The sequence below is a fragment of the Biomphalaria glabrata genome, chromosome 3 (genome assembly GCF_947242115.1).
Source record: "Biomphalaria glabrata chromosome 3, xgBioGlab47.1, whole genome shotgun sequence".
Lineage (NCBI taxonomy): Eukaryota > Metazoa > Mollusca > Gastropoda > Planorbidae > Biomphalaria > Biomphalaria glabrata.
Window position 1 is genome coordinate 5,806,587 of NC_074713.1, and position 60,948 is coordinate 5,867,534.

The 60,948-nt window shown below is 33.3% G+C and overlaps 4 protein-coding genes across 4 annotated transcripts; 2 read left to right on the forward strand and 2 right to left on the reverse strand.

Annotated features, from left to right (window-relative positions):
* Window positions 1-1,729: 1,729 nt before the first annotated feature.
* Window positions 1,730-28,202, reverse strand: LOC106051265 (serine--tRNA ligase, mitochondrial-like). Its single transcript, XM_056023030.1, has 17 exons — window positions 28,044-28,202; window positions 23,153-23,295; window positions 22,201-22,443; window positions 20,377-20,412; window positions 19,551-19,628; window positions 19,038-19,092; window positions 16,637-16,703; window positions 15,392-15,497; window positions 15,174-15,221; window positions 13,423-13,531; window positions 12,640-12,685; window positions 9,306-9,393; window positions 8,512-8,624; window positions 5,752-5,845; window positions 3,614-3,709; window positions 2,364-2,429; window positions 1,730-1,940 (listed from the first exon to the last, which is right to left on the reverse strand). The coding sequence occupies exons 2-17, from the start codon at window positions 23,273-23,275 to the stop codon at window positions 1,821-1,823; spliced, it is 1,488 nt and encodes a 495-aa protein (XP_055879005.1). The 5' UTR covers window positions 23,276-23,295; window positions 28,044-28,202; the 3' UTR covers window positions 1,730-1,820.
* Window positions 28,203-28,256: 54 nt separating this feature from the next.
* On the forward strand, window positions 28,257-33,638 carry LOC106065823 (phosphatidylinositol-glycan biosynthesis class F protein-like). The gene is made up of 5 exons (XM_056023032.1): window positions 28,257-28,595; window positions 31,321-31,412; window positions 31,714-31,827; window positions 32,491-32,599; window positions 33,274-33,638. Exons 1-5 carry the CDS (start codon window positions 28,353-28,355, stop codon window positions 33,385-33,387), a joined length of 672 nt encoding a protein of 223 aa, XP_055879007.1. The 5' UTR covers window positions 28,257-28,352; the 3' UTR covers window positions 33,388-33,638.
* A 1,386-nt stretch (window positions 33,639-35,024) lies between these two features.
* On the reverse strand, window positions 35,025-43,666 carry LOC106051259 (seipin-like). Its single transcript, XM_056023031.1, has 8 exons — window positions 43,249-43,666; window positions 41,846-41,927; window positions 40,926-41,001; window positions 40,721-40,788; window positions 39,080-39,214; window positions 36,571-36,668; window positions 36,127-36,341; window positions 35,025-35,207 (listed from the first exon to the last, which is right to left on the reverse strand). The coding sequence occupies exons 1-8, from the start codon at window positions 43,530-43,532 to the stop codon at window positions 35,062-35,064; spliced, it is 1,104 nt and encodes a 367-aa protein (XP_055879006.1). The 5' UTR covers window positions 43,533-43,666; the 3' UTR covers window positions 35,025-35,061.
* Window positions 43,667-43,876: 210 nt separating this feature from the next.
* LOC106051261 (poly(A) polymerase beta-like) lies at window positions 43,877-60,611 on the forward strand. Its single transcript, XM_056023029.1, has 20 exons — window positions 43,877-44,036; window positions 46,936-47,107; window positions 47,797-47,863; window positions 48,166-48,250; window positions 48,342-48,451; window positions 48,724-48,777; window positions 48,956-49,157; window positions 49,666-49,804; window positions 49,924-49,999; window positions 50,124-50,244; window positions 50,390-50,474; window positions 51,470-51,523; window positions 51,682-51,792; window positions 51,902-52,020; window positions 52,167-52,236; window positions 52,336-52,402; window positions 52,775-53,101; window positions 54,029-54,136; window positions 56,982-57,110; window positions 59,287-60,611. Exons 2-20 carry the CDS (start codon window positions 46,947-46,949, stop codon window positions 59,398-59,400), a joined length of 2,199 nt encoding a protein of 732 aa, XP_055879004.1. The 5' UTR covers window positions 43,877-44,036; window positions 46,936-46,946; the 3' UTR covers window positions 59,401-60,611.
* Window positions 60,612-60,948: the final 337 nt, after the last annotated feature.

Sequence of the window (60,948 nt, forward strand, 5' to 3'; positions counted from 1 at the left end):
GCTACATTTATTTCATTTGATCACAAGTTGATTTGGTCTATATTATAACAATTGTTATTATTTGTTTTGTTCACAAATGGAAGTTATTCAAGTTTTACTAGCTAAGATCTATTACGCCTACAATAGTTTAGTTGTCTACCAGCAGTTTGGTGCTACAAGTCAACGACCGGTAACAACAGTACTCATCTTAAAATTAAATGTGGTCTACTTTGAACACGCTTCAGTGAGAATCACCATACTCACCTTAAATGTTTTTTTTTTGTATTCAATAAAGAGTTGAACAAATAAATAGACATACAATAACATTTTGCTCACCATCTTATCTTATATATTACAGACGCTACTTCTAAAAAGAAGAAATATATTGTAGAAATGAGCTGGACTGTAATAGAAGAAATTATTTGCGCAAGCTGACTGGCAAGACTCCTTGTTGTGTAGAGGCAGTTCAAGAAATAAATAGAATGATAAGTTATAGACCAGCATCTGCTTCATCAAGCAGGGAATTTTACTTTTTAAACACATTTAAAAAATTGACTTCTTTGTAAAAGTGTCAAAAGACTTGGTATGCAATGCTTTCTACTACAACATCTGCTCTATAGATCACTAGGTCTGATAGAACTTTTTTTTTTAATTTACTTTCTACTCATCATCTGCTCTATAGATCACTAGGTCTGATAGAACTTTTTTTTTTTTAATTTACTTTCTACTCATCATCTGCTCTATAGATCACTAGGTCTGATAGAACTTTTTTTTTTTTAATTTACTTTCTACTCATCATCTGCTCTATAGATCACTAGGTCTGATAGAACTTTTTTTTTCTAAATTTACTTTCTACTCATCATCTGCTCTATAGATCACTAGGTCTGATAGAACTTTTTTTTTTTTTAATTTACTTTCTACTCATCATCTGCTCTATAGATCACTAGGTCTGATAGAACTTTTTTTTTTTAATTTACTTTCTACTCATCATCTGCTCTATAGATCACTAGGTCTGATAGAACTTTTTTTTTTTATTTACTTTCTACTCATCATCTGCTCTTATAGATCACTAGGTCTGATAGAACTTTTATTTTTTTTTAAATTTACTTTCTACTCCATCAAGTTGACTTCTCAGGTCAAGAAAACTTGTGCTCCTAAATGAAGTTGAAAGTATTACATTGTTTCACGTGGCTGCATAGACCTAACTGTGACCTACATATTTTGTCACATCTAGTGAAGACAAAACTGTTCTTAAAAAAGCCTTTTTTCGGAGGCCCTTCTTTTACGGCTTCTGTAATAGACACACTAGAAATAACTGTGACCTCAATGAACACATGATTTGATTCTTTTCACATTCCTGAAATCACTGCCACTCATTGATCAGGTAACATGAAATGCACCAAGATACCTGTGTGTAGTCACTGAATGAACTCTTAATGTTGTGTCTGTTGTATTTATGTTAATTGTTTCTGTTGTGTTGTCTTTATATGAGAAAAGAGTCCTTGTAATCACAACAAATTTCCATAAGGATCAATAAAGCAGTCTTAGTCTTAGTCTTAGCCTTAGTCTTAGCCTTAGTCTTAGCCTTAGTCTGTCCTTCAGCATCCTCTTGTTTTTCTTATCCATTGGCACACAGTCCTGACTTACACACATTCTTAGCTGTTCACTCATCCATGAAGGTCAACTGGTCTTTCCATACACAGTCACACACAATACACTTGCAAAACTGAAGATTACAAAAACCAAACCATTTTTAAGGATATCACCATTACAGTATGTTTATTGTTAAAAAATTAAAACAGAACATTGACAGAAGACGGCACGCAAAGTCTGAAGATTTTTCAAGCATCTTGCCGCAAACTTTTGATAAATGTAAACCAAGACTTTTTCATGTCCGCATAGAATTCTTTTTCTCCATCCATATAAGGCCATAATACTTGAGGCAGAGGAAGTTTTCTGCCCTGGCATTTGATTAGAGAAAAAAAACAAACAATTTTAATGCATAAATGTCAGTTATGAAAATACCTTTTCTTCAGTGTTAGTAAAAGCTCTAGTGGAACCTAGTTTAAAACAGATGAGGGTAAGCTATATTAATGAAAAGATGCAGTTAGTGGTAGTTAAAAAATATGGTGGTCAGTGGTAGAGAACACAGCTTCCAAAGTTTTAAATCCTGTTGACTGCATTCTCAATTTAAGATTTCTGGATGTTAATAAGTATGTCCCATTTCAATGGCTTCTTGACAATAATTGGCTACAGAAACATTAAACTGAAATTAATCTAACACCATGGAGAGCTAGATTTCAAGGGAAGTTAAAAACTAATTATAGTCTATATATCACAATTAAACCCCCCTGTGCTTTTAATAAGTGCTAAATCGCTGTTACCTTTTCTTGGTTCTGTTCTAGAATGGAAGTAATCATTCTTGGCACAGCGCATGCTGTTCCATTCACCTAGAGATACATGTAAGAAAACATTTCTTATTCCATATGCTGAAACAAATTTGTACAAGTTCTCCTTCTTCCCTAGTGTTATTTAGAGCATGAAGTTGAGTTGCCTGAGTCAGCCAGGAAAACCAATGACTTGACAGCTTTTTTAAGTCCCTGATTAACATGCATAAACACATAGACACATGGATATGCATAGGATACAATGATCTTCTCTTTTGAAGTAACATCTAACTTATAAAAACACTATGTAAAAAAGAGTCCTTGTTTAACTAGATAAAGAGTGAAAACACTGATAGAATTAATGAAAAAAAAACTGTGAACTGAATTTTTCGGTTATTTTTTAACAACCATAAAAATGTATCAAGACAAGAAAAAAAAAAAGATCAAACTGACTTTGAAGTGAATCGCATATGTAGAGTACAGTAAACTCCCCCTTTCCGATCCATGCTATCTATAAGACAAATGATGTTAAGGTCATCTGTTTCTTTGGCCAATGGTTAACGAGCAGTGTGTCATGTGACCAGCACAATAACCAACCACCTTTACTTACCCCAACTTAAGTTAGGTACTGGTACCCATTAGAGTTGGGTGGACTCATGGGTGCCTTAAAAATCCAGAAATTCAAAATTCCTGTCTTCACCAAGATTCAAACCCAGAACCCCAGCGCTTAATCACTCAGCCAGATGTGGTAAACATTTACCTCCCAAAGACAGAAGACAAACATCTCTAAAAAAGCTAACAAGATCCTCGAAATAAAGAATCACCCATTGTGTCAGGATTTTGTGATTTTAACATCACAAAAGAGATACAAGACACTGATAGCAAAGACAAACAGACACAAACACTCTTTTGTTCCCCTGGCAATCAAATCATTAAATAAGAACAATCTGGTATAAACTTTGTCACATGTAAATTATGAGTGAGTCTGGTGTGAATGTACACTTTGGTTTCTTATAGTTATAATGTTTTTTGTTTGGTGTAATGCACAAATTGTAAGACAAATTTCCTTACGGATAATAAAGATTATTATTATTATTATTATTATTATTATAATTTATTATGAAATTGCATTGAAATAAAAATCAAGAGGTTTATTTTTAATATTTGTAAGCACAAAGTAAAAAAATATATAATAAAATGAAAGAAAATATTACTTGACTCAGCAGCCTGGAAATAAAATTACTTACTGTGTGGACATGTTTGAGATGACCAGTAGACGGACTCATGTATTTGATGTTAAGTCTCCTGGCCTGATAGTCAGTACAGTTGGAGCAACTAGAGATCTGAGGAATAGTGAGACTACGATCAATCAGCTTCTTATTTCTTTATTCATCACACTAACACTGACACACAGATATACAAATTATGTTGTGAATAACTAAAAACCTGTTAGTCAAGAAACCTGACAGGTCTTCTCAAATCAATGTCTTAAGGGTCTGTAAAGAACATTTCCATCATTTCCCTACTTTGAACCTGAACTCTATAGATAGGCTTGTCTGAGGGTTGGGGAAGTCACTCTTAACTCTCTGAAGAATTGACTCTAAAGGGGAGGTAATCTCACGTTCTTATCAAGCATGGATTCTAGATTTCAAGCAGAATGTGATGGTTAGATTGCAAGTCTTGAAATCTGTAAGGGCTGATGAAATGGGGTTGTTCTGTATCACTGACCTACGCCACTTGGTTATGGATGGGGCACACACACACACAAAACCATAAAGGTTTTTGCACACTGTCTTTAACACAATAACCATGAATATAGGACAATCTAAAACTGTAACCAAAAACATTACTCGGAGAGACACAAAGATAAAGGCACATTCCTCGTTCCATATGCTAGGACAAATTTGTACAAAGGCTCCTTCTTCCCTAGTGCTATAAGAGCATGGAATGGGTTGCCTGAGCTAGCCAGGAAAACCAGTGACCTGGCAGAATTTAAGTCATTGGTTAACATGCATGATGCGTAGGACGTAATCATCTTCTTTTTTGAAGTAACATCTGTATTTTATAAGATGAGATGTATGCATTGTAGCTAGAGTAATGATGAAGTTAAAGTAAATTTAGAGATGACATTTATGTAGATCAGTGATGAAACAATAATAATACACATGAAATACAGAATAGCAGCATTAGAAGAATCATTCTGGTCATGCAGGTTCTCTTCACCTCTGCATCAATGCAAGGTGGTATTACCAAGTCAAGGCTCCAGAGTCCTGGCTAAGGTTTGAAACTCCTCCTATTTTGTTATTTTTATTACCCTCAATATCCTTGACCTTCTAGTGCTGCTGTTTCATTTTTGTCAATCGTTAACTTTCTATAGCTATAAAGCTTTAAAAAATGTCATCTATATATTCAGTTTAACTGAAATAGTCCAAAAGATTTAACAAATAAAGTAGACATACAATACAAAAAAAACAAAAACTGGTCAGTTTTCGACACACCTCAAGACCAGATTCTTTGACCCAGATTACCCCTTCACAATAATTTTGAGGAGAATGTTGCTTGAGGAAACTTTTCTTGGACAACTGGACAAAGTAGGGCAACTTATCACTTGGTATCCTAATGCAACTTCTGATAAAGAGAGGATGAACCAGGAATGGAAAACTCTGGTTGTGTGCATCCCGGAGGATTTCCAGCTACCCGGCGCCTCAGCGTGGCGCCTCCGGTGGAAATGTCTAGTGGTGGAACTAGATAGGCGAAGTACGAGTAGCAAACCAGGCCTTCTAGCAGGTCTCCCTGGGTGAGCTTTTGTTTTTTTTATCTCACTCAGGGTGGGGATGGAACAAGTAACCTGCAACCCAGTCCAAAAAGTCTGTCACACCGTTCCACAAAGGGGGCCGTCATCAGAACCGGATTGCTGGATTGGTGACCTTCGCACGGAACAGTGCCGGTTACATTAAAGGAATATGAGAAAAGCTTCCTGCGGTTAGCACTGTCCTTGATCACTTAGAGCGGGTGAGGAAGCTCGGGGATGGTGCGCTGTGTACACAGCACGTACGGCCCGGTCTGGCCCAGTCAATCGATATGGTCGTTTACCGCTGGGAGCCCTCAGACAGGACATGAGATGAAGAATCCCAATGTCCAGGCCTGGTTGTTGGATAAAAGCCTTTCTAACTACCATCGGGATGAACGGCGCCTATTCCCGACTGGACTTCATTGAAGGTTGTGTGCATCCTACTACAATGTGATGCAAGTCAAGGATTCTAAAATGATGATAATGATGGGGCATATTAGTTATGTGAAATGGAGGGGGGGGGGAATATTCTGTAGCTGAGATTATCAAATGCACTATGTCTAAAAAGAGACCAAAAAAAAAATTTATGCCTACCTCTCCCCACATTTTCTTCCCATACATCCAAGTCTCAATGTCATACTTCCTGTGTGCTGGGGCACCGAGTTCTTGTGTTGGCATGTCCAGGATTCTACAATACAAAACAAAAATGTACTTGGGCTGATTTATTCCAAAATTGAATAGGGTGGTTGAAGCTGGAGTGTAGGAGAGTAGTGGTTTAAAATAATTTTTATAACATAAAAGAAAAGTGGCAAATTTTAAAAGAGGATCTAAATTTATTTCGTCCATTAAACTTCTCAGAAACGTTCTCTTTCAGACGGCAGATGATGTAAAGGTCATCTGTTTCTGTGGCCGACGGTTAACGAGGGTGTTAACGAGGGTGTCATATGGCCAGCACAATGACCAACAACCTTTACTTTTCCCAAACTAATATCAGGTACACATTAGAACTGGGTGCCTAAAGATCCAGAAATAAAAAAAATTCCAGTCTTCACCAGGATTTGAGCCTGGGAAGTCAAGAGCTTTATCACTCAGCCAAACTTTTAATTCATATATATAAATAGTAGGCAAATAGAAAACAGCATATTTAATGGAGAAATATTATAGGATTTTATTAATTTCAACTTATAAATAGAGATATATATACACAAGGATGCAAGCAGCGGAGCGCCTGCAAAGGGTGGTTGACAACTTATGCCTTCAAGACATAACTAATACATTGACTGCTATTTTTGCAGTACTAAGAAATTCATATCTATTTATGCATTTTCTTGTAATACAAAAAAAAACTATAAATGCCAACTTTTACTTAAATTGTTATTAAATGTTATTAAATGTAAGTCTCACCCTATCATATACATTTTATATGCATACTATATAAGTATAAATTGTTTACTCTTATATATCTAGTCATCATGACTAGTTCAGGTCACAGTAGATCTAGTTAAAATTCAGGTCAAAACTACATTTGTTTTCTAAAAGAGATGACATTAGGCACTCAAGAATAGTGGAACAATGGATTGATTGAAAATAGATTTATTTCACATGAAATTTTGAGAGAACACAAATATACTTCTACTAGCAAGCACAAAATGACCCTGCAAGCCTATCCCTAAATAAAATTTCTATACATCAAGCCTAACAAGTTCTTATCTACAGTAATCTTTATTTAGTTAATGTTTGGGTTACATTTATTTAGTGTCTCAATTACATATCAAATTTTGTAACTCTATTAAAAGTTAGCTCTGTTTCAAATAAATGATCTATCCTATCTATATTTATTGGCAAACAAAGTAGATCTTACCAGACTAGAACTAGTTAACTAGGAGAAAGCTGAAGCTGGATCTAATAGTAGCTTAAATTGTATTGATTAAATTTAGTCTATAAATTTTGTTGTTTTTTTTAAATCTTTTACTGCAAATATTAAGTTTGAATGTTTTACTGCTATTATAAAGTTTGAATGTTTCACCACTATTATAAAATTCCCATTGTTTTATTGCTCTGCATCCTTTTCAGCCTTCTTTCTAGGTCTGGTGTGTAGACCATCTGCAATCCTAGACCCTGCCTTTATCCTTGCTCTCCATGTGGATCTATCCAGTGCCTCTTTCTCCCAACTGTTGGGGTCACTTCTGAAGAGCTTCATGTCAAGCTTGCATACATCAATGTATCTTAGAAGTGGACGACCTGCAGTCCTCTGCATTCTCTTAGATCACACTACAATATTTCTTGTGGGAGTCAACCCTGAACTGTGGCATTCTGTGAACATATCCCAGCCAGCCAAGGTGTATACTGCTTATAACAGCGCAGATGTCCTGGCACCCTTCTCTTCAAAGGAGTTCCTCATAGGTTATTTTGTCTTTCTGCCATATTTTCAGGATCCGCTGTAAGCATCAGAGGTAGATGATATTCAACTTTTTTCCTGCCAATAGTAGTTGGACCATGTTTCACTTCCATAGAGCAAAGTGATCAACACACAGGCCCGGTAGACTAAGACTTTAGTACTGGTAGCCAGCTAAGTATTGTAACTTTTCTGCAACTGGTGCCCATTCCCTTGGCCATCCTCTTGTTGAAGTCTTTATTCAGTAGCACATCCTTGGAGATGAGGTATCCAAGGTACAGAAATGGTTAACTGTTTCCAAGGGTTGGACAGTAATAATGATGCACTAAACTACTTTTTAAAAATTGATCGAGCTATTTCTATTTGATATTTTTTTTTAAACGTTTTCTTTTTTTTTTTTTTTCAGCTGGAACAAAATTATAACTTTTCTTTTATATTTTTTAATATTTTAAAAGATTGTATTTAAATTGAAAGTTGAAGATGAGCAATTAAAACTGGACATGGTTGAAAGTAAAAAAATGAACATTAATTTGGTGCTAATAATACTTTGAAAACCTATGCACTGAGTTTGTATAGCTCTTAGAGCACCAGCCAATAACGTAGGCTCTAAGTGTTGATACAACAGGACAAATAAGCTGAAAGTAAGACTCAGAAACATTTTTAAATAAGCTGAAAGTAAAACTCAGAAACATTTTAAATAAGCTGAAAGTAAGACTCAGAAACATTTTAAATAAGCTGAAAGTAAGACTCAGAAACATTTTAAATAAGCTGAAAGTAAGACTCAGAAACATTTTTAAAAATTTTTGTTTGGGAAAAAAAAAAAGGGGGGGGGGGGTAAAGGGTAACTAACTATTGACAATATCATCCAAAAAAAGAAAGACAAAATGTAATATTCTTTGGTTATTGTGCATTACACTATTACTTAGCCTGAAAACAAAACAACAACAACACAGGCTTACCTAAAATAGAGCCCCAGATCAGAGAACAGCTCCTTCTCAATAGACAAAATCTCTTGAAGTAATTGCTCACTCTCTTTACCATCTTCATCTGCAGTCAATCCAAACATTTCAACCTAAAATGATGTCATGGTCATATTGAGATAACCCAACACATGGTCACATTGAGACAACTTAACACATGGTCATATTGAGATAACCCAACACATGGTCACATTGAGACAACTCAACACATGGTCACATTGAGACAACTCAACACATGGTCACATTGAGATAACCCAACACATGGTCACATTGAGACAACTCAACACATGGTCACATTGAGTCAACTCAACACATGGTCACATTGAGACAACTCAGCAAATTTTATTTTTCCTTTGTTTAAAAAAAAAAGTCCTAATGAATGCAGACTGAAAATAATTCTCAATTTTTGATCAGGAATACTTTAAGAGAAATTTTTAGCGATGATTATCACACACAGGATTTAAAACTGGTTTACTTGAACACTTGCATGTAAGTGTCATTCTCATATTCTGAAAATAAATATGTTAGACAATAGAAACTTCCCTTTATGGCCTAATTAGTGCAATTGATTAGATCTAGATATCCATTCATTCTTTAAAGGAAACTGATTTTTTAAACACAATAAATCAGTTTATGAAGTCAAAGTACAGTTTTTATGATCTAGTTGTGCCCAGTTCCAACATAAAAAGTGTCAAATAGTCAAACTTACAAGCATTCAATGAGGACCAAAAGTGTATGTGAAAATAATGGACTAGCACTTGCTTTGTTGTTACCTTAGTAAAATGATGGACTCTATATAAGCCTTTCTCTATGGCTCTCTCTGCAGCCTCAGCTCTGTAGCAGCGACTGACAGCCATCATCCTGGGCAATACAATACTTTTATGAATACATTCAAAATACCTTTAAGAATAACAAAGATTTAGAATTGAGAAAAGATAAGGAATGCAAGAATTAAGGCAAGATCTCAATAGTTTAGACCAGTGGTTCCCAAACTTTTTTGTCTCGTAGACCCCTTGCCATGTTTTCTTGTTTTCGGTAGACCTCCTGCTCAACTTGCACATTTTTGCAAATTCATTAACATTTTTTAAACAAATTTCTAACTGTAGTTAGTTGAGGAGTGAAAAAGTAATTTTAAACTACACAACTTAGGATATTATGTTTAATATACGAATTTGTCGTTCTATGAAGTAGTCTTTCCAACATTAAATATTATTTAATTAATTATTATGCCTTAAGTATCATTGTAAAAGGTTTCGCAAAGAGCAGTTTCTCGTGTATTTCTTGATCTTTCACGTGTGGTTCAAAAGTTGAATCTGCTGAACTGTTTTCATTAACAGGAGATGGGTCAAAGGCGAGTAACTGGAGCCTAAACCAGTGAACTTCGAGCAGGAAGGGTTCATTTGCCATGACTTGCTACCCACCTAGCAGAAGGAAAACCGAATTCAAACCTCTGCTGCCTTGCTACTATTCCCAAACATGGGAAAGGTCTCGTGGGTCAATACTAAGAAAATATAAGGAGACAGTGACCATTAGCGCCATGTATTTCTGGGCCGTCCCCTCTTTCTCTTTTCTTGGGGGTTCCAGGTTAGGGCTTGCCTTGTTATGTTGGATGCAGGCTTGCAAAGGGTGTGAACTATCCATCTCCAGCGTCTCTGAAGGATATCTACTTCAGTGGGCTGCTGCTTTGTTCTTTGCCACAGTTCCTCATTCAAGATCTTGTCTGGCCAGCGGATCATAAGAATTTTCCTCAGGCAGGTATTGATGAATACTTGGATTTTTTTTTCATGGTGGTGATGGTGGTTCTCCAGGTCTCCGTGATTTGAAAGCAGATGGGCAAGACGTGGCGACAGTTGGAGAGATTCGCCCAGAACTGAGATGCCTGGAGGAAGCTGGTTGGTAACCTATGCCCAGAAGGGACTACAGGCATAGATGAGATGAGATGGTGACCATTATATAGTTTGTAGCACACAGCGCTACACCTTGTCAGACCAAACTGTATTTATGTATTTTGCAAAGATTTACATAAGAAGCTTTTAATTTTATAACTCATGCCACCGAAGCGACCTTGAACTGTATTGTCGCTTAAAGAAATTCTTTTAATAATAACAGATGTAGGTTTGTGTAAAACGACTGGTAGAATCAATGTTTGACCTTTGCTGTTTTCCGTATTTTGCTATAAGAAAAGAAATCTTGTAAGACGCTCACAAACCATCATCTTCTCTATATGATGTCGAACTATGATTTTAATAATAATAATAATAATAATAATCTTTATTATCCGTAAGGAAATTTGTCTTACAATTTGTGCATTACACCAAACAAAAAACATTATAACTATAAGAAACCAAAGTGTACATTCACACCAGACTCACTCATAATTTACATGTGACAAAGTTTATACCAGATTGTTCTTATTTAATGATTTGATTGCCAGGGGAACAAAAGAGTGTTTGTGTCTGTTTGTCTTTGCCATCGGTGTCTTGTATCTCTTTTGTGATGGTAAAATCACAAAATCCTGACACAAAGGGTGATTCTTTATTTCGAAAATCTTGTTAGCTTTTTTATAGATGTTTGTCTCAAACAACTGCCCAAATGGGGTTTGTTTTTTGCCAATGATTTTGCCAGTAGCATTTAGGATTCTATGAAGTTTATTTTTATTTTTAATGCTCAGATTGCCATACCAGGCAGTGATATTGAAACTTAAAATATTGCAGATGTGAGCGTGATAAAACATAGCCAAGGCCTTTTCGCTAACATTAAACGAGGACAGTTTTCGTAGTAATCGTAATCTTTGCTGCCCTTTTTTGCTGATATAATCAGTATTTGCAGTAAAATTTAGTTTATTGTCTAGGATAGTACCAAGGTATTTAAAGGTTTGCACAATTTCAATAGTCTCTCTTTTGCGGGTCTATTTTGAACTTTGAGTGTTCGAAAATTTTTAAAATCTTTATTTTGTCAGGGTAGCATTGTCTCAGATGATCTTCCAGCGAACCTGGTTCATATCGTCATAAAAAAGTCACTTAGGCTTGTTCCACAAGGAAAGAATGAATCCCAATTTTAAATAATTAATGCTGTACTGTCTACATTTTTTTTGTTCTAAATATTAGTTACATGTAGACAAAATTAAGCTATTTAAATAAGTATTGAAATAGATTACAACAATTTTTCATTTAAATAGCAGGATAAATATTTAAAGGATTAACGAAGATACAAATCATATATTAGTGTATGCAATAATTACATTAGTGGAATGTGAACATAAAATGTGCTTAAATGAAATCTGTTATCGTAGACCCCCGTGGGCATCTCATGGACCCCCAATTTAGTTTTTTACTTTCGTGGACCCCTTGGAGGTCTTCGTAGACCCCTGGGGGTCCATATAGACCACTTTGGGAATCACTGGTTTAGACAGAACAAGACACAAGAACAAGACACACAGAGAATTTATGAAATAGGAATAAACTGTTCCTGCCTATCAGATTAAAAGTTCTAAAAGTTCCGTGTGGTGATTTCTTTCAAAACCATAGCAAAGTTACTTAAAAAGTATGAAGCAAAAGTTAATCAGGTCTTTAGCGTGGTAAACAGATTTTGGGTCAAGCAGTCTTACTACACCAACCACACCAGTCTATTTTTCTTTTAAATAGAAAACTTAAACAGACCGAGGACAGACAATGGCTTTGTCTGCACAAGATGCAGAAAAATATGCATGTCACAACTATGTTTGCGTAGTCATGTGAAACACTTCTCTCACCCTTAATCTTCGGCATCGAAGACATTGCCATTATTATTAGACAGAATGTCTTTTTACTTTCTCCTCAACAGATACTAATTAACATCTACAATTACCTAAGACTTTCTTATAAACACTACCCCTCCTCCCTTTTCCAGGAATTCACTTAACTGACTTTTAAAAATTTTTTTTGGACTTTACTTCGAAATGTGAAGGTTATTTACTTCCGAGCCTCCTGCGGGGCATGATGGTGGGCTAGGGTTCAAACCCAGGACAATTGAGATGACAGTTTGGAGCACAGGCAGCTATTATTATTACAATTGAAGACTAGCAGTTAAAAATCAATATTCTACGAGTAATTCCTAATTTTAATTTACCTTTTAGGCAGCTCATTCATTGCTAGAGTCTCATTCATAAAATATCCTGAAACAGTAAAAGTAAAAAGTAAAGTTCACCTTTCAGACCTTGCGATCTATAGGGCAGATGATATTAAGATCATCTGTTTCTTTGGGCAATGGTTAACGAGCAGGGTGTCATGTGGCCAGCACAACGACCTACCTCTTTACTTTCCCCAACTTAAGTCAGGTAACCATTGGAGCTGGGTGGACTCAGGGGAGCCTAAAAAATTATGAAATTCGAAATCCCAGTCTTCACCAAGATTCAAACCCTGAACCCTAGGTTTGAACGCTAAGTGCTTAACCACTCAGCCACCTCTCCCCCAATCATGAAACAGTAAGTTACATAAAATAAATATAAAAACATAATAAAAGTTGTTAAGGTCTTTGGAGTGGTCAACATTAGCCCTTTCCTTTCTAATCTGAAGACATATCAGATCTGGTAAATGAATGTCCCAGTCTATTATTGAGATATAAGCTACACTGCTTACAAAATTTATTTTTATTGAATAAAATAAACATCATATAGAGCACACTGTATAAAAAAAAATCTAATACATATTGAAAGAACAATGTTTTAGTAAAAGTTTCAGTTTAGTAAATTTGTCCATGAAGATTAAAGAAATGCATTTATGTTTCAATAAAGTAAACATTGTGGAATATTAATTTATTTTTAAAAATAAAATAGCTATTAAACCTTTTTAAAGTGTTCAACCACTACACTAATACTTCATTATGTTAGAATTTCGAATGTATTTTCCAGACCTGCCAAAGACATCTCGGCTGTACCCGCAAGACAGGCTCCTTGTAAACATTTCTCATGCAGTTGGTAGACTTGACTTCTCCCAGAGTTGGTCTTAAAACCACAGCTGTTCTACAATCAGAAACTAAACTTTGAAATGGCAAAAAGTCTTCTTAAAAGAATAAATTTAAAACAATATAAATAAATAAATAGGAGAAGGTTTTTCCATGCCGCCTTTAGACGCTCAGTAAACACAACTCTGCCTGAGTCAGGTGTCGAACCTCGAGTCCCCTTCATAGGTAGCCAAGCTAAGTTCAAGTGCACTTAGCCTCTCGACCACGCTTCCCACCCTTACCAAAGAATGTTTTGAACCTTTAAAAACTACAATGAAATCTTAAGCTATCAGCTTTAAAGACCTTAAAGTAGCTCAAGAGAGATGTCAAGGTTAATATGAAATATAATGGTAAAGAATTCTAAGCTTCTGACACCAAAAGTTAAGGAATTTATTCAATTGAGACATAACCAATTTTTTTAAAGGAATGTGTTATCCATATATGTTAAAAAAGCAAAGCAAAGCTTGTCATTGTGCTGTTTATATCAGGTGTGTGCGGACAGCTGAGAGTGGTGGTCAAGTGATAAAGCAATTGTCTCCAAACTGAAGGGTTTCAAGCCCAAATCCTAGTCAAGAATGAAATGTTTCATTTTGGGATTTTTAAGGAGCCTCAGAGTCCACCTAACTCCAATGGGTCCTTGACATACATTGGGGAAGCAAAGGTGATTGGTCATTGTGCTGGCCACATGACACCCTTGTTAACCATCAGTCATAGAAACAAAATGATCTTTACATCAAATGTCTCCATACACTGCAAGATCTGAAAGGGGTACTTTTACTAACTATATTACACCCACAATAACTTTTAACTATCCAAAGTGGTTGAACTACACTTCATTCTCCTTGTGAATCTTTAAGTTATAAAGTTCAGTGAGACTTTTGTGTTTAACCAACAAGAACTCATTAGGAATTGAAAGTGGTTTTAACAATAAAATGTGGGTCTTCAGGAAAATGGATACCAGCACATAAAGAACTAGAAGGAAATGAGAATGCTGACACACTCGCCAAGAGTGGGATAACAAACTCACAATTAAGCATTGCACTCTATCCAGAAGAAATGAAGAAACTAATAGTGAATAAAATAAATGAGAAATGGACAAGCACTCATCCGAATAACAAGAAAGATGACGCCTACTAATAAGCTATCCCGACAAGATCAAAGTTTTGACTCAGGAGCAGACACAACAGAAGGAGACAACATAGAAGCTCAAAATTGGAACCAGTGAAATTTGCCCATGTGGAGTGTCTCCAGAGAATGCTGACATTGTCCTTCAAAACTGTTCTCTTTACCATGAAGACTGTACAAGACACTGGCCTGGTCGTGCGGCTTGGGCGCTGGACTGTCGTTCGGATTTATCGACGGTCGAGGGTTCAAACCCTGCCCGCTCCCATCCCCCGTTGTCCTGCAGGAGGTATGGACTAGGAAGTAAACTATCTTCAACTCTGAAGGAACATCCGAAACACGTAAAACAAACATTTTACACCCCTAGTCATCTGAATGCTCCAACATAACAATGAGAATGAGGAAGAAGAAGAAGGAAAATGCTATTATAACAATTTTTGTTTGGGTAATACAAATCAAAGCGTAACAGGAATTAAAAAAAAAAGTATTTTATAAATTGAATAAATGTGAATTGTTAATGGTTTAAAAACACAACTTACTATGACACCTGGGAATAGAAGGTCAGGAACAGAGACAAGTTCAAAGCCCTGAGAGAAAGAGATGTTTCATTATTATAAAAGTTACATCATGAAGAAGATGTACATTGACATATAAATATACAAACACATACTTTCATTCACTCATTTAAGTTTCTCACATACACACAGCATTAATACAGTACACATTACATGTGAGTTTCACAGATATTGTTATTAACCTTTTCTAAGAGTCTGTCAATTGTGTAAGCCACCAAAGCTCTCTCCAATTTGGCCAGTTTGTCCTCCAAGTAATATGTTTTTGCTCCGGTTGAAAAAGTCAAATTCCTAATTTTAAAAAGAACATTTTTATTTGTATAAGTTACTTCCCTTATGAGACTCAACAATTTTACAAAAGAAACATCATTATTTTCATGTTTCAAAGTTAAAACCACAAAACATTCTTATGAAGGTAGTACATTACTCATTTTCGAGACTAAAAAATGTAATTTATGAAGAATAAATCTGAAGCATTTAGACAGACAATCAAGAAAAATATTAAAAATTACTATTTAAAAAAAAACAAAGCGTATAAACAAAGTGTAATCATATCAATTAGTTTGGATCAGCCGTGTAGTTAAATTTGAAATAGCTTTCTCAGTACACTATGATCCTATCACTTATTGGGACCATTTTGGAAAGGGGAAGGGGGGGAGGCAGGAAATGGGGAAGAAAGAAAGGGATAACTGAGTACATTTGACCTTCATTGCTTTTTAAAAGCATTTATATAAAAAAAAAAAAGGGAGCGGCCTAAATTCAAACTCATTTCTCAAGAATTCAGAATGCTGTGTAGCTCAAAGTTATTCATTATCAAGACATAGGTCTAAATAAATCAATAAGAAATCATAACAAAGAAGTGAAGAACAAATTGCAATATTCAGTAAACAAATTTGATGTACTAGCAAAGAAAAACAATTTGGGAAAAGACACTCTACAAAATGGGGAAACAAAGTTAAAAAACAAGCAAAATATTTATTTTTTTAAATTATTTTTTTTATAAAACAAAGCTTATCCAATTATGAATTAATAGCCAAATCTATCAATACTGTCAGATTTATTTGTTAGGAGCAATGAATACTCGTGCAAAGTTTCAACTTGATCCGAGAATAGGAAGTGGAAGAAATAAAGTGTACAAAAATTGTACCAGACAGACAGAGTGAGCTGATATAAGCTTTGTAAAAATGAGATTGGTCAAATGACAATTTCCAAATCTCGAGTAATTAAATCAAAAACTTTGGAAAAAACAAAAAAAAAATTAGAATTAAGATTAGAAAACGGCAGATCATAATTGAAGAAAAACATGGACAGCTGCATATACCATAACTATGGGCTGATAAAAAGTCAAAGAGAAAACTTGTATCATTAGTGTAAGTATTATGATTAGAATAAGTATTATTTAAAAGGTAACAAGAAAAAACAACACGTACTCATCTCGTAACATGCGCAGACCTCTTCCAGCAAGCTCACTAACATTTCTTGGTGGAAATTTTAATTCTGAAACATCAAATGAATTTTAGTGGAAATTTCAATTCTGAAACATCAAATGAATTTTAGCTGAAATTTTTTTTCGGTTAGGGTTAGGGTTATTTATTAAGTATTTATACAGAACTTTTTGAATATATTTGAAATAAAGATGCCTACAAAAAACAAATATTATTCATAATACATTAATTCAATATAATAAATGTATTGACCAGTCATTTCATATTTAGTCACTTCATCGCCAATTAAATATTTTTTCCTTAATCATTGTGTAATTGTGTTGCTAAGGATTTGCCTTTAAGCTCTCATTTCATCTAAATATTAATATGTTTATTTAGAATGCACTCTGATATTTTTGGCATGTTATTATAGTGTATATAGTGTTCTCCCTACTCTCTTCATACTTGCTGAGAAATGAAATAATATATATAAATATATTGTAATGCAGGGTTTCTATTTATTTATATTGTTTCTGTTTGATGTAGGGATGTCAATATTATCCTACGCATATTGCATGATGTAATGATCAAAGGCCAAGGTGTGGTGGAAGTAGGGAAAATCTTTTGAGAGATCAAAGTATGATAAGAATACTTGTGACCATGCCACTAATAACTTTTCTCCCGACAACCATCTTTCACTTCATCTGTTTGTCAATTGTTTTTTTTATTGAATATAAGCATCATATTTGAAGCCCTGATATAACATTTTATTTATTCTAATAGACGCTCACTTCAAGAAATATGCAACACTGGCCAAGAAATTACAAATGATGCACAGCATTATGAATCAATCGATCATCTTCTGTACCTACTATCAACAGCTTTGATTTCAATTAGCACGCAAAAACAATTTTGTTAATTTCATACTTTTATAATTATTATTTTATGGATTAGAGGATGAAAATGACCAGGGGATGAAATGACCAGGGCATGAAATGACAGGGGATGAAGTGACCAAAGATGAAATGACCAGGGGATGAAATGACCAGGGCATGAAATGACTGGGGATGATGTGACCAGAGATGAAATGACCAGGGATGAAATGACTGGGAATGAAGTGACCAAAGATGAAATGACCAGGGGATGAAATGACCAGGGATGAAATGACTGAGAATGAAGTGACCAAAGATGATATGACCAGGGGATTAAATGACTGGGAATGAAGTGACCAAAGATGATATGACCAGGGGATTAAATGACTGGGAATGAAGTGACCAAAGATGATATGACCAGGGGATTAAATGACTGTGAATGAAGTGACCAAAGATGATATGACCAGGGGATGAAATGACCAGGGATGAAATGACTGGGAATGAAGTGACCAAAGATGATATGACCAGGGGATTAAATGACTGGAAATGAAGTGACCAAAGATGAAATGACCATGAAATGACCAGGGCATGAAATGACTGGGAATGATGTGACCAAAGATGAAATGACCAGGGATGAAATGACTGGGAATGAAGTGACCAACGATGATATGACCAGGGGATGAAATGACTGGGAATGAAGTGACCAAAGATGATATGACCAGGGGATTAAATGACTGGGAATAAAGTGACCAAAGATGAAATGACCAGGGGATGAAATGACCAGGGCATGAAATGACTGGGGATGATGTGACCAAAGATGATATGACCAGGGATGAAATGACTGGGAATGAAGTGACCAAAGATGAAATGACCGGGGGATGAAATGACTGGGGATAAAATGAGTAAAAAAAATAATGACCAGGGATGAAATGACGGAACCAATAATTATATATGTAGAAATATAAGTATATATATTATTATTATAAATATTTCATTTATAGATAAAAAATTTAGACAACACAGCTAAGCAGAATATAAAGATTGGAAATTGGAATGTGAACTAAAAAGAAGTTTGATTTCTGTCTTAGAAAATGGACTTGTATCATGCATATTCAACATTTATATGTATTTATATATCTGTAGCATTTTACGTCTCGAGAGATGATCTTTTCCCTTTGTGTGACTAAAGAGGCCTATCCTTGATACACAGCTGCGATCGCAGGTTGGGCATATGTAATCACCAGGCGCCGTTGCATTTTCACCTTTCTTTCTGCTTCTGTTGTGTATGACATCTGTAATCCGTGACCCTCTCCATGTGGATCTATCCAGTGCCACCTCTTCCCAGCTGCTAGTGTGTATTTATATATACTGTTAGCATTATCAACAGGGTGATTTTTCTTTAATATTTTCTTGCTACAGAAGCCTTAACCAAATTTCTTTCCACAAAGTGAAGTTATTGGAGACACCTTTCTATTTATAAGGAGATATGAATACTTTTATTTACAAACAAGTTCAGTAGTAAAACAAAAATTCACCTTTCATCTTCCCAACAATTTCCACTACTTTGGCTTGAGTTTCATCACCAATCACCTGCGAATGTTGGTCAAATGTCAACAGCAAATAAAAAGTTTTACTGATTAAAAAGTTATTAAAAAGAATCAATTGAACCAGAACCCATCTTTCTCTTATCAAAGGCTCACTAAAATCTTGGATCAGTGTTAACTTTATTAGGATGAAATATTCAAATGAAATAAACCACATACTTTAACAATTCCAGTGCACTTATCTTGACTGTTGTGGGTTTTTTCATGCTTGATATTTCGTATTCTTTGCTCATAATCAGCATTTTTCAAATTTTAAAATTTCCCAAGCCCTTTAGCTAGACCTTTTCAGTAATATATACACAAGAAGTTTATATCTATTTTTGCCATTACTGGTACCAAAATTTCTTTACACCCAATGTATCTGCCATATAATGAGAGTATGTGTGCCCTGTCACTTTTCAAAACTAAATAAAAAAGCTCTAAACAGTAAGAAATAAAACCTACAGTATCCGGATGACTGAAATTTGGTATGTCCAGAGCTTCAGAGACTAGCTGCTGTCTCAGGCTTTCTTTCTTGGACTCCTGTGAGCAACAAAATGTTCAAAAGGTTTTAGATGTCTGAAAGATGTTTAGATGTCTGAAAGATGTTTAGGTGTCTGAAAGATGTTTAGATGTCTGAAAGATGTTTAGATGTCTGAAAGATGTTTAGATGTCTGAAAGATGTTCAGATGTCTGAAAGTTAAAGCCTCCTTTTTTAGTCGCCCAGGAGAAACAAAATACTTTTTTTTATGTTGTCTGTCTTCACATTTCCAAAATCAAAACTATAAAATCTGATTTCGCTGTCATATTAATGGTGGTCGAAAGAGGTGCAATGAGTGCTTATGATTTTTCTAAAGCTTTTTTTTTTTTTTAAATCAAGTGAGCAATGTTATATATCTAAAAACGAAAATGGCAACCATAGAAGGAACAGTCTATAATAAATGTTTACAGATGAAGTTTTCAATTTGTATTACTATTTCACATGACATCACCCTTCCACCAGTTTGCTAGTGTCTAAAAGACTGCCAGGAACTTTGAAATATAAAAAGTAGGGGTCTATAACTTGCTTTCTCTTAGCGTCCAGAAGCATTGATGTTACTATGATATAAGGGGAGATTAGAACTCATTAGGTCAGTTAGCTAAATAATGTGGCTCTAGTAAAAGTATTACCTTGTCTCTTAATATTAATATTAATATTAAATGTAAACCATTTCAACTTTTATAATGAAAAACAAAAGAATAAAATATACTGGCTTAAAAAAAAAATAGTAAAAAAAACAACTAAACTCACATCTTGCTCTTTCTTCAGTTCTTTGGATAAATTCAACTGAAAATTGTAAAGAAACAAATTAAGTTCTAGATCTAGTCCTTTTACATTTAGTTTCAGAAAAAGTTGGAAATGTATCTGTCAATAAAACAAAACTATAAGGAAAGCAACAGAACACTTTTAGTTTTAATTCTGACATTAAATATGTAAATAGATATTTTGACATGAACATTTCTTTTCCATCAGCCATAAGGCAGATGATGGTTTTGGAACAACAAGGCAAACTATCATTCTTTCAATAAAATTATCTTACTTTATACTTTCCCCATTAATAAAATTACTTATTTCTTTCCTGTAAGTAAAAATATAGGTTATGTAGTCTTATGTAGCAGAAAGATTTATGGAACATACAATGTTATAATCCAATTTAAAAAGCAAACAGTTTTGTCATGTTTTAAGTGTTTAACATAAAGACCATCTACTTCTACTTTGCCCAGATAAACTAGATAGCTATTTAGAACTAGCAGAACATAAAGGATTCAATTTAGGCCCATAATCTCAAGGAGAAAAACAACTGGTGCCTCTATCAGGTTTCAAATGCAAGACCTTTAAATTGATGTTAGGGTTACCTTTACTATGCACAATAAAGCACATATGAGTAGTCTTTTTTAGGGACATCCAATGCATGTATTTATTTGAGTTGGGTGCCTTTAAGGATGTGATGTTTTTTATGAATCAAATGTCTCAATGTTAACCAACATTCAAATTTGAGATCCCAAAAGACCTATGCTTTACAACTTCAATATGACATCTAACAAGGTTACAAAAGACAGTTTGTGTGGAAACACAAACTCAAAATCGGCCCCCGAAGTAAAATGTTTTACATAATTCGGATAATCCTTCAGAGTTGAAGATAGTTTACTTCCTAGTCCAAACCTCCCGCAGGACGACGGGGGATGGGAGCAGGCAGGGTTTGAACCTTCGATCGTCGATAAATCCAAACGACAGTCCAGCACGTAAACCGCACGACCAGTGGTCCACCCAGGTAGGCTTCAATATTTTCAGAAAGAAAATTCGAATGAAATTATATCAAAGACAAATGAGAGATAAGAATGGAGAAAGAAGGTTAACAGATCTTGTGTAGTGCCACAACCGTCCCGCAGATCAAAGGATACGTGAAAGTGAATGTAAAGTTAGATGTGAACCTGGCCTAACTAGTTTGTGGTCTATAGGGCAGATGATGTAAAGTTCATCTGTTTTTATGGCCTACGGTTAACGAGGGTGTCATGTAGCCAGCACAACTACCAACCGCCTTTGCTTTCCCCCAACTAATGTCAGGTACCCATTAGAGCTGGGTAGACTCAGAATTTGAAAATCCCAGTCTTCACCAGCATTCGAACCCGGGACCCTCGGTTCGAACTAAATAAGTTAATTGTTTTCAAAAGGCTCAATCTCATATTCGAATCCTCAAAAAAAAAAAAAAAATTTCCGCTATATAGAAAAAATATTTACGAAAATGATATTTATAAGATTACTATTCGTCTTAAATTAGGTCTAACATAGAATGCATACTAATTAGCTTTTTCTTATAAAAAACTGCTTGCATAATTAATTTTAAAAATTAGAATTTTCGCTTTCAGGAAAAAAAAAAGTAGCCGTTGCATCAGAACTTTGAATGGTCTAAAATATTGTGAAGTCGGATTTTCAATATCTCTTCTAGTTTACAAGATCTAAACGGGACGGACGGACAGACATTTCGCACAAAACTAATAGCGTCTTTTCCCCTTTCGGGGGCCGCTAATAAAAAAGCAGCTAATTAAATAAAATAGCAATAAAACTATTTTATACCACTTTATAAATGTCTCCTATTCCTTTCCTGTTTGATATATTTTTGTATATCATGTCTGCATTCTCTGGATTGAGCAGAAAATCCCAGTCCAACTCTGGCTCAGGTAAATGAAATGGCTGCCTCCACTCCTCTGGTTCAGTGCTAAGCTCCCCACGCTGTGATGTGCTTGAAACTTGAGGTGCCATCATCAGAGTAGAGTCTGTGTTGAATCTTTTTCTTGGAGTTTCTTTTAATGATTTAATCTATTCAGAATTAAAATATATATATATATATATATATATATATATATATGTATATATATATGTATATATATATATATATATATATATATATATGTATATATATATATATATATATATATATATATATATATATATATATATATATATATATATATATATATATATATATATATATATATATATATATATATATATATATATATATGAAAAATTAAATGAAATAAAAATAAAAGAATCAGAACTCATTTCAATGAACATTTTTTTGTGCCAGTATACATTTAGTTCAACTTCCTGTGCTAGCAAGCAAGATCACTATCTTTGGGAGAATAAAAAATGGATTTCTTGGGAAAATATTTCAGTACTTTACACCATTAAAAAAGTACCCATTTCAGGTGTGATCTATAGGGCAAATGATGTAAAGGCCAGCAGCTAACATGGTTGTCATATGGCCATCGCAACAACCAAACACCTTTGCTTTTCCCAACAAATGTCAGGCATCCTAAATTCCCAAATATTCAATCCCTCCAAGATTCAAACCCAAGATCCTTCAGTTTGGAAGTGTTTTACCACTGAGCCATCATGACCCCATTTTACAGCATAAAGGAGGCAAAAGGCTGGACTATTTCATCTCTTACTGGCAATAAAATGTAATAATTAAACTAATAATTAAACTAATAATTAAAAGCTTTTTTTTTTTCAGTAACAAGACCTTTTTTGACCAGACACTGTAAGTCAAGTTTTGAGAAGAATACATTTTTCTATGTTGTCCCTGATAGGCAAAACAAGACACACTTCTGAGAGTTGAAGTCAACAGTCTGCAGTGGCCCAGCATTTTCAGCTTGGATAGCTGATCTGTAAGTAGAAGGAGTATTTTATAAATAGTCTGCAATGGCCCAGAATATTCTATAAGCTTGGTTACATCTGTAAGTAGATGAGCAGTTAGAAAAACATATTTTTTTCTCAATTTTCTCAAAAGTATTTTCATAAGCTTGGTTACTGAGGCTGATTTAACAAAAAATACAGAAACTTTTCTTTAATGTCTAAAAGCTGTGTGAAACACCTAGTGTGGTGGCTGTGTGAAACACCTAGTGTGGTGGTTGTGTGAAGCATCTAGTGTGGTGGCCATGTGAAGCATCTAGTGTGGTGGCTGTGTGAAACATCTAGTGTGGTGGCCGTGTGAAGCATCTAGTGTGGTGGCCATGTGAAGCATCTAGTGTGGTAGCTGTGTGAAACATCTAGTGTGGTGGCCATGTGAAGCATCTAGTGTGGTGGCTGTGTGAAACATCTAGTGTGGTGGCTGTGTGAAACATCTAGTGTGGTGGCTGTGTGAAACATCTAGTGTGGTGGCCATGTGAAGCATCTAGTGTGGTAGCTGTGTGAAACATCTAGTGTGGTGGCCATGTGAAGCATCTAGTGTGGTGGCTGTGTCAAACATCTAGTGTGGTGGCTGTGTGAAACATCTAGTGTGGTGGCTGTGTGAAACACCTAGTGTGGTGGTTGTGTGAAACATCTAGTGTGGTGGCCGTGTGAAGCATCTATTGTGTTGGCTGTGGGAAGCATCTAGTGTGATAGCTTAGAAACGTGTAGGCTTATATAATGTTTTTTTCTCTTTAACCAAGGAATTCAACAACTTGTCAGCATGAATGAGTTTATAATTTAGAGTTTTTGTTCATCAGCTCTCAATCTGGTGTATCATAATGGGAAGTGTGGTCATGAGGCTAAATACGCTTGAACTTGACTTGGCCACCTATGAAGGGGAATCGGGGTTTGACCCCCGACTCAAGCAGAGTTGTGTTTACTGAGCGCACGGAAAACCTTCTCCCAGGTAACCCCCTCCACTAGTCCACAAACGAGATTGGACCATAGCGCTCTGAGCATGCAATAAGCATGAAAGTAGCACTATATCATCATCATCAAACTCCATTTGAGCGAGGGCTTGAGAGGCTCAAATTGCTATATAAAAAGCTATAATAATAATACCTTGAACTGGCAGCCAGCTCAATAATAATGAGCTGATGAAGCATTTCTGTGTGTATTTCCACAAGGTTACAATGAGGAAAGGGAGCGTTGGTTTTTGGCGGTGTAGGCTTATGAAACCACGAGCTGGTCTGTCATAATTTATGTTAATATAAGTTGTGGGGGATTAGTGTGGGAGAACAAATACACAATTGAAAATTGCACTCGATCCGGAAGAAATGAAGAAACTAGTGGTGAATCGAATAAATGAGAAATGGACAAGCTCTCATAAGAATCACAAGAAAGACAATGCCAATAATAAAGTATCCTGATATGACCAAAGTCTAATTTTTTGCCTAAGAACTGTGCACAACAGAATGAAGCTGAAAATTGGGAGTAGTGAAATTTGCCCTAATGGAGTGTCACCAGGGCACGCCGACCATAGACTTCAAACTGCCTTCTCCATCAAGAGGTCTGAACAAGACACTGGCCTAATAAACCATAGCTCACTTGGTCATGCTTTTATTACAGTGAACTAGGAAAAAAACAAACCCTTTTTGAGAGATCATGAAACTGTAATTTTTAAAAAAATTGATTTTTAGAAGCTCTTAGCAAGACCCCAAAACCATCACCAAGAATCTATTTTCTTAGCTCTTCTCAATAATGGGAAAAAACATGCAAAAGAAGATCACAATAAATTTTGAACTGATGTACAAAACAAAGAGATATATTATTATTATTATATTATTATAGCTTTTATATAGCGCTACTTTCATGCTTATAGCATGCTCAGAGCGCTTTTGGTCCAATCTCATTTGTGGACCGGTGGGGGGGAGGGGGTATCTAGGAGTTGGTTTTCCGTGCTGCCTTTAGGCGCTCAGTAAACACAACTCTGCCCGAGTCGGGTGTCGAACCTCGAGCCCCCTTCTAGGTAGCCAAGCCAAGCCAAGTTCAAGCACACTTGGCCTCTCGACCACGCTTCCCACATATAAATCAACCATTAAAAGATTTCTGGTATCAAGTTTTACTGAAATGAAGAACGCCACAATATTATTAAAAAATAAACAAAATCTATGTGGTAATTTTACTTCAGTTTCCTAATTGTAACTTCTTTACACATAGCAGAATGTTGTTTATATGTTTCAACAAAGTCATAGTATAGAAACAGGTTTAACAGATTAACAGCTAGATATTAGAATTTAAGCAATTCAGCTTTTATAAAATCCAATATCCAGCCTGATATCAAGAAGTTATTAATGCTCTACGACTTCGAGGATGTAATACCATTAAATTGATTAAGCCTATACCTTTTTTTTTTATAAGTTTTTGTCTGTTACTCTGTAGCATGTGTTTTATTACAGATCAATAGATCATTTAGATCTATACTTGAAAATAAATAATAATGCTAAATTTAAAATATAACTTGATTTACTAATAAGTTTAAAATTGAATCTTATTTATTTATTTTTAAATAAAAAAGGAAATAATCTTAAAAAATAAGCAAAGTTTTCTGCTATTTAAATTATCCAAATGTGGGAAGTGGAGGAAGATTTGATGATTATTTTTATCATGATGATACTGTTACAAGACTAAGAATACTGTTTGTTTTAATGTGTTATAATATATATATAATAATATAGATCTAAGATTAGATGTAGTTCTATGTCTATGTACTTAAGAATTAAAACTTTATCTTCAGTTCAATATTAAATATTCATTATATTATAATTATAGTACTTAGCTTATATTTACTTACTAAATCTATTTATATATCTAGATAGCCTTATAAATATAGATTCTAGATCTAACTAACCACTTAGAGTTACTTATGATGACTTATCAGAACTTCTACTTAATAAACTTGATAATTAAAGTTGATAAGTTGTTTTTTTAGTTAGTCTTAAAGAATAAACTTGAATACCGTAAAAGACTACTAAAGTCATCAAACTTTGATCAAAGTTATTAAAAGTGAAGTGGTAAGCTAGAGCCAGAGCCTAATGAATGATAGATCATAGGTCATAGATGATATCTCTAGAACTCTAGAATATAGATTTATAGATCGATCTATCTAGGAATCTAGGTCTAGTAGTACTACTAGTAGACTTATTAGAATAATTAGAGTCTAGAATAATATATATAGTAGCTTCTTATATTAGGCACAGCTCATCGAATTCTCCTTTAAGAAACACGTCGCTTTTTTTGTTTATAATTAATTTGTTTTTATGTTTGGAGCTAAAAACGACGTTTCGGGACAGTGCATGTCCAATTTTAGATAAGTTCCTGTATTTTTGTTCCGCTTTTCCAAAGCAGATGGCAGTTTTTTAGATTCTCGGTAACCATGTATGTAAAGCTATTGTTTTAACCTCCCCCGGCAATTTATACCCATATAAGGGATGAAGGCTATATTATGAGCCTGTTTGATCGTAGGCTGGTGGATCTATCAAAATAAGCTTCCAAACATCTTTAGAAAGACATTTCAATCACATTCATACTGTTAGCTGTTAAATAAAATTAAAAAAGGAGGTGTTTCAATGAATAATAATGAATTAAACACATTCTCCTATAGTGCACAAGGCAAAATCGTAATAAGAAATATTATTCAAATTATTGGGATTAATAAATCTATGATTTTTTTCAATAAATAAATGTGACCTAGATAGAGATATCTAGAATATATAATTTATGAATGAAAGAAAAAGTGCGGGCTGCTAATTTGAAGCCAGAGACCATGCCCACTGCAGATGATCACGCCAGGCGAGCGTTGGTGGTGAGGAGAGGTATACACTAAGCGTGTAGTGTCACAACCTATCATACAGGCAGTGGAGGGAAGGGGGAGAGAGTCATGAAAAGAATTATAAGCATCTTATGGGAGGGATGTTAAGGTGTAACAAAACGAACATCCAAATTATGAAAAGAAGAGGGTTCTTGGATGGGAATTAAAAGAAAGAGACAGAGAATACATGTAGCCTAGTTGAAAATATCATGTTTATTAAATTATAATAATAAATGTATAGATCTATAATTATACAGATTTATTTCTGTCTGTTTCTACACATAGATTATATAGGTAGGCATATATATATATCTAGAGAGAGAGAGAGAGAGGCAATATACTATAAATACATATTGCAGAAGTGAATCTACTTCTTTTAATACAATCTAAATAATTTTTAATTAACACAGATATAATTTATTAGCAATAACATAGTGGTGTTTCTTAACGGTGCTCGATGTGTGCTAAAGGAGAAAGTACAAAAACTGCGTTTATTATAGGAGCATGAAGTGACCTGATTTATTTTAAAATAAAATCTTGACTATGAGTGGTAATTCAAAGAAACACAGCTATTTTTATAGTCCTTTAGTTGCAGAATAAGAATCTGCTTTCAGTTTTTTTGTAAGTTAAACCGTCACCAAATAAAAAAATAAAATAAAAATTTGACCTAGTTCCTGAATACGGTGTGCCTAATATAAGAATCTACTAGATCATTCAAAATCATTGATTATATTTGATTAGATTAGATCATAGATGACGATGTTAATAAATAATAAAATAATCATATTCAAATTTCAAAATATTCATAAATTCATAAATCATGATATATTGGTTAGATAATCCAGAATTCTAGACCTAGATCTCGACTTGCCTTGTAGATCTAGATGGTAGATCTAGAATTATCACGATGGAATCTTTTTAATTTGTCAAATTAGTAAATGCAAAATAAACTTAATAAAGTAGTTCTAAATAAAATAAATAAGTTGAGAGAATAGACAAGAGAGCATAATAGGAACTTTCATCAAAAAAAGTTAAATAACAAGTCAATATTGACAAGGGAGATCAATCTGCTTTCTTAGTAATTTCATCAACATGTCCGATGCACCGAGTCTAGATCTTGACTCATGATTCTGAGCCGCCTGAGGACTTATCCTCTACTTTAGATCACATTACTTAAGAAATGTATTCTTACAAATTTAAAAAATTTATATTATTATTATCCTTATCGTCTTTTATATTTGCCTTTCTTATTGGTATTTTGGTTTTATCGTTACTTCTAAATGATGGGCCACTGAATATCATCTCCAGTCCTTTAGTTGGAATAAAAATGTGCATATCGGCAGTGCTTGTCAACTGCCTGTTTATGTTTGTGCTTACTGTTATCTATAGTTCAGAACGTAGCGAGGACAGATCCTTTTTTCAGGTAATTTATAAATTAGTCTTCCCAAGTCACCCCAGTGCCTTGCCTTTAGACTTAAGTCGACTTAAGAGTGTAGAGAGAATGGAATGGGTAGCCTCTCTCTCAATCAATCATCGTCATGATCATGTCATTATCATCCAGCCAGGAAAACCAAGACTTGTTTAGAAAAGTTGTTACTTAGATTTAGCCTTAGCAGAGCCAGGACCATAGCAATTTAGTCATTGATAGTGTATGATTATGATAGTTTGGTAAAGTAGAGCATCACCTACATTAATACTGATACTTTAAATCACTGATTTGTGATTAACATTATAACTAAATCTAGTTACTATATTGACACATGAAGTCATAAATGCATCTAACAGGATCTCTTTTAAAGAACTAAGAAGCATCTGTAATCTTTAACTATAAGATAAGAAGATAAGATTTAGAATTTAGGTAGATCTAGAATAGAAACTAGACAGATATAGTCCAGGAACATGGAACATGGTTATATATATATAGTAGCTTCTTATATAAGGCACAGCTCATCGAATTCTCCTTTAAGAATCTACTATATATGTCAGCTGGCTTCATTTTTTTTATGATAGTGGTAAATGGTAAATAGATATTGTATGTTGACATGGATGAATCAATTCATGTCACATCCCGTGCTGCCAAACAGCAGGAAGGCCAAATAAAAGCCGACATTGTTATTTTAAAATTATGAAAACAACAACAACAATAAACCAGCAACTATGAGAAGAAAATATGCCAGTGTGAAGGGCTGCAAATGCAAACTCTGTAACCTATGTTTATCTCATTTAGGGTGGACCTATTGTATAATCCAGGGGTGGGCAACCTTTTTGTATCGAGGGCCGCATTAAAAACAATTTGGGAATGGCGGGCCACACACACACACATATATATATATATTGTTACGAATCTCACTATCCAGGCTCTCTGCAAACTGCACCATACACCACCAACTTAAAGAACTTGACAAGTCAGGGCTCCAAAATAACGTAAAGGTTTAATGTCCATAAATAACAGCCAATACTGTACAATTGGCAGCACGTAGAACAGTACAAATAGCTCTGCGATAACAAATATCTCTCTGATAACACCGTTCCGCCGTATCAAGTCTTGCACTGGCCTCTCCGTCTCGTTCCGGGCTTGCACTGGGTTCAACAGTTCGGGACTGACTTCACACACTTGGGCTCGTTGTGTCGGACTCGATCACAGACCAAGATCAAGACGCCGTTCGTCTCAACTGTACTTGACAGTACTCCGCACTGAACTGTCGTAATGCTCCGTACAGAACCACACCGTTGAACTGTGCTGTAGTCGACCGTGTTCTGAACTCCTGTCGTGAAACCGCTTTCTGAACCGTCTTGACTGCGTCGCCTCCGCTCTTATATAGGGTCCCTACTGGCCTTCTCGAACCGGACAGAACGCCGCTCGACGTTTCTAGGTGGTCAGATGACTACAACTCTCGTGACGCTCCTGAGCTCTGTTCACAACGTCGATCCTTCCCAGACTGCCGTCGATCCTTCCCGAACCGAGTTAGCAATGTTTGAAACAAATTTTACGTTTTTTTTAAATTGCTGTTGTCTTTTTACATCACAATATCGCCACAAATATACAGTTGTACTTAATGTGCAGTATGAGTCCCGTGGAAATACTGACAGGAACTTCTCTTTGCTTGGAGCTTTGTCCTCTGGAGCTGAAAATTCGTTCTTGACGTCTTAAAATTTGCTTTTATAAATTGCACAATTAAGGAATCTTAATAAGCGTTGTACTGTTAATCATTTCACTAGAAATAGTTTCACTTTTCAGCAAAGGAAAATGACAAAAACTATTTTCTTTTGCTTGCCTGTAGAAATGGGAAAGCCTTGTTTGAAAAGATTTAGCATGCATTTGCACTTCATATGCAAACAATCAATTGCAATGGATATAATAAAAAAACATGAAATCTTTCTTCCACTCTTCATTAGAAATATTGGTAACAAGGTCTCAATCATGGTCCTACCAGTAACATAACAATTTCGTCCTTGATATTTTATATTCTTCTCATTTGCCTTGTCCATGCCAATGTAGCATTAGATTATTTTGTTCATAAATTGGATCTACCCGTGGTTAACACCTCTGGCACTAATGAGCTCGATTGTTACAATTACCTGCCTAAAGTAATTTGAAATTTTATGCATCTTTGTGCAAACTTTCCTGTTTAGAGTTTATGGTTGGGATATTAAAAAAAAAAAAAAAAAAACATATTTTTATCAGTGAAAGATTGAGCTCCATCAGTTGTTACACTTGCCATCTCGTTTCAAGCCTACCCAACACTCAGAGATAGTGTTTTGAATTGAGTGTATTGATGTATAGCCAATAAGCATAATCTTCGTTTACTTAAAATTTTTTATAATGAGACAGTTTCAATAATTTATATAGATATTATTTTTAATATTTGCATTTTTATATGTATATACTGTGGGCACACCTGATTTCTGTAGGTGTCGGCGGGCCGCATAAAACACTCCGGCAGGCCGCATGTGGCCCGCAGGTCGTAATTTGCCCACCCCTGGTATAAACTAAAGTGAATAACAGATTTGTATGGCCAACTATGTTTTAGGAGACACCTCCTGTATGAGTCCCTAAATGTTTGATAAGTAATTTAAGTACAAGGTATTATTTTCTAATTCTCTTTTCTGTACAAAAAATATCTTTAACTCTTCTTTGTTCTTTTCAGCCTTACAGTTTCATAAAGTCTTGTGGTCTGTTGCTGCTTTCTTCAGTTATTTTTCACATCATAAGCATATTGTATGGGGCTCCAGTTTTAATGTAAGTATAAAACTTTGTTGGTTAATTGATATAATTAAACCAGTTTATTTCAAATCTTGAAACAATTAATCATTTTTTATTTATTAACAAATAATAAGTAAATTGGGTTTATGTAGCTACAGATTTTCTCAAATTCAAAGATACTCAAGATGAAATATTTTCAAGTGTACTTTTTTGCTTGTTTAGAATACATTTGCCGCCTTTTAAAAAGAATTTTTATCAATACCACAATTAAAAGTACTTAAAGTATATTAAACTAAAATAATGCTTTTAAAATAAAAACTAAATAAATCATCCTTAGATCTGTGGAGGAAACATACACATTTTCGGTTCTGATGTCTGTGCTAGTTATCCTGCCATTGTGTCTTTTCTGTGGTCCTGTCTTTGACAGCTGGTACGAAGTATTTACATCCAGGTATACATGTTTTGATTCACTTTTTTTTACTATTTACAAACTCTTAACAAATTAACCTCTTTTGAAATACTGCACCTTAAATGGCAATGCATTGAAAAGTCATACTTAATAGTCTTATTCTGGTTGTTATGAAGTGTGTTTTGGCTGGATAGATTATGATGTATTTACGAGTAAGACCATTAGGTTATAAATAGAGGTGAACAGCTTTTTTTATAATGATTTATTACACTGGATAATTCTATAAAGTATGGATCTTTGCTTTATAGACTTTTTAAGGCATTTTGAATTAAGAGAAAAACAAATAGGGGGGGGGGGCAATATTACCTTAATAGTTCAAAAAAGGTTAAAATTATAAATATTATTCTCATTGCAAAAATGTATTATTGTAAATAGAAAACTATGCATACAAATCTATAATAATAAAGAAGTTAATTAGTCCTTTGTAGTCAGCATTTGGTAAAGTCTAACAAAATACTGTCAGTTTGTACCATTCAATGTTCATTGTTTGCTTGTCACTTGAGACTCAAAAGAACAATAAAGTTATTGCAGTGCATTTTTTCTTCAATGTAATAATGTCTCAGAAATTGCATTAAAATGGGATAATAAAGTGATAATACTATGGTTGTTTTTTTTTATGTTTTATATGTTTTAATCAAATTTCAGTTCCTACCTAGGCATTGAGACAGTTGTGTATTATACCAGCATCATGTCCATTCTTGGCTCCTGGGCTGGGGCAGCAGCTATTCCTCTTGACTGGGACAGACCCTGGCAGGTCAAGTAGAACTTTTTAAAATTTTAATTGAAACCCCCAAAAAAAAAAAAAAAGAGTTTTTTGAGAGAATTCACAGGAAGAATTGCTGTAATCAAAAGAAAATAATGGGTTTGAAAGATTGTCCTGTCATTATATTTTATCACCTTGTCATAAGACTTAACTTGTTTGTTTTTTTAAAGAATTACTTAACCCTATTGAAATGACTGTGTAGTTGGCAGAGACAGATTTTCCTGTTGGTGTAACTTTTATTTCATCCTCAATCTTTTATGTTTGAGATATTTCAAAAAAAGACAAAACTTATAATGGATGTGGTTACAGAGTGTTGTAGCAAAACATAAAAATATGCTGGTGAAAACCAAATCAAGATTTTCCCTAAGCAGATTTACATTGGATAAAAATATGATTTGAATACTACAGGTACTAGCATTGTTTATTTTCTTATTTTACATGTGCACACTCCATTTTGAGCTCATCAACATTTATTTATTTCTAACTATATTGTAGTATTTTCATCAACCTTTATTTATTTGCCAATTAATAATTGTGTGAGGTTTCAACTTGATTTGAGAATGGGTGTGGGAGAAATAACATGTACACAGACAGAGTGAGTTGATATAAGCTTTGTAAAAGTGTTAGACCCACTTAACTGACATTGTACACATTTTTATTTCCAGGCTTGGCCAATAAGTTGCGCTGTTGGTGCTATCTTTGGTTACTGTTTGGGTCTTCTCTTTGGAGCTGTTCAACTACCAAGAGAACTTTTAAATAACAAATGGAAAGTAATTTGAAACTGTCAAAATTAATTTAGAAGAGATGTTCTCACAATGCAACTGATTTTATATTGATGTTTTTTTACATGAGACCAATGTTAGATTTTATATTAACTTGATGCCTGTATAAAATGATGTATTACACTAGTGATGTATTTAGTATGTTATATTAACATCATTCACATATATTGCTTTTTCAGTGTAAATAAAATTGTTATCACAATATATAACCATGTATTACCCATAGATGACATGTTTTCTTTTTTTTTGTTGTTTTTTTTATTAATCTAAAACAAGTAACAATGCATTTACAAAATAAAATTATCGATTTTGTTTTTAAATTTTAATATTGGTTAAACCTAGCTTACTAAAAGAAAATTCTGAACTGATTACAGTAAGAGTTTCAAAATCTGTTTTGAATTTTATACTTTTGTTAACTGAATAGATTCTTACATTAGCAATAGTTAAGATAAAATATATTTTTGTATCAGTAATCTTGAACTATTCTAATCTAAACTAAAACAACTGCACAAACAATATAGATTGAACATGAACTCTTTGCATTGTCAATTAACATTTGTATTCTTCAATGGATTCAAAAAACTTAGTTAACTTATAGAAAAATATAAAACAAAAATCCAAAAAAGTCAAACATAATGTACAAACAGCACAAAAAAAAATGTTTAGGAATCACAAAGGTAAGTGGACAGACACAGAATGAGTCCCTAGAACATCTGTAAAATTTGTTGCAAAGAAAGCTTCTGAATTATAAGGTTGACTGAATGATGATTAACTTTTTTTTATTCATCTTGAAAAAATTCAGATTATAAAAATGACCAGATTATACTAAGCTGGAAAAAAACAGAAAATGACTATCATACTCACAGCTAGGTTTATTGACTAGACTTAGACAAATCAGCCAGTGCGTTTATGAAAAGTAAAATGGGATGAAGTTTATCTAAAAGTTGTTATGCCTATGTTTTTAATAGTTTGGAGGACATGAACTTGCAGGTGATACCTAACAAAAAAAAAATGAACGTAGGGCCTTATACTTCAGTACCACAACTGGCAACTTATTTGTAACATTGAAAACAAGAGTTTATAACTGCAAAAAAGAACATAAAGCATTCATCTAGTCACAAGATTTTCAATGCAAATTATTTAAACAAAACATGTAAACAAAATAAATGCAATTTGAGATTAACATTAGGTACCTGAAATATACATGAAACATTAGAAGTTGAACCGGGTTTTATGAATGAAATTCAAATACAAATAACTTTGTAGTTGTATAAATTAATGAAATCACAGACTTTTAATTGAAAAAAAAAAATACAACATATAATACATAAAAAAATTACTAAAAATAAATGTAAAAAAAAAATGATTTTGATTGGGCATGTTCTAAAAAATATTTGCAATATTCTTTCACTTAAAAATTACTTATCTTATAATGATGTTTTAAACAATGCTAATGAAATAAAGTCCTAGATGAATGATTCAAAAAACACCAGCAAACTAACAGGTGTTTGTGGTACATAATCGGAAAGAAAAAAAAAGATTAATCTATATGACAATAATTTACCAAACATTGAAACATATTCCATCCCTATGTTGGAGTTTATCAATAATTAAACAAATGAAACAATGCTTTGTCAAGTTTCTCACAATATTAATTAGTATGATAAAAGATTAATGCTGAATGCTTCTCTGTCTTAGTTCATTCACAACCTCTGTGTCGGTATTCTCCACAGCAAAATCAAAATCCACTGGTTCTTGTATCAATGGCAGAATATCGTCCTCTGCTTTGATTTCTATCTTGCTGGTTTGTGAAATATCTACAGCACAATACACACAAATAAACAAAAACAGATCAGTAATAATCATTCACTTTTCTTTAACAAAAAAAACAACAAAACCTGTCAACTTTTCAATTCCAAAGATTTCCCAGATTTATAAACAGAGGCAGTTAGTCCTTAAGGGAGGAGTGGCACATATATCTGATGTGACATGGTGTAGGCATAAAGGCTGCCAGAGAAATTTCAACATGTTGTTTTACAGATCAGCTTCTAATAGCTTTTGAGTTTCTACCTAAATTGGTAAATTATGAAGGGGAGGTAAATAGAAATGACATTAAAATATATATTTTTTTACTACAAAGTTTGACAACATGAACTAGGACATACAATCTCGTTTCAGGGGTCTAATCAGTTTATCGTTTGATAAGTGTACTACTTTGATTTTATTACTGAATTTAATTTCTCCTGTGTGTTATTGCAAGAAGTACAGTGTGTTTTCTCTCCTTTTAAGATTTCAACTTGGAAAATTCAAATTGGTGTGTTGGTACTTCACTACTAAACATGAGGTTTCCCTACTGGATTGTCTCCTGTCCTAATTATCTACCATAAGATTGATATTTCTCTATATTATCACCTCTACTTCACTACTAAAATCCTTTGCATTAAAATGGGATAATGGGCCATCAGATTTTTTTATTTTTTTTTATAAACTAATTAATTTTATAAAGTTAAAAAAAGCATTATGACAGATTTAGCCAAATAACAGGACAAAATCAAAGTATAAATATGACACCAGGACTCAGTACCAAATGGTACTGAAGCTTAAAATAAAGTATGTTTATTGCCAAAGAAATAGTTAACCATTTAGTTTTGAAATAACACTGTCTTTAACATATAAAGCTCACTTTAGATATATGAAGGAGAAATGGATAAGGATATTTGAAAGAATAAGAATTACTTTTATCTTCTGTCATTGTTGAGGAGGAGGCAAATGTTTTCTGATCATCTTTCGCGGTCACTTCGGCTTTTTCTGTTATCTGCACTGCCGCTGTTATTTTCTGTAAAGTTTCTGTTCTCTGATAAGCTGCGACAGCCAAACCCAAGGCCAGAATCAATACATTGACACTAAAGGCACATAAACCACTCAAAAGTGGCCAGTGGTAAAGAAGATATCTGTGAAATGAAATAAATGGCACCTCTTTACTTTGGCATATAAATTACAACACTCTCTGTAATTACAGGCTTATTAAATGCATGACAATCATTTAGTTAAAAAATTTATTAAATAAATATTTAAACGTATTCCCCTTGTAGAATAAGATTTATTATACTACTTTACACCAAAAAAAAAAAAAAAAACTTGTGGAAGTAATTGTAGCTTTTTAAAAATTAATGTTTTTACTTGAGTCCAGAAAATTTAGCAGAGAATGTAACGGTTGCTGTGTAAATTTCAATCTTGTGGCTTTGAACCTCAACTGTTGCACCAACTGATGGGTGATACTGAAAAAAAATCAAAAGTTAAGGTAAAAATAAAAGAATTCAATAATAGTTAATAATCTTTGCATTAATTTTAATTTGTAAAAATGTGTATTTAACTTTTTGTTTCGCTTGGTATATTTATCCTTTTGATGCTAATGCTCGTAAAGAGCTCTGGCCTGCTGCTTATGTCCCTCAAATTTAGATTTCTCCTAGACTTAATTTCCTAGCCTGAATATTACAGTGTTATGGTTCTCTTTTGTCTCTTGTCTTTGTCCAAACCACTATCAAATAATTGTACCCATTTCAAACCATTTTTCATACAAATCTTATCCATCCACCCAAGCCAGTATCTTTACAGCAATGGAAGGCTCTGGCCTGGTTCAACACCTCCTTTTTTCTAATTCAGGGCTCTACTGAGCTTTCACCCCCATGCCCAAAAACTAAGTTGTCATAGATCTGCCTATTGTCACGAGTTGAGACTGTGACCTATTTCGACCAGTTTCTAGAAGCTCAGGTCAAGTCAGTGCTGATCAGAGTAAACAAGTTAATTTTAGCCATCCAATCAGAGAAAGAGGTTAAGTGAAAAAAATAACATGTCAACTTCTAGAAGGTCACAGTTAATAAAATAATTAGGGGATAAGTTTCTATGATTCTGGAAAGTACGATTGAGAAAAGTATAAATTAGGGGAAAGGAGTTAGTAGGGGTTCTCGCATTGTAACAGGCTTTGCTTAGTAATGGTCTTGTGTTAGTATGAGTTTAAATATTTGCGAGTCCATTACTTGAAGTTACATTAGTTGAAGTTATATTATAGTTGAAGTTGTTGTATCTTTAAGTTTTTATTTTATGAAGATATTTAAATCAAGTTGTTATTAAATCGAGAAGTTACTTATATGTGTAATCTGAAGAAGTTAATTAAAGAAGTTAAAAGAGAACACATAGTTTCTTTAGTGTATTATCAAATTATTAATATAATCTCCGCTTTGATGATTTTGTTTAATCAACAATTAATATAAGAGACATTATAAAGAAATAAATAAACAGAGATCGTCACATATATGGCACCTCCGATAAATAAAGGCACAGACGAATAAAAGCAGCACATTCTGACAACTTCAAAGAATAAAATCGTCACATGTATGACACCTCCATACGAAAAAAAAGGATTGTATTTATGACATTTACAAGGAATTGAAAGCATCACATTTTGGCACTTTCAAAGAATTATTCAAAGCCTCTGATGAATTATTCAAAGCTTCTGATGTATAATTCATAGCCTCTTAACACTTTTATATTGAGGATGCCATTAAAGATTTCTATATGAACTTCAACTATCCCTTAGTCTGTTGGGGCACCAAACAAGACTTCTCAACCATCTTTCTCCATTTCTTTCTGTCTTTTGCCTTAGATAGAACTTCTTTCAATGTTTGTCTTTCCATCCCTTTCTCTGCCTGCCTCTTCTTCTTTTTCCTGGTACTGTTCCCTGAAGGAAGGTATTTGCAAGCCCCGAAGACCTTGTAATATGGCCATAGAGTTTATTTTGCTCTTTCTTTTTTTCAATAGTTAGCAGGTCATTGTGGGGTCCAATCGCTGTAGTAACCTTGTCTCTAAACCCTTTGTTTGTGATGCAGTCTTTAAAGCTTCGTGTATAGCTGCCATCAATCTCAGGTAAGTAATTCCTTCAAGAAAGCAGGCATTGATTTTAATTTATACTAGAGTATCTTCCACATATTGAGGGTTGTCTGAGAAAGCTTTATATCTTTGAACTTAGAATTGAAGACAATAACATCTGAATCCTGACAGTGGTAATCAAAGATTTTTTTGATGCTTTTAAAAGTATTTTAAGCAATTAATTATTTTTTTAAATATTCCTTAAATTTTTTTAAAAATAATTTGGAAAATCATTACACCAATTTATTAATGAAGATAAATAAAAATTTTAAAAGTATTTTATTTTATGGTCTTTAAAGAAAAAAGAAAGCTGGTATTTAGAAAATATTCTTGTGTTAGAAGTACTTACATTAATTTTAAAGATATCACAAAATTATCTAATTTATTTTTTTTATTGCCTTTTTTTTTTTTTTTAAATATTACGAGAGTTGAAAAAAAAAAATCGATCATCTTAGAAAAGATAAAATTCAGTGATAGAGATCTTTATAAAGTTTAAAGAATTAAAGCCCATTTCAAACATATAAAGCATTCAAAGCCCTGTCTTGTAAAAAAAAGTTTCCTAAGGAGTGCAAAAAAATATGGTAGATGATTATAGTACAAGACTACAACATTTAATAGTGCTCAGGTATCCCTCTCTTTTTTTTTTTTTTTTGCAAACACAATAAATTAACAAAAAATGTATTCATGGATGTACATTACAAATAAAGGAGGGGGGGGGGAATCTTTTTGCCAGTAAAGGGATACCTGTTTACTAAATGCTCACATAGTCATCCACATAATGAGTGAACATATTGATCATGATGCTGTGTTTCTGCTCAGAGATGCCTACAAAGTAAAAAGGAATCCACAGAAGCAAATCCAGCATTCTTAGAACAATTGATCTGTACCTGACCATAGCCTGAAAATCAAATAGAACATTTCAGATATAAATAGATTTTAAAGTGTAGCTTCATATCTAGCTGTCAGATCACTCCATGTAACCTGTTCAATTAAAATGAAACAGAAGAATGCTGCCACTTTCAAATTGTTGTATACTGCCCCTGAAAATACCAATTTATTGACAGAAAAAAAAAAAAACACCAGGAAACACAACTCTACCAAAATTAAAACAAAGAATGTTTGGCCAAGCTGATATGCTCTTTGTTTATTAATTCTATTCTCCTATAAAGCAGCAGAAAATTTTCATGCATTTTTAGTTGATGAAATAAATGTATTACCAGTACTAAGATTTTTTTTAAAGGGTACACATTGAACCTAAATTTACCTAACAATAAACATAGAAACCAGACACAAAGTAACAAGAAGCTAAGCTTAGAATTCTCTTTGTTAACTGTATAATTCTTATAATTAGATAAGTATTGAACAACATGTACTAAAATTATATATATAAACAAAAATATTGATAAATTATTGGGAAAATAAATTATGAAGCCAACTTATAGCACTAAATTAGCTGAACGTATTTCGAAAATTATAATCTTGAATTTACTACACCTGCCTTCACAAATTGTCTCCATATGCAAAAACTAATCTAAAAATAAAGCATTAAATACAATGTAAACCCCTCAACTCAAGAAAACATTAAGAAACTAGAACAGACACAAAATAGAGCAGTGTGATTCATAACAAACGAATATTCACATTTGACTAGAGTAACACCTTTAGTAAAATCACTAAATTTAGAAAGTCTTCAGGACAGAAGACTCAAAAGTAAAGTAGCAATAATACATAAAACACTGAACCATAATCTTCAAATACAAAAACAAAATTTAATAAAATACTCTGAAAGACACAAAGATAAAGGCACATTCCTCGTCCCATATGCTAGGACAAATTTGTACAAATACTCCTTCTTCCCTAGTGCTATTAGAGCATGGAATGGGTTGCCTGAGCTAGCCAGGAAAACCAGTGACTTGGCAGAATTTAAGTCATTGGTTAATATGCATGACTAAATGCATGACGCGTAGGACGTAATCATCTTCTTTTTTGAAGTAACGTCTGTATTATATAAGATAAGATAAGATAATTGCACTTTAACGGTTAGGTTTGGACGTCAAAAAATTATTCAAACCCAAAACATGACTTTTATAGACCATCATCCCATTTTGAAAAGTCAACAAATACGGTAGCATAAATTGGAGAAAAAAAAAACAAACACAAAAGCTAAGATACCATAAACAATCACGTTTCATCTAATTTCAAGTTAACCTTTTCCATCACTATAATAATAATAGCAATGTTTTCGATTCCCAAGATTAAGTATGAAGGAAGTGTTTCAGCTATATGATGGAAAAAATTATTTCTGCTTTTATAATCACAATTTTCATACCACAAGGGAAAAAAAATCTGACTAAAGAAATGTCAATGTTTCTATAAGTTTTATTACTAAGCCTGAATGACTTACTGTTCTTTGGGTTGTAAGAGAAACTTGTCCAGTTCTGTCATACATTTTCACTGACACCTGGAACATGCCTGCATTTAAAAGAAATGGATATACAAGAATATTAAGAGCCAAATAAACTAAGTCTTTCCTAATTTGGATTAATTTTTTTTTTTAAATTGACTTACTTAAAATTTAGGTTTACATTCTTAAAGATATACTTTATTACCCAAATTCCTATTTGCAGATGAGTCAGGCAATTCCAATTCTACATCAACCATGTAAGCTTGACCAACTGTTAAAACCTACGTAAATTCAAAGGGAGATTAAAATTAAACACACTAACAGAAATTCTAATACATTTAGCAAAGAAAGAATAATTAAATAAACTTTGTTTTAAAAACAATTATTCCACACAATAATTCAACAAAAATATTACACACAAAAAAATATGATAATTAAAATAAATAAATTATGGCTTTTATATAGCGCTATTCATGCTTATAGTACGCTCAGAGCGCTTTGGTCCAATCTCATTTCTGGACCCGTTGGGGGGGGGGGGGGGGATATCTTGGAGTAGGTTTTTCTGTGCTGCCTTTAGGCGCTCAGTAAACACAACTCTGCCTGAGTCAGGTGTCGAACCTCGAGCCCCCTTCATAGGTAGCCAAACCAAGCCAAGTTCAAGCGCACTTAGCCTCTCGACTATGCAAATAAAGTAATGCATTAAATACAATGTACAGCATAAAATGTATTCAAATCAGTTTTTAAATTTCTCAATTGCCATTCTGCAGTTGTATCAAAACCAGCTATTAATATTCTATACAAAAAAAAAATAAAAAATAAAAAAATCCATCCCTAAACAGTGATAAATTTTATTGTCATATACAAATATATATTTTTCATTTGACCATTGAGGAAGACATCAAGCTAAAAGATCTCTTTCACCTGTCAATCTAGACACTAAATATGAATGTATTTATTTGGCAGTCAAGATTTATACATTGTCAGATAACATTATTGCCATCTTGGGGAGGTATTTAGTATTGCTTTGTTTTGGCATCACATTTAGTTGATTTTCACAACTATGGAGATAGTCAAATTAAAATGTCCATTTGTTTTGACCGATAAAGTAATCTTATCTTATTTTACCTCTTGAATAGTGCCTTCATCATTCCAAAATGTCACATTGGCAGATGGAAAAGAGCAGACGCCAACACCAGAAGAACACACACTTAAAAGTAAATAAAAATTGTGTTACAAATTTATAGAGAAAATGTTCAAAGGGATGAAGACAATGAAATGGTCGTATGTGTGGCTGAGTCTCATTAAATGCAGAGGCATAGCTAGGGTGGGGAGAGGGAGGGGGAGAATTTGAACACCCCCCCCCCCATGAGTTTTTTAACATTAAATATTACACCAAATGCAGGAGCCCCCAAATCATGGCAAATTCGTAGCTAAGCTACTGATAAAATGCTTGTCTGCCTAACAGTGGCCTTGATTTCAAATCAAGCTGAGTCATTTGCTGGGTTCCCAAAGGAATCACAAAAACCTTTTCCCATAGACACCCCCACCCAACCTGTGATTTTATAACTCAACTAAAACAATGGGACAAGAGCACACTGAGTATAGTATGCTATGGTAGCTTGAAAGATGTGATAACCACCTGAAGAGCCCCCCTTTCCCTGCCATCAGGACTAATTGTATACATCAAAGAAAGCCATGCGTCCACCCCATTCTATATGTAGAGTTTTGAATTCTGAGTTTTTCTTCTCCTAGGTGGGTAGCCAGCCATGGCTAACTAGACCCTCCTGCCTGAAGCTCACTGGTTAAGGCACCAGTTACTCACCTTTGCCCTTTCTCCTGTTAGTGAAAACAGTTCTGCAGGACTCAATATCTGTACTACACATAAAGGCCAGGAGTTGGGACTGGTTGTCAGATGCTATTTGAGACACATGTCATTAGGAAGCATTTTATAGGTAGTGGGGAGCTTATATCCATTACCACTTCGGCAATAACAACATTTTGGAACCTATGATATAATAGGCAATATGGTATTATAAACTTTAATTTTAACATTTAACAGCAGCTATCTGCATGTGATTGTTCAGAGAATTTCCAGTGATATTTCCTTCACAATTTGATGAAGCTTACTAATAGCCATAACAAAGCTTTTTACATATCCATTTAATAGAATAAAGATATATCTTACACACTACAATGTGACTACATAAAAGATAAGTCTATAGTATTCCTAAAATTAAGTAAAATGATCATAAATTTGCAATACCCTAAAACCTGAAATTTAGAATAATAAACGCAGTACATCTAGATCTAGTTATAAAGTGTGTAGCCTTGCCTCTAAGTTACTCTACCAAGTCTAACTCAAGCCCTGTTCAGATTCTAAATAGTTACTGTTAAGAATTTTGACTACTTTGCTAAAATTTATTTTATGATGATAATATCAGATAATGATCTCAGGATTATTTTTACAATTATATTATATTATACAATTACATGATTCATGATAAATACATTGCACTCAATGCACTTACTTGTAAGTTAAATGCACTGGTCTTTTAATTTCTGCTGTCGGGATGTAAAAATTATAAAAAGTAGCATACAACAAAACAGCAGCTGAACTTAGAACAACCAATATCAGGAAAAGGAAAAAAAGCTTCAGAAAAATGGACTTGGCTTGGTCAAGAAAAAAATTAAGGATGAATCCACAAATTACAACAGCAGTTTTAAATGGCCATGTCAAGATTTGGTAAAGCAGCTCAAATATTTTTAGTATGTGTGCTTTCGAATGAACAACTAAACTATTTTGTAAGACCATTTTCTTTTAAACTGACGTTTATAATTTAGCATTTATAAAACAAAGAAGAGCAAGAGGTGACATAGGCGAAAAGCTCTCTCGCTTTCTCAGACACTCTGGAAACTTTAATCTCTACTGAATGAAAACAAGTTTACCTTGACTAAAAATAGCAGCAAACATGTAAATCACGTGATTTGCCATGGGAGGCACTTGTCGTTAATTATATTTAAGATTTTTTTAATGTTTTAAAATTTTCATCATCTAGGTATAAATGTAAAGCTCAAAAAAATATTTTATTCTATCATAATCTCTCTTTTTTTCAATATCGCTAACACGAGTAATTTTTTAATATTGTCCATGTTATAGACGTTAAAATACCGGATGTTAAAATGGGTATATATGGGATACATTCAACCCGCCATAGTGTCGTACAGTTGTAGGAAACAAGATAGAAAAGTTGTATTGTGTGCTTTTTGAAGTCTAAAAATCATATGGCAGTTTAATTAATATAATATTAATTTCAAGGTAAAATAAAATTATGTATTTGGGTATAAATCCTTGCCCCAAGCTAGCGAACATTAAAAAGGCGGCTTACGTTTCAATGATTTTGTCCTCATCCTGATTCCGAATCTTTATCTTGATGTTTTATTCATCATTTTATTGTTTATTAATTAGAGATCTATTTATCAGTCTAATTATTAAATTTAAAATTATCATTTGATTCAATGAATGAATTAATGGAAGTCATGTTCAATGAACTAATTCAACATTGATCATGATGACGATGGTCCCTAATCATTTCAGTCACTAGGTGTATAGCTCTAGATTCTAATCTAGATCTAAATTCTAAATAGTAAAGTAAATATCCTAGCCTAGATAAGAATCATAAGATAGTCTAATAATTAATAATTTTATAGGATAGGACTAGGACTCAAGGAGAGTTTAGTACTTTAGTCTTAGTCAGTTTAGTTAGATCTATAAATTATAGTTCTATATAATTATATTTATTATATTCAACAAGTTACAAATGAACAATATTAACTAGTAAACTAGAATTAGAAGAGTCAAGGTCTAGAATTTTAGTCTAGATCTAGATTACTCTAGACTCTAGAATGTCTAGATCAGTTGATGACTAGATCTGGATTTGTTCTAACTTTTAGTATCTAGATCTAGCTAGTAGATCTATAATCTAGATCTAGAATCTAGAGAGTCTAGACTAGTCTAGAATTCTAGAGAGAAAAATCTGAGCAAAAGCCCCTTAGCCTTAGCCCTTAGCCTTAACTCCTAAAGTAGCCGACTAATATACTGCTTAGGCCTTAGATCTATAATCTATATCAAGTAGACTATATGTCATAATATGTTAATAATTAATTTCATTAATTTGATTAATAAATACCTTTTATAATAATAATTTTTATTTAGTCTAGAAATTAACTTATTAACTATACTACACTATAGTATTTTTAAATCAGCTAGTGTTGTCTGTTGAAACGAAAGTGTAGGGAGGTGAAATAAAAAAATTATCTTTGAAAAAAAAACAATTTTTTGTTAGTACTGGTACATCATTAAAATACTTTAACAGAATTTTCCAGTGGTGTATACATTATGACTGTATGTTTGACAGTTAGAAAGTTATGATTTTTTTTGTGGCGTTTTGAGCTAACATAGTAGGTTAACATAGGTTGACATGGAACAAGAAAGATGAGAGCTTGTCGCTGGCTAAGCCAGAAGAGACACAACCCCAGGTCAAAAGTTCAAAAGTTGGAATTGAGTTTCGTAGACGATAGATCTACTTATTAAATAAAAAATTTAATAGTAGATCTAGTATTAATAGTAAATTTCTAGCTCACAAAGAGCTGATTTAATTTATATTTATGAACTTTACATGTTTAGAATGTAAATATTGAAGGAAATAAACAAAGTATCGGGTCTTGAGCTTCAAGAAATGTCAGAGAGGTGTGGACAAAGTGGCGGCATTGTTATGGCAGAAAATAACAAAGTATTTAAAAGTGGGATCAAAATCGTTTTTAAAAAAATTTTCTAATGTGTTTTAAAGTTTGTGTGTGCATGTTTAGTACACAAAAACTATTTGAATATATATATTGACTAGATTGTAGAGTAAATTTATTATATTTATTTAAATAGAGTAGATTAGGCTTCACTAGATGATTAGACATAAAGAGTTAAATCTATTGAACTATATCAGACCTGCCTACCGTTACGCAAAATGCGTATTCGTTACGCAAAATCTCCCAAAAATGACCATCAGTACGCAAATACGCATTTAACCCATCGCGTTACGCATTTCGTATCCTTTGTTTTTCCCTCTCTTGACTAGCTTACGAGCGGTCACGGAGGTCACGCTAAGCCGTCCTGTTGGGTTTGGGGGGACAGAAAAGGTGGGGGAACACATTGTGTCCAGATCTATACGTTGATTGGTTCTTAAAAGCAATTAAATTTAGTCTAGAAATGAAGAACGCGAGAGTGAGGGAGTGGTGGGTTGGTACCGTCAGTTAGCTGATACACCAACGTGACTTTTGTTTTTTGTAAGTTCATTATAGTAGAAATTAATTATCTTGAATCCCTGATTCCCGTATATTATCTTTTATATAATACAGACGTTACTTCAAAAAAGAAGACGATTTGTATAGAAAAAAATATCGAAGTGCTATCGATTCAAAACACATTGAGTGACATTGTAGATATCTAGTCTAGATTAGATCTAGATTTGGATTCTGGATTCTAGATCTAGAATCTAGATAACTTGTTTATTTATTTTTTTTTTTGTTATAGAGGAATAGATCTAGCTAGTCATTTCGATGATATAGAGAATATAGACATAGATCTAGTCTAGATATCATCTCTATTGTCGTATTGATCTAGATTTAGATTGTAGTTGTAGATCTAATCTTGACATCTAGATCAAATATATATATATATATGACAAAATAGTGGATCGTGTAAGTGTTACGCATTCTAGTGCCAAAATACGCATTTTGACCATCAGCGTTACGCATTTGGACTTTTTTTGGTAGGCAGGTCTGCTATATATATTCCTTCCAGAATCTATATATTCGCATAGCAGTCTCGAAAGGAACTGACCTGGTTTGAAACATTCAGATCTTGACAGATTTTCATCAACATGCCCAAACTCTGTTATTGATTAGATTCTTTCTATATTATTAAATCATCCTTGTTAACAAAATTCAATAGACTTGTACAGACTATAGTATAGTTCTAAAATGTAAACTTTTAAAATATTTAAATAAAAATGGAAAAAACATAAACACGTTTACTTGGGTAAAAAAAAAACTGCAAGGTCTTGTGCAACGGTTGAAACACAGACATACAAACCATGAACCAGGACTTCTTTTCAACTTTGCCTGAAAATATGTTGTAATTATCTCATTATTATTGCCCCTAGTGTTTTGCACAATGGCTCACGAATATGGCGGGCAAAACAAACAGTACACTGGAGTAACTGGGCCCCTGAGCCTTGCGGAGCCAAAGCAACAAGACCTTGAACTAACAGAAAAATTAGTTGAAGCTCTCCAACCTCACAATGTCTTTGAAAGTGAAGCCGAACTTAATCATCGGTATGTTAATTATGTTTACTGCATAAATTAATAATGTTTTTGGTAAACTTAAGTCCTTTCATGGAATAATTTAGTGTAGACTTTATTGTAGAGTCTTTTTTTCCCCATGTAAACTTTACCAAAGCAACAATTTCTGTGTAAGAGTTTAGAGGTTGCAAGTTATATGCTTTCATCCGATTTTAAACTACTTAATTTTACGCTTTTGTTTTTACAATGTATTTTTCCTTTAGCGCTTTTAACAATTTTACATTGAATTGTTATAATCTATTTATGTTAAGCCAGATATAAGCCCAATATCAACCTACTTGTATTATTTTCACCCATTAGTTTATACATTATATATATAATATGTATTTAATGACTTCATTTTTTTTAGTTATTTCTGTAATTTACTTAGTTTAGTTTGTACAATGCATTCAATTGAAATTAAAATTCCTGTTTTCACGACCTTTAGTTCGGAAACCGAGCACTTTACCGCTCTGCTTCTAAGCCACTTTGTTTTTTAATTTTGTGATATTTAAGACAGCCATGAGTTAAACCATCTGTTAATAACAGAAACAAATAAGCTTAATATTGTCTGCCCCTCCCTTCCCCATATTACAAACTCTGATACGGGTACCTTGGTCTTATGCCTTGCCTTACAATATACAAAAAAAAATCAAGTAATCTGTACTCATTTGCTTATGTAGACTTGAAGTCTTGTCAAAAGTGAATGAACTAATGAGGTCTTGGATTAAAGATGTTAGCCGACAAAAGGTGAGAGCTCATTATTATATTTCATCCAATATTTAAGTTTTAAAATTATTTTTTTTAGAAAACATTTACATTTGTGTGTGCATATATGTTCTGAGCAATGCATTATATATGAAACAATAAAATTGTTACCAGCGTTCTCAGCAAGATTATCTTGTCTTACATTCTCTTTTTAGTATCTCTTTTGTATTGCCAATAACTGAAAAAAGATTAATGCATTGGTCTGGACCATTCTTGTCATTTCGATAAATATACATCACCAATCACCCAATTAGTTGATACCTATGATGTGGCTTTTTTTTCAGAATAATATTCCAGAGAACTTGATAGACACATTTGGTGGCAAGGTTTTCACATTTGGTTCCTATCGGATGGGAGTTCACACTAAAGGTGATTAAAAGTCTTGTTGTCTCTGTGTGTAATTGTTGTCTATGTTTAGATTTTACTTACCAACGACCAATGAATGTTTGTTGTGTTTCAGGTGCTGATATTGATACACTTTGTGTTGCACCACGTCATGTGGAACGTAGTGATTTTTTCAAATCCTTTTTTGAGCTTTTAAAAACTCAGGCCGAAGTCAAGGATTTAAGGGTATTTATATATTTTGCATTTCATTTATTATTTGTTCTTATTTGGTCAACTTTTGTTTTTATTTGTCAAATTTTGGCATTGTTTTCTTTCACTGTTAATTGCATTTGAAAAAGGGTAACAAAGCCAATTTTTCTTTCACAACCGGATTGGATACTTGTGTTATAATTTCTTTAAGAAAAAAATGTATATATATATATATATAAGCACAAAAACTTTTTCTTTTTGAAGTTTAAAACAAAACAAACAGATTTTCATTTTATTTATTTGTTCAGGCTGTTGAAGAAGCCTTTGTGCCAGTCATTAAAGTTGAATTTGATGGCATTGAAGTAAGTAGACTTTTGTTTTGCTTTGAAACAATTATTTTATATTTATTATAATTCGTGCTATATATATTATTATTGGTTTTTTTTTAGAATCTTTAAAAGCTTATTTTATTTATCTTGAATGATAGAAAATAACTTTTAAGAAAAAATAACAGTCAATATTTTACCCTCTCAACACCAGCTTGACATGGTTTTTGCACGTCTGGCACTACCAACAATTCCAGAAGATATTAACCTCAGGGATGAATCCTTATTGAAAAACCTGGATGATAAAAGTGTTAGGAGTCTGAATGGTATTAGAGTTACAGATGAAATATTACACCTTGTGCCAAATCAAGAAAATTTCCGCATGACCCTTCGTGCCATTAAATTATGGGCTAAAAGTAAGGAAATTTACGCTTATTGTTTGATCATTTCATTTGCAGACCCACTTGTATTTGCTTCAGCTATTTCTCTCCAGAACAAAGATTCCATCACTAGCTTCAAATTCTTTCCATGTGGTTGATGCTTTAAAATTCATTTCTTTCTTTTTTTCTTTCTTTTTTCATCCTAAATTTTTAAATTAAATGTCTTGATAAAAATTTTAATCTTGAAGTTTCCCTTTGTTAAATATCCAAATTTTCTAGTTCTTTCAAAATGTTTTTACAGTGTAGGATGGGTCTAAAGTGGTTTGCTTAATTTTTTTTTTTTTAGACATGAGACTTGGGGTAATAAGCTCCATAGATTTTCAGTGTTTTTATAAATATTATTTTTTATGTTTTTAAACCAAAGGATAACATTTAACAGTGCACTTCCAACAGGCAATGAGAATAATTCCCCCAGATTGTGTAAAATAAAATTAAACTCATTGCTTTTTTTTTTTTTTTTTTTTTTTTTTTTTTTTTTTTTCAGAAAAGGGCATCTATTCCAATGCTCTGGGTTACCTAGGAGGTGTATCTTGGGCCATGCTTGTAGCTAGAGTGTGCCAGCTATACCCCAAGGCTGCCCCAGCAACTATTGTTCACAGATTTTTTCTGGTGTATTCCAAATGGTAATTTATACAAAAAAATTATTACAACTATTTTAGAGAGTGTGAACAAAAATTAGAATCCTTTCGTTTTACCCAATTTGGTGTCTGCTGGAGCTTGAGCTTCTTTTGTCTTCTTTCAGGGATTGGCCATCACCTGTATTACTGAAGCCTTTAGACACTGAGAATAAGTTAGGTTATCCTGTTTGGGACTCGAGGGTAAGTTGAGGGGACAAAGAGGTTGACAATTTCCACTTGATCTTGTCACAATTAATACAAAACAGTGCTGGATTTAATGCATATTTTTAAAATATTTTTAACAACTCTTGCATCTGATCTGCAGATCAACCCAGCTGATAGATTTCATCTCATGCCTATCATCACCCCTGCCTACCCTCAACAAAACTCAACATATAATGTGACACAATCCACACGGACCATCATTATGGATGAATTTTTAGAAGGTTGGTGTTAAATTTTTGTTTTTAAGTTTTGTTTTTTTTCCCCTTTAGTTTTTCTAGTTTTAGATATATTTATTTTTTTTACCTTAGTGTTTAACCAAATAAAAGTTACATTTCCTAAGTTGATCTTTCTAAATATTTCATTTAGGTTTAAATGTTGTCACACTTATCTATGAAGGCAGAGAGGAATGGGCTAGATTGTTTGAGCGTTCAGATTTTTTCCACAAATACAAGTAAGAAAAAGATTGTTTTTGTTAGCGGCCCCCGAAAGGGGAAAAGACGCTATTAGTTTTGTGCGAAATGTCTGTCCGTCCATCCCGTTTAGATCTCGTAAACTAGAAAAGATATTGAAAATCCGACATCACAATATTTTAGACCATTCAAAGTTCTGATGCAACGGCTACTTTTTTTTTTCTGAAAGCGAAAAATCTAATTTTTAAAATCAGTTATGCAAGCAGTTTTTAAAAGAGAAAAAGCTAATTAGTATGCATTATAAGTTAGACCTAAATTAAAACGAATAGTAATATTGTAAACTTCATTTTCGTGAACTTTTTCTTTATTTCGAAAATTTTTTTTTTTCTTTTTTTTTTTTTTTTGAGCATTTGAATAAGAGATTGGACCTTTTCAAAACAATTACATCAATTATAAGACTTCAGTTAGGCTAGGAGAGGCGCGGTGGCTGAGCGGTAAAGCGCTTGGCTTCTGAACCAGGGGCCCCGGGTTCGAATCCTGCTGAAGACTGGGATTTTCAACTTCGGAATCCTTGGGCGCCTCTGAGTCCACCCAGCTCCAATGGGTACCTGATATTAGTTGGGGGAAAAAGTAAAGGCGGTTGGTCGTTGTGCTGGCTACATGACACACTCGTTAACCGTAGGCCACAAAAACAGATGAACTTTACATCATCTGCCCTACAAGGTCTGAAAGGGGAACTAGTTAGGCCAGGTTCACATCTAACTATACATTCACTTGCATCCTTTGATCTGCTGTACCGTTGGGGCACTACACAAGATCTGTCAACGTTCTTTCTCCATTCTTATCTCTCATTTGTCTTTGATATAATTTCATTTGGATGTTCTTTCTGAAAATATTGAAGCCTGCCTGGGTGGACCACTTCGGGGGCCCATTTTGAGTTTGTGTTTCCACACAAACTGTCTTTGTAATCTTGTTTCAAATGTCATTTTGTTGCTTCATTTTCACTATAGTCATATGTTGTTGTTTTTATTTTTAGACACTACATTGTTGTGAAAGCAAGTGCAGAAGAGGAGGACCATTATCTTGAGTGGTAACAGTTTAATTTTATATTTCATTCATTTTTTAATACATGCTGAATAATTTTTTACGATTGGTCAGTAGTTCTCAGAGTGCTGCAGTGTGTATAGAAGTTAAATTTCCATGCTTTTTTTTTTTTTCTGTTCACATTGTATTATTTTCTTTCATTAGGAAAGGTTATGTAGAATCTAAAATCAGATTGTTAGTTGGTAACTTGGAGAGGAATCCCAACATCAAGTTGGCACACATTATGCCAACATCTTATGGTCCTGTTAATGAAAGGTTAGATAGTAGTACATTTTTCTCAACTTTCTGATCAGTACCAACCTAAGTAGGTTCTACTTCAGTCTGTGGTGTGTATGCTAATGATTTTTTTTTTTTTCTATTTCAGTGAAGGCCAGTATATGTGTAAATGGTTTATTGGTTTAGTATTTGGCATTGTATATCAAGGAGCACAATCTGGTACCAATGTTGATCTCACATATGACATTCAATCATTCTCAGATGTTGGTAAGCACATTATGCAGCCTATTTTTGACACTTGTGAATGTAGATTCTATGTTGTTTTTCTAATCAGTCTGGTACATGCAAACAATTATTTTTTAAACTATGTTCATTCACAAATGAAAACTTGCAATATCATTTCTATTTACCAGTCCACAAGCAAGCCATACATATAAATTTGTACAAAGAAGGTATGAGGGTTGAAATTCAATATGTGAAAAAGTAAGTTTTTGCATGGAGATTTGTAGAGGTATAAACATATTTAAAATTAAATCGATTTACTCAGAACTGTTGATTTAAGTGCTGTTTTTTTATCTGCAGAAAAAATTTATGTGAATATGTTCCAGCATCAATTTTAAATCAAGGCAGGGTGAAAAGACGGGAAAGGGTGAGTATGTTGAAATATTACTATTAAAAATAGAAAGAGCTTAATCGATGCTTTTTTTTCCTCCATAAACATTATTTGGTGGGCATAGTGCTCCAGGGGTAAACACCCAGAAGGCAACAGTCTTGAAAGATTTTCTAAGTACACCCATTTTTGTTGAGTAACTTGCATAAGTTGGGAACGTGTTATGGAGTTGGCTATTGCCCACTTTAATAATTGGCCACAGTACTTAACATCATCTGCACCAATTATCTCTTGGTTAGAATGGGCATTAGCTGGAGAAAGAGTATTTGAAACATTATTTATTTTGAACAATTTCTAAGTAAATGTGAGTCTGGATATTTCAATTGAATTTTACCTTGAATTGCTTTATAGCATGACAGTTTTAAAAATACTTCTGGTAATGCAAGACGTCAAAGCACAGAGAAGGGTTCCACTGGGTCAGCAGCATCAGTGTCAGCGGCAGGGAAATCTGAGTTGGATGTTGAACAGTCCAAAGTTTATGAAGCTGGTGAAGAGGATGACACATCGCAGGAGTCAAGCTTCGACACACACCCAACAGTTGTAGCTTCCAATGGTCCAGTAACAACAGATTCAGAGAGTATGCAGTGGGTTTCAGAGGACCCCTCTATTTCTGCCGCATCAGTTGGAGGAACGGGAAAGGAAGAGGAGGATTTAGAGGATAAATCAGAACATAATGTGGTAGAGTATTTTTACAAATTTTTTTATCAACTAACTCTGTCTGTCTGTCTGTCCAAATATATTTCTCCAACACCCAATCTCGGATCTAGCTGAAATTTTGCACAATTATTTCTTTGACCTGACAACACAAGTATCAGTTTATAAATTAACCAATTAGTTAATTAACTATTGGTATTAAATTACTTTGTTAGATATCTCAAACAAGGGAAAGAAATAGTACTTGACTGAAGCGTTTGTATAAGCTGAAATAGTCCCCTTTAAATTAGGCTGCCTTCTGAGGCTTAGTGAACCCAAACATGAAATAGAAACAATAGATAACTTTACAATCTTCCATGTTCTTAGACTCTTCGAAAGCAGAATGGTTACCGCATTGGCTTGAGAAGCCTGAGAAGGCTTTAGCCCAGAAGTTTGAATTCAGGTTGTTTTTTCTTTTTTTTTTAAATACATTTAAAAAAAGCAATCATCCAGTTATCCTGTTCTTTCTCCCCCTTTCCAAGTTATCTAGACAAGCGATAGGATCATAGTGTAATAAGAACGCTATAAGCTTGCAACAGCGAGCGCTAAATAAAAACTATTGTTAAAAAATTCTAATCCCACAGATTTATTATTGTTAGTCCAGATCTATTACAAATTTAATGACATGACTGATCCAAACTAATTGAAACACATTAATATAAGCTTTGTTTTTTGAAAGGAAATAGTCTTTTGTATTTTTCTTGTTAAAGCCTTGCTTTGATCTACCTGTCTCTTCTCTTGTCTTGTCTTGTACTCTCTTCCTTTTGTCTGTCCACCTGATTTTCAATTTTCTTAAATCTCTTATCTGTGTAACGTAATCTTTTTTTTTTTGTTTGTGTGCCGTTATCTGTTTGTTATAATACTAATTAATCAAATAAAAATTTACTTTGAAATTTATTATTGTTTTTTCAGGGAAGTCCTTCATCGCAGGATGGTGCACAAGATGCAGCCTCTAAGAGGCCAGGGTCACCTTTTCAGAATGACACTCCACCTAAAAAATCTAAAGATTTAGATCAGCAGGTGAGTGTGCCTTCTACACATGATTTTGTACAGTACTTTGATGTATAGCACATAAAAGAAGTATTCAAGTTGAAGACATTTTTGATCTAACCAATTTTCTAAATTTCTTTTGGGCATATATTTGTAATGTATTTATAATGCCTACTCATTGCTACCAGTTGTTGACTTAACAATTTCATGGATTCTTTATTCTATATCTAAATAAAAACACAGTGCTTTATATGGTCAAATGCTACATACTGTAAAACACATATTCTAGTCATTTTGGCCACACATGCACATGCATTCATACAGATGTTCCGCATTCTTGTAAAAAGGAAATATTAAATCAGCTATTATATAATGTTTTTATAAATGTTATTAATAAAAAAAAAAAAAACGGCAAACACAATATGACATCATTTATAAAAAGTCAAACTAAACAATTAAAAATGTGATCTGAAGAAAGTGAACAGAAATCAATTTGAAATAGTTGAGCCTAGTGGTTATTTTTAATGCAAAAGTGCTTAGTTATTATAAATGTATGTCAACTGGGTGAAATTTCACTTTTTTTTTTTTATTGCCTCTTATTGAGAGAATTAGGGATGATCGAGTCAAACAGCTAGGGCTTTCACGTCAGGGTTTGTAGCACCCCTAAAATCTCCTAAACAAGGAAAAGTCTCCTAAAATTCTCCTAAAAATTGCCAGAATTCTCCTTTGCAGCAGTTAATTAAGCATTTCCTTTTTGATCTGCTAACATTTTTACCCAATATATTTTTTAAATAAAAAAAATATTTCTTGCTAAAAATGTGGGGTAAAAAAACAACAGCATAACTAGGCATACTGATTGCATGGCGTTATGGCTGGCTGTGTTAATGAGCTGACCAGTGACACATCTACACCACCTTTCACCCACTTGTAAAGCGCAACCTCGTGATTGAAGATGGCCTTGGCTCAGGCAAGCATTTCACCTGGCATTATTTTTCTAAAGGCAGTTGTTTCCTTTCATTGTTATGGCTGAAGACGTGCTAGATTTTGTGTGTAGTGACTATTGTCTATAATTAGAGCAATTACCAGCCTAATGTGTAGGCTACACTCCTCAGGGTCCTCCCTCACTTAAAATCTTGTAACAGTAAGAGTGACTTCGCGCGTCGAAAGTCTGTAAATCATCTAGATGTAGTAATAGTATCTAGAGCTAGATCTGGTGAAGATAATTCACACCTAGTAATGATCTCGATACATTTCATGTCTATATTACTCTGGAAATACACTAGATTCTAAATTTACGCTAAATCACTAGAATCTACTGAAGATAGTTCGGGCACAGCTGTGAAAAGTCCGAGAATTTAGTGACTTAGAATACTTACATCTAGACTCTAGATTTACGTTAAATCACTAGAATCTAGTGAAGATAATTACTACTAATAAAGATAATTAGACTACTAACCTGTGAAGCCGTGAAAAGTCAGCGAATTTTAGTGACTTAGATCTAGTCTAGATTTAAGGTAGATTCAGTGAAGATAATTCGCACACAGCTGTGAAAAGTCCGCAAATTTTAGTGACTTGGACCAAGAGTCTAGATCTACTGTAAATTCAGTGAAGATAATTCTCACACAGCCGTGAAAAGCCGCGAATTTAGTCACTTAGCGTTTGAGTCTAGATCTACTTTAAATTCAGTGAATATAAATTCGCACACAGCCGTGAAAAGTCTGCAAATTTTAGTGGCTTGAATCAAGAGTCTAGATCTACTGTAGATTTAACGAAAATATTTCGCACACAACCATGAAAAGTCCGTAAAAGTTATTTCGGTCATAAAAGCCAGGGAAACTACATAGATCTAGTTGAAAAAGAAATTCTGCTTGAAAAAACAACTCTAATAGGTCTAATAACCCCCCCCCCCCCCCCCACCCTCCTGTTCCCAAATCCAAAAGCCATTATTTAGTAAGCAAAAAGTAAGTAAAAAAAGTTTGTTTGAGGTTTTGGGATGACAGTCAAGTTGTCACTTGGTTAAAAGATATATTTTATTACCTTTTTCTGTGGACATACCACAGCTGATGACATTGTTTCTGTTCTGGGTGGGATGTTGGCAAGATATTTATTATTTCCAAAATCAAGTAACAATAATAGATTTCATAAATGCATAGTTTTGTGTATGTTTTACAACAGTTCCACACAGACGGGTGGGACACACACCCACTAATATATATATATTGTATTTATATATACATCATACATTTCATCCTTAAAAAACCTAAATTTTTGTCATGGAAAAGTGCTACTAACCCTGTCACATGTATAAATATATAATATAAATAGATTTCATGAGAAACAAAAGTTAAATTGTAATTTAATTTAAAGGTTAAAAAAAAACGAAATAATCAAGAATCAAAACTGTTGTTGGTCTGAAGGAACAAATAAAGTAAAAGTCTTAGAACGTGAGAGCTCTCAATGAAGCAGACAAAGGTTAAGGAAAGCAAGCAGTGAAAGCTTCTATGTTAATAAACTTACTGCTTTATCTTCGTGATAATTAATTGTTATACTGATAAAGCTAATGGAAAAATTGTAGATTGTAGCCAATACGTTAATATGAACATAAATGTCTTTGCTAAGTGTTTGATTTTTTTGTGTGAAAGCATTTAATATTTATTACATTGCTATTTTATTTTTTTAAGAAGTAATTTGCTAATGTCACACAAATTTTTTTTACATCACATTAAATTTGTAATTAAATAATCTTGTAATTCTATTCTAAATGATGTTGATCAACAGTAGAAATCAGCCTTCTAAAATGTTCTTTATTTGATTAAATTTTATATTTATTTTCCTTTGCAGCATTAAATTAAGCATTTCCTTTTTGATTTGACAGGTTCCAGGTTCCCCCATGCAGGTCGATGAGAAACAGTCCTCTTCATCCACAACACAGCATTTAGTACCACCTTCACAACAGCACCAACCATCTCTTTCTGATGCAGCAACCAAATCTATAGCCAACAAGGTAGTGTTATCATAGATTGTTACAAAACTTTCATCAACTCACTCTGTGTGTTTGGGTGGGTGAAATCTTGTCCACCTTCTTTCACCCATTTCCCAATCTTGGATCAAATTGAAACTTTGCACAATTTGGATGACAAAACATGAATCAATGAAAGAAAAATTAATTAGTAGTAATTAATTAGGGACCCACTAAGCTAAGGGAAGATAAATCTTGTGTAGAGAATTAGGCTGTTTGAAAAAATATTTTAACCAACAAAAGACTTTAAAACCTACTTTTATAAGTGATAATACAGCATGGAAACCTTCTCCTGTTACATATCTATACAATAGAAATTGTAATGAGTGATCGAAATTTTCCAAAAAAATTCATCACTCAATTTCTTCTACTGTTAAAATCAAGACTTTTTTTTTCCACTTATTTGTTTTCATGTTAAAAGATAAAGATTAATTTTTTTTCCTGGTGGGGAATATTCTGAAAATTATGATGACAAAAAATTCATCAGGCACATTTTTTTTCCAGAAGATTTTGTTAGATTTGTTTTCCCAAAAAAAGAATGCATTCCCCTTCCCCCCCCCCCTTTTTTTTTTTTTCTTTTTAGCAAAGAAAAAAATCCTTGTTTTCCTTTTTCAAAATTGTTTAGGTATTGGAAAAGGCAGTCAAAATGAAAACCTGTAATATAGAATTGTATTTTTATAGTATATAAAATGAATATAATTATGATAGTAAAATAACAGATTTTCGTACAATTTATACTATTTAGTAAGAAGTAGACTAGCAATTTTTATTGATTTTTTCATTTTCCTGCAATAGGCATCAATGTTGTTGATTGGGGCTCAGTCTTTCAACCCTTTCTGGGTCTTTAGGGTCAGCATGTGTCTGACTAATGAAAGAATCAGACTTGTAGCTCATATTTATGAAGTGTTTCAAAAGTCAAGTATGTCCCCTTTCAAGACACACTTCCTTAAAGATGTCTCAGGGAGATGTTGCCACTTTATCAGTTAATGCTTTGATTTTATGTTCAAACTGCCTAGACCAAATACAATGCTAAGACTCCAAAGAAAAAAAAAAACATAGTTCTCCAATCTAAATGTACATGAATCAGCTAAAAGTATTAAGTCATAAATGATAATTAAACATAATGCCTAGAAAAGGAAGGTTGTTGACATAGCTGCAAGCTCATAATAATATTTCTAGGCAATATTGGCTACAGTGTATATATTATACAATTTAGATTTTGTCTTATATATATATATTGCATGTGCAATGTAGCACAAATAGTGTAATTTAATTGCATTTTTTTTTTTGTACTCAATGTATCCCATTTGTATTTATTTTTAAGCATTCTACCCCTTGAGCCACAAGGGCTTTTTGTCTCAAAAACACAGTCTTAGAAAATTTCAAAAAATTAAGTCCAAAGTTTGTTCCCATCAATAATTTTCATATTGTTCACTTTTTTTGCTATACAATTAATTGACAAAAAAAATGACATTCTTTTTATTGATTACTTCACAAAGTGTTTAGGTTATTATTTTAGTAATGAAAAATACTTATTGCAAAATGTTAAAGAAAATGACCATTTTCAAATGCCATTTTTAGGGCAATCCTTTTTTTTTTGACATAGCACCATTTTTCATACAGAAATAAAATTCTGAATTTTCGGTATGCATCACTAATGTCAAACAATATAAGCCATTTGTGAATGTAATATTTTTAAATACTGTTTCAAGCTACAGTAATTAGAAAGATTGATAGCTCTGTATCACTTTGACAACACTGTAAACACAGACATTGGTTTCCAAAATTCATATGGTATTAATGAAAACTTATTGTTTGCAAACCTTGAATAACAATATTCTAAGCTGCATAGTTTCTTTCAACTCTTTGTCTCTGTATTGAACAATCAAATTGTAACCAAATTGAAAACATGTTCCAACAATGGCAGTGCACTGAAATATTTCATTATTATTATGAAACATGCAATTTAGATAGACAATTTAGAACTGTTAAAGAAAAATGCAATTTAGATATACCATTTCGAACTGTTACAGAAAAAAATTACTATTGTATATCTGTAACCATTTACCATAAAGAATTCCATTATCATAAAGAATTCTGGCTATGTTTATATTTTATCTTTGAAAAGACTAATTCTTTTCTTACAAATTGTTCTTTTCAGCATGTAGACCATCATCCGAGTAATGAACTTTCAGATTTGTCAAGTCCACAGCCCATCAATTCTACCGGATTCCTCCAGCCCCTCAAAAACTCCATAAAGCTCAAACTCAAATGATGTGTGTGAGATAACTTAGCTTATTCATATTTTTATCCCTCATTGTATCTACCACAAGAACATAACACCTTCTCTGGATGACCAGGAATATCCTTATTCATTGACAAATACTATCAGGACATAGACAAATTCCTACAATCGGTCTCTTTGTGGAATAATTCTGGCGTTTAGAACATGGGCTGTGTAGGATTCAGTTGGAAGCCTATAAATCTACACAGGTATGGGCCATGAAGTACACAACAGCAGTTTGTTTTTGTATACATTGAATATCAGCCTGTAACAGAATGAAAGTGACTAATGAACATTCTCTGTTTAATGCCACTCAACACAATAAGTCTGTCAAATATTTTTTCTCTTCTATAATTGAGTTCATCTTTTTGTCAAAATTAGAAAAATGGAAAAAAAAATTTTTTTACAGATCTTTTATTTAATAACATCTTGTTTCTGTAATAATTCTTAGTTTCATTTCTTTCAATATGGCAGTATTTTTTGTTCTCCTCTAGCATTGTAGTGCAGCGTTTGATTTTGTTGTCCTTAACGTAATTGCTAGATAACACATTGAATAGCATTTTAGTAAAGAAATATTTGTTACTAAAGAACATCTAAATCATTTTTGTTTAATTACTAATGTTGTTTGATAGTTGTCTATTTTATTTAGCTTAGTTCATGTGGTATAAAATAAAACTTAGACAATCTATCACAGCCAAACTTGAGGGGCAAGGCATGAGCTCTGCCAATGCCAAATTTGAGGGGCATAGCATGAGCTCTCTCAATGCCTAATCTGAAAAATAAAAATAGCCCATCTTATTGAAAAGAACACCATGACATGAACTTTTGTCACAGCTTAGTACCGAAACAAAATGAGACATCCAACTTGCATGGTAGTTAAAAGACTGCTTACCCAACTTTGAGAGTTAATCATGACATGAGTTCGGTTAAAACCTAATTCATATCCTTTAGTCTCTAAGTAACAATACGGAGTAGGAAAGTCAAGTTAAGCCTAAGGAGTTGTGTGTAAATATAAGGGTGATTTTTATCTTGTCTAATTCTATCCTGTTGAGGGAAGGCAGCTTGATCTGTATATTGATCTATTCACAGGTGATAAGTGTACACTTCTATTTGATCTTGTTAACATGCTGTAAACATTATTTGCTGTAGTCTTGTTACTTACTATATAAAGTAAATGCCTTGAAATGGTATCCAAAAAAAAATTAAGTGTTCTATTGTCTGTGTTGTTCTAGTTATGTATTTTTTTGGTACAAAATTATCTACAGTTGTAGGTTTTAAAAAAAAAAACTGCTGATTTGGTATGTTTGTTTCTAACAAAAAAAAAATTTCATTTATTTTTATTATTGTTACATATGTATTGTAGTTATAACTTGAAGGTATTATTATAGGACTTCACACCAAACCTAATACCGGTATTACTTTTTTTTTTTTTTTTTTTAAAGCTCAACATAGTTAATGAAAACTTGCAATAATACCTTAAAACAGCAATGGTGAATAGAATTGGTCTCTAAAAGGTTGAGACATCAATACGGTACAGCT

Bases quoted from the DNA above. Each gene is read 5' to 3' on its own strand.
- LOC106051265 (XM_056023030.1), bottom strand. From the start codon at position 23,275: ATGCTGGGCCACTGCAGACTGTTGACTTCAACTCTCAGAAGTGTGTCT. The intron at 9,394-12,639 runs GTAAATTAAAAT...TGTATTGCCCAG, and splicing joins ATGAATGAGCTGCCTAAAAG to GATGATGGCTGTCAGTCGCT. The intron at 2,430-3,613 runs GTAAGTAATTTT...ATGTATCTCTAG, and splicing joins ATCTCAAACATGTCCACACA to GTGAATGGAACAGCATGCGC.
- LOC106065823 (XM_056023032.1), top strand. From the start codon at position 28,353: ATGTATTCTTACAAATTTAAAAAATTTATATTATTATTATCCTTATCG. The intron at 28,596-31,320 runs GTAATTTATAAA...TGTTCTTTTCAG, and splicing joins AGGACAGATCCTTTTTTCAG to CCTTACAGTTTCATAAAGTC. The intron at 31,413-31,713 runs GTAAGTATAAAA...AATCATCCTTAG, and splicing joins TATGGGGCTCCAGTTTTAAT to ATCTGTGGAGGAAACATACA.
- LOC106051259 (XM_056023031.1), bottom strand. From the start codon at position 43,532: ATGGTCTTACAAAATAGTTTAGTTGTTCATTCGAAAGCACACATACTA. The intron at 41,928-43,248 runs GTAAGTGCATTG...TTTACTTTTAAG, and splicing joins CCAGTGCATTTAACTTACAA to TGTGTGTTCTTCTGGTGTTG. The intron at 35,208-36,126 runs GTAATTCTTATT...ATTGTGCTGTAG, and splicing joins AACAATGACAGAAGATAAAA to ATATTTCACAAACCAGCAAG.
- LOC106051261 (XM_056023029.1), top strand. From the start codon at position 46,947: ATGGCTCACGAATATGGCGGGCAAAACAAACAGTACACTGGAGTAACT. The intron at 48,452-48,723 runs GTATTTATATAT...TTATTTGTTCAG, and splicing joins CCGAAGTCAAGGATTTAAGG to GCTGTTGAAGAAGCCTTTGT. The intron at 57,111-59,286 runs GTAGTGTTATCA...TGTTCTTTTCAG, and splicing joins CCAAATCTATAGCCAACAAG to CATGTAGACCATCATCCGAG.